Source organism: Eublepharis macularius, chromosome 12, assembly GCF_028583425.1.
Source record: "Eublepharis macularius isolate TG4126 chromosome 12, MPM_Emac_v1.0, whole genome shotgun sequence".
NCBI lineage: Eukaryota > Metazoa > Chordata > Lepidosauria > Squamata > Eublepharidae > Eublepharis > Eublepharis macularius.
Window position 1 is genome coordinate 38565528 of NC_072801.1, and position 72089 is coordinate 38637616.

The window sequence follows — 72089 nt, forward strand, 5'->3', positions numbered from 1 at the left end:
ATCTTGCTCTTTTCATGAGGAGGGACAATAGGGTGGCCAAGTCCCTATACTCCCCGTGGTGAGCAGGGGGACCTGGCACTTACCTCATACCAGCAGTATGGTCCTCTTCATGTGCATGCTCCTGCGTGTGCATATACTCCTGCCCCAAAATTGGCCCCTAATGAAGCACAGGACCACTCCCGCGGCTGGCACAATGACACCACTTCTGGGAGTGACAGCATCGGGCCCCCTGGAAAACTGTGCACCTTGTGTACTCCTGGAGTGCCTGCTGGTGGTGGGCGACTTCCAGGGGCTTGCCACCTCCTGTTGATCACTGGCAGATTGATGGGCAAGGGTGCAAACCTCCAGGAGTTTGCCCATCACCGGCGGGCACCTGGAAGCCCTATGGGACAACTCCTCTGTGCTCCAGCTATGTTTGAGAAATGATATATATTTCCCAGAGAGCCTTCTGAAAAGAAGAGGTGGAGGACCAAGAAAAAGGAGTAGGCAGAGCCTAGGACCACTCTTCCTTCTGGGACGCTGCCCATTCACAAGCAACAAGGCCTCAGTCTGAAGAATTATTCTACCAAGGGTAGGAGTGTTTCTTGGGTTCCCACTGCTCTGCAGTTCCTTCTTGCTGCTGTTCTACCTCATCAAAACAAGGTAAGCTCTTTATTTTTCATCATTAGAGAGGCTCCCTGAAAGAAAAGGTCCCTTAAGAAGTTGGGGGTAGGGGAGATGATATTTAAAAAAGAATAGCAACTATGAGAAGGGGAAGGAAAGGCAGCTCAGTTTGAAAGGGGGGCTAATATCAGCTATTAAAAACTGCTTAATAAAATACTTTCCTCTAGGTTAGTTTTTGGCTCTGGCCTGCATCTAGGCTTGCCGACCTCCAGAAGACTGGAGAACTTCTGGAATTACAGCTGATCTCCAGATGACAGAAATCAGAGTTCCTGGAGCAAATGGGTCCTTTGGAGAGTGTACTCCATTGCCTTATACTCCACCAAAGTGCCTCCCCTCTCCAACCCTGTCCTCACCAGACTCCATCTCTAAAATCTCCAGGAATTCCCCAACTCAGAGCCAAGCTACAAGTGACGCCTGACACAGGTTGGACACTTGTCAGCTTCCCTCAAGTTTTGATGGGAAATGTAGGCATCCTGGTATTGCAGCAGTAATGGAGAGCCAAGCTGTAAAACCAGGATGCCTACATTTCCCATCAAAACTTGAGGTAAGCTGACAAGTGTCCAACCTGTGTAAGGCGTCACTTGTAGCTTGGCTTTCAGGGTTGGCAACCCTATCTCTATCTAAGAGAAGTCTTTCCTCCTCAAATAGAATAATTATATATTGCTTCTTGGAGTTTTGAAATTTACAGGTTCATGATGTGCAAGTATGGTTGACAGGTCCCTCTACCCTCCTGGCGGGGGTGGGGGAGACCTGGCACTTACCTTGGGCTAGTAGTGTGTGCGCACACCCGATGCATGCACGATGATGTCATTTCTGGGTGTGATATCATCACACCAGATATGCGCGTGCTCTTGCGCTCCACGCGGGGTTGATTTGGCCCACTTGGGGCCAAAATCGGCGCCAAATGAAGTGTGCCAGCATTTGCATGGCTGGTGTGACAACAGCACCCTGAGGTGCTGCCCCTCCCAGGAGCGCACCACAACATGTAGGGGCGCCAGATGGGCTCCAGAAAAATACTGGACCCTGGAAAGAGAGGTAGGGGCCTAGCTAGGGTTGCCAGGTCCCCTTACTCTCCCTGCAGGAGGGGGGAACCTGGCATTCACCTTACTAAGGTTTTTGTGCTCGTGCAAAGCACACATGCTCCTGACGTGGGACAATGATGTCATTTCTGGGGAGTGATGTCATTACGCAGGCCCCAGGAGTGCTCCTGCCCTTCGCAACGGGCCAATTAATTGGCCCATTTCGGGCCCAAATCAACCCAACACTAAGTGTGGGAGTGCATCTGGGGCCTCAGCTTAACTCCTGACAGTGACATCATTATGAGTGGTGGCAGGGGCAGAGGCTGGGAGCAGGGGGATCCCCCATCCTCACTGGGGGACCAGTAACCTTACTGTCAATGGGTCAGCTTCCTGCACACTGTGCCACTCCCTCCTCTTCCTCGCCTTTCCCTTCTCTTCCTTTTCTTTTCCTCCCTCCCCTCCATTTGTCCAATATGCAAAATAGTGCACTGTCCAGGTCAAAACCAGACACTTGACAACCCTATCAACATGGCGCCCATGGCACCATCATGGTGCCTGCTGACATCTTTTTTGGCACCTGTCCAGTGTTTTTAGAAAATGGGAGAGGCCAGATGGGAATTTTGCCCAGCAGAGTTTCTAACTGGCCACTGCAGATCCGATTGGCTGTGCAGATTCAAAAAATACATTGCTTTAGCACCAGTTGCCACCATAGTACAAGGATCTTCACTGTGTGACTGAAGGTAAGTTGTACTAATGCAAGAAAATGTTTTAAAACAATATGTTCATTGTAAAAAGCCTCCTATTAAGCAGAACTTCTTCCTGAAATACTGCAGAGTTTCTATTTGAGTTATGTATAACCTCACTCCCTGACATTTTGTGGTTGGCTCTATCTCCTTTGGCAGCCATTTTGTGGCTGCCCTCACCCTTTGCCCTTTGGAACACCAATTCCAAAGGTGTTCTCAGGTTCAAAATGGTTGGGGACTCCTGCTTCTGCTCTATGCTCTGTTTTCTCCCGCTCCCAAACTCCATCCTCCCAGGCAACCTCCATCCCAAATCTTCAGGAATTTCCCAAATTGGAGTTGGCAAAGGAGGCAAAGTAATGTTAATCAAAACCAAAGCCTAGAGAAGAAAACGAACTGTAACATTATATTGATATGGCATAAAGTTCAGTAACTAGCTTATGCTCCAGGAAATTGCAAACAAAGTTTACAAAAAAAATACCCTAGCAAGCAATATGCAGTGATTCTATTCTGGGAGAAAAAGCCTCCTCTTACAGTGGCCACAAGGAGGAAAGTATAGACCCAGCCTCTCAGAGAGGCCTTGAACAAAGTTCCAAAGTGATTAATAAGGTAATCTGGTTGAAATTGCCAAACATGAGCATTCAACTTGAGTTCCCTTTCCTGCTCAGTTTATAGTTACATTGCAAGCTAACGGTGATATTGTTCTTCATGAAAAGTATGTAAACTGGTCAGAAACAGTTCAAAGTATTTGAACTACTTATCGAACCACTTTTAAAATTTGGGCTGCTTCCATGTGGTTCTCCATCACAGGCATACACAGTGGCAATGGAGCCTCCATATGCTGGGTTCTCCTGCTCCCTCCAATCCCCCTCCAGTAGCCGTTCCACCAACTAAGGGCTTTTAAAGAAATAAGTAACTGACACATCATTATAGCATTATAACTAAGGTGGAAGTAACATTAATGTCTGAACCACAACTGAACCGGAGAGTTATAAAATACTTCTGAACCTGAACCAGAACTGAACTCAGATTGTTAATGGTTAAACTCCCCGGGCAAGACGTTTGCAATCAAGGAGGTAAACAGTTCTGTTACTTGGAATCCAGTCATTTGTTGTCTATTAACATTTTATTCAGTTTTAAAGCAAATACAGAGTCTCAGTAACACTGATCTGTTCTCTACTGTTATTTTCCTAGCCAAGATACAAACTCCAGAGTGCAGACTCTTCTCCCACACATCCCTAAATCCTTATCTGTCTCCAAATCTTTTAAAATAAACAGTTGGAACAACTTGCATAGAAGACCAATAAATATTACTGTGCTTGGTTGCCAGTTTTTTTTTTACTTGAAAGAGAAAAATAAAATATTGAACAACAGAACAGGGATTTTTTTAACACATCCATGCATAATACTTGCTGTGTGAATGAGTATTATTTTGTATTGGCTTTTGAGTTTGTAAATTATTATTAAATCAGGAAAAAAATTAAAAATAAAATTTGCATGCCAATGCAAAGGTCACCAAGAACTGGTCAGTGAAGGTCTGGAAAAATATCAGTCTGACTTGAAAAACTAGAATCTCTTTTGGCCTCAAGTCTGCAATCCACCTCATCAAAAATTGATTGCTCTGTGCCTTTTCACTTGCCAAATGCAGCCTTTCTTTGTTCTATAGTAGGAGCCATTGAAAACCAACACTATGGTAGTCTGTTGTGCCCTTACTAAAGGCAGGGGAAGATGCGGGGCGGGGGGGGGGGGTGATAGAGGTTTATAAAATTATACATGAGGTAGAGAGAGTGGACTGAGAGAACCAGAATTCGAGGACATCCAATGAAGTTCTTGGGCAGTCAGTTCAGAATGGATAAAAGGAAGTACTTCTTTACACAGCAAGATGTAGAATTCGCTGCCAGAGGATATACTCATAATGGCCACAGCCAGCATAGGCAACTTTGAAAGGAGATTAGATAGATTCATGGAGTAGAGGTCGCTCAGTAGCTACTAGTCATAAGGACTAAAGGGAACTTCCACATTCAGATAGTTTCAGGTGGGTAGCTGTGTTGGTCTGCAGTAGAACAGAAAAATCAAGTCCGGTAGCACCTTAAAGACCAACAATGTTTATACCCTGAAAATCTTGTCAGTCTTTAAGGTGCTACTGGATTTGAATCTTGCTGTTCCCCATTCAGAGGCAGTAAATCTCTGAATAACAGTGACAGGAGACAACGTCAGGGGAAGCCTTGGCCTCTATGCCCTGCTGTTGCCCCTCCATAGTAACTGGTTGGCAACTGTGTGAGACAGGATGCTGGTCTAGATGGACCTCTGGTTTGACCCACCAGGACTCTTTTTATGTTCTTATTTCTTGGTCATGCTAGAGTGTGACAAAGAAACAGAAACTGGAAAGTGACATTTAATTCATAATTAACACAAGAACAACCATCATTATGATGGACAGGAGGTTTATGGAAGAAAGCCTGGAAGTCTACAGAAAGCCCTTGGGAAGGATCATGTAACTGTTTTGGTCATATCACAGTTTAACTAGGAAGTATAGTTCAAACTATCCCAAACTAGATATGAGGGCACAAACGGAACCCCCCCCCCTGAACACTCTGTCGTTCGGTGCCATCCACGAACAACGAACAATGAACATGGATGAACATAAACTGTTCCCAGACATGTTCGTTGTTCGGGCGGGGGGGGGGGGCAACCTCCCCAGCCCCATTTAGCCCCCCTCCCCATAAACCCACTTACCTGACCCTTTAAAGATCCCTTTAAACTATCAGCAGGCAGGTGGCAGGGGGGATTCTCCCCTGCCTGCCAGCTGATAGTTTAAAGGGCCCTTTCCTGCCATGTGCAAGGGGCAGGGCCCTTTAAACATCCTACAAACTGACCTTCCCAATGTCCAATACCCACCAAATTTGCAGGGGACATAGCCCTCACTGTCCTCTGAAGACCCCCCAAGTTTCAGAGAGATTGCACCCTGGGAAAGGCATGATCCATGGGTCTCCCTATTGGTTGTCATTTTCTTTTCACAGTGGCAAAAACGGGACTCTGTGCTGGAAGTACTTTGAAGGGTTAAAGCCAGATGGAAAGCCAGAAGGAGTTCAGACACAGTTCAGTCCCTCCCTCCCTCCGGTTGCCAAGGGGATTGATTGCAGCAGGTGCCAGACTGTCTGGCTTGCCCAACAGCTGCCGGAGGCAACTAACAGGCTTTTAATGACCACCTGTTCGTTTAGGATGGGGCCTCATGAACAGCTTGTTCGAGAACAGCAGATTAGGCTGTTTGTGGGTTTTTTCAGTTCGTAATGCTGTTCGTGCCCATGTCTAGATATGACCGCAATCAGACCTTCCCAGATTGCCTTTTTAAAAACGTACAGTGTTATGGCCCAGTTTGAACTGGAGCTAGTATGTGTAATGTTAGAAGGAAGGGGAGTTTAACCTTTCCTGCCACACATGATTTTGCTAACTGAAGTGGATTCTCCCTCAGACTGTTAACAGCCCTGGAAGGTGGTGTGGAGGGAAGACACACAAAGACAGGGTGCTTTTCTGCCACCCCACCCCTACCCCGTTACAGAATAGTGGGCTGGTGGTTATTTTGATCAGTGGGTGGGAGAAGGGGAAGGGTAGGCCCTCCCCACCAGGGCTGCAATTCGAATTGTTATCTGAATGTAATGGCTGGTAGGATTCAATCGCAATCCATTGCAGCCTCTGCTCCTGAGCTCTGAGCTTGCAGGGTGGCCTAAGGCAAACCATTCTCTGCTGTCCCACAGCAGCTAATAAACACATATGCACACACACCCTTCAACTAATCTGCTATCAGGAGACAGTAATCTTGGCATACATTACATGGCTCTTTTTGCAAAGATGGCTGAGATAACGTACATGAAGCACTTGGAACAGAGAAGCCATATATCTATAAATACTATTATTAAAATCTGGGTTGTAGCTTAAGAAAGTGGTGTTTTGTTTCAAGTCCTTATGTTGTGTTTTACAGTTCTGAATTTACAAGCAAAATGTTACTCAATAGAACGAAGAGCAGCCCATACCTCGATGTTCCCCCCTCCTCTGTAGCTGAAAATAAATGCCAAATTCCCCTCTCCTGCAACTCTAGGATAGCGCCACAGAGTCCAACAAAGGAAAAGAAACCCAAATTCAAGTAATAAAAAGACCAAAATGAGAAAGAAAAGCCAGTTTAGAAAGTGGCTGATTCCGCTGTCAGTGGGAAAGCCAAATTGCTGGCATCTTCATAGCCCCCTTTGCGATTATAAATGTGTTTTCATGGGATGCAATCGTTATAAATATGTGCAATTGAAAAAGCAGAGTTTGTTCATAGATTGCATAAGAAGCTTTCCAGAGCCTTCAGAGACTCAGCTTGCAGTGTGCCAGGAAAAAAATTAAGGCAAAATAAAAATCAAATAGAACATTAACAAGCATGGTTACGTTTTTGCTTTAATCAAAACAGGACTGTGTTAACCAGCGCAATAGACCTTTCTAAACTTTAGACTGGCATGTAAAAGTGAAATTCAGCCGAAAGCTGACTCACTGGCACCCCCTGTGGCTCAAGATTAATCATTACAGGCTTAATGGTCAGGTTCTTTTATTATCTGAAAGCAGAAAAGAAGAAAGAACTGCAGCATAATTTCACTAGTTGTCTGGTCCATAAATGACTCCAGCAGAGAGGGCAAGAGCTCAAGACCAATCTTTTCTCTTCCAATATACATAAATTGTTAATTGCTAATGCTGAAAAAAAAATATGCTTGGCGGCAGTGAAGGTCAAGTCTGATCAGGCTTGTGGGCATAATTAAGTTGCGAAATGAAACAGAAGTCCAAGGGCACCTTAAAGACTAACAATGTTTATTCCAGTATGAACATTCATGAGTCAGAGCTCAGTTCCTCAGATGTCTCTGACTCACAAAACATCCTGCTGAGAGGAACATTGTTAGTCTTAATGCACCACTATACTTCTATTTTGTTCTGCTACAACAGACTAACAACTCTCTGGACTTGTAGCTGAGATGTAGCTGCTCACCCAGCTTTTCTGGTGAGAGGAAGAGTCTTTTCATACTGCTCTCTAGGGCTGCACCTATTAAGAGAGCTGCAGAGTTGCATTGTTTGCAGAGGAAGCGTGTGGTGGGTGCAGGTCAGTGTTACTGGATGGTGTACATATGGGAGAGAAAATAATAAACTTAACTAGGGTTGCCAGCTCCAAGTTGGGAAATTCCTGGAGATCTGGAGGGTGAAACCCTGGAGAAACCTGGAGAAAGTGGGGTTTGGGGAGGGAAAGGACCTTGGCATGGCATAATTCCATAGAGTTCACCCTCCAAAGTAGCCATTTTGTCCAGGTCAACTGATCTCTGTGGCCTGGAGACCAGTTGTAATTTCAGATCTCTGGCCACTACCTGGAGGCTGGCAACCCTAAACTTAATACTCAGAGGCTTGACTTAGAAAAGAAATGAGTGTTTATTGTGGGAATTCTGTACTTTGATAGGAATGAGGAGAGAGAGAGAGAGATTGTTATCTGTCTAGTCTAAGGATGGCTCTGGATTGCTAGGGAGGTCCTTCATCCATGGTGCAAGATGGTGAGGAGAGATACTGGAGATTGTGACAAAGAAAGGAAGAAGAATGTGTCATGAGGAGGTAGTCCTGAACGTAGCGATCTACACATCAAAGGATATTTCAGAGCAGTAAAGAATAGAAAGAGTAAACAGATCTCTGATCTCTCTATCTTTCTAACTTTCTGGTTTGTTCCCTCTGAAACTTGAGGAAGTAACAGCACCAAGCTGTGGCCCTTTCCTTACAAATTAAAAAAAAGCTTGCAAAATCAGAGTTTATTGTTCCAAACAATGATGGAAAGAAATAGATAACATACAACAAAGGCTTTGGCTACAGACAATATTTCAATAGTTCAGGCGTAACAGTCAGGCAACATTATTGTTGGCAAGTGCATCCCATGGCCTTGCTACTGTCACAGCAAACAGTGCAACCTTGCGTGCGATAAGTGTGTTGTTTCTGTCACCAGAATCCTTACATTTCTTCTTAAATAGTCCAAAAACAGAGATAAAAATGCACAGAGAGGGCCCTTCAGCAGACAGGGCAGAGCAAGAGACAGGGTGCTGCTGAATCCTCCTGGAAACCATTCCTGTTTTCCATGATGACAGTTCTGTACCAGCCTTCTCGCAGAGCAGTTCACACTTGTCTGTAGCCTCAAAATGTATCCCTGGGCAGCTTCAAACATTAAGAAGAGGTGGTGCATTGGTGTTCTGAGAGGGGGAACTCAGCATCTGGGCAGCCTTAAGCAGCAGGTAGAATTTTCTTCACAAAGTCAACAATGTGAGAAGCTGGATGGACGGGGTCATATTCTGCAAAGAGGTGGCAAACGTTCTCGGAGTCGGCTGGGCTCTTGGCGACGACACCAAAGATCCTGTGGTGAGAAACGGGAGAGGAGAGACACATCCTCAAGGGATAAACTTACATCCATATATGATAAAGAACTGGCTCCAGCAAATGAGAAGAAAGGCAGGGCTTTACTTTGTGGCTTAATTAAGTAGTTTTTCATATACTTATTTTGTATAATTTAATCTGCTTCAGGAAGACAAGGGGAGATTCAAAAGGCCCATTTTCTTTGTCTTTTATCCCCCACCCAGTGCCATCTAATTTGAACATGTAATCGCCCAAAGACAGGAGAAACAAATGCTGATGCTGATGTGCCTATATTGTATGCAGAAAATGGAAGTACAAAGATATTGATAGTATAAAGCAAAAAGCAACAAAAAAAGAGTGTAAAAAAGATTTAGCATAAAACTTAAGAGTCCATGAATATCAACACTGATGCTGTGACACAGCTACAAAAATGGATAAGGATAATGGACAAAAATAGATCATCCACACACACACACCCAATTTGGCCCACAGAGGAAATGGTTTTTTAAAAATGGCACCACACCAGTGGCATAACATCATTTCCAGCAAATATCCAGAAGTGACATCACGTCACTGGCGTGACATCAATGGGACGCTCTAGGATTTGGCCATTTCTTCCCCCCTCCCCTGCATTGCCCCTCCACGATCATGAACACTCAGCCCATCCACATTGCTTACCTTGAAGTCCTGGAAAATTTCTGCCACCTTTTTTTTAAGAAAAAAAAAGAAAGAGGGGAAGTAAGACTTTACATATATCATAGTGTACTTTCTTTATAAGGTGGTGGACAGTGCTGTCAAGTCATAACTGACTTAGGGCAACTGCTGTTGGAGTTTTCATGACAAGAGATTAACAGAAGTGGCTTGCTGTTGCCTGCCTCTGCAACCTTCATTGGAGGTCTCTTATCCAATTACTAACCAAGACTAACCAAGGCTGACCTTGCTTAGCTTCTGAGATCTTGCCTTGGCTATCCAGGTCAGGGTATTTTCTTTAAATATCACTAAAGAAAGGACAAAAATAACCCGAGGCTGAACAAAATAACTAGAAGCTTTTTAGAGCAAGACCCTTTTTAGCAAACATTGCTTTATGAACGTTTCTTTATAAAATACACTTTTACGGTAATTATTGACCAGCTGAAGTTCTATCTTGGTCTCTGATTTTTGATCTTGGCACATTTTAAAACTTTCCTCACAAGCTTGAGGTCTGGCAACTTGCATGAGAAATATGTGAATTTGTGCACTAACTTGTCTTTCCCCTCACCAAGCCCATGGCATTCCAAATCCTACATCCCTAACATGCTGCCCACAAGCATAGCAGAACCTTTGTGGAAAGTCTGCAACTTGGGGGTAGCTAAATATGTAAAACTGGACAGAAGCTGAATGGCATAACTTTTGAAATGGCTTCAAATCCTGTCATTATATCTCTACTGATTGGAGACTGTAAAGAATCAGCCCTCCTATCTATCTAGCACACTTATATCCTTTCCTTTCTCCAAGGAATTCAGGCCAGCAAATGTGGTTCTTTCCTCCTCTGTTTTATTCTTACAATAACTCTGTAAGGTTGGTTAGATGGAAAAGAGGGAATGACCCAAGGTCACATAGGGAATTTCAGGAGGCTGGGGATTTGAATGCAGGTCTCCTTTAACCACTACAGCTCCTGGCGGGAGCTGGAGTTTTCCTGGAATTGGGTTTTTTCTGGGAAAAAAGGTGGCGGAGCTCTCAAGAGGGAAATGAGGAAAAAACACATGAGATTCTTTGAAATAATATTTTCAAGCACTATTGCCAAGTATTTTCAAGAGGTGCCGGAACTCCGTTCCACCACGTTCCCCCTGAAAAAAAGCGCTGCCTGGAATTATAACTGATCTCCGGACTACAGACTACTCAGTTCCCCTGGAGGAAAGGGCAGCTTCAGAAGGTGGAGTCTATGGCATTACATCCCACTGAGGTTCCTCCCCTCCCCAAACCCCACCTTCCCTAGGATTTACCCCCAAATCTTCAGGAATTTTCCAGTCTGACTGTAGCCCCACATCATATAGACAGATCTTTAGTGGTGGCCAATGTTTTGGCAATCCTGAAAGGTTACTGGGAACCAACAAGGCCAAGAAGCTCTGTATGAAAAGTCATTACCAGCCCATGTACCCAAAAGAAGTTATCTTGTCCTGCTAAGCATCACAATCCCAGGGCAGTTACTTTGTTTCTACTTTGGATTTAGGAAGAGAAAGCAATCTGGTTCCTAGAAAATCACATAAAGCATTCCTGTGTGTAAGAGAAGAGCACAGGGAGTCTTTGCTAGACAACTGACAAGTACTTCCCCATCTGGACAATACCAGCCAGCAGCCCTGTTCAGTTCTAGATAGCCAAGACCATATAGAAATTTGGGGAAGGGCACACTAAAATAAAGAGCCTTTGGCAGGGGGTGAATTGAGGGAGGAAACTTTGAAATTTTTAAAATCTGGCCTGTTAAATGTTATTCCAGGGCCCATTTTAATGCGAATGTGCAGGTGTGCAATTTGGTATCTAAGAGGCATAAACTGAAATCTCGAATCAGATTGGGAGACTGGATTCTGATTGGCCAGATAAAACTGAGTTTATTTGGTTTTATCCCACAAATGCTGAAGGCTGGCTTCTCCAAGATTTTCTCCACTCCTTGTCTTTCCAGCCATAAACAAGATCATCTTCCTTGGCTCATAGCCTTCATGGCTCCCCATGCTCCTGGCTGGCTTCTCTCCCAGCTGCTCTGTCTGCTGCCTCCTGTCCTCTGCTGGCCTCGCACCACTCTCCTGCCACGGAGCTTTCCTTGGCTCTTTGAGCCACCACTTCTTTGTAGCTTGTACCACTGCCCTCTTGCTGCCACTTGACCTCTGCTGCTTGCTTTTCTCTGAGGCCGTGGATTCCCACCTCCACCCCTCCAGCTCCAAAACAGACTTTCAAGCCACCAGCTGCCTTTTAAACTTCACAGCTTGCCCGCCGAGCCCCCCTCCCACTTTGACATTCAGATTCTCTGGTTTGACCTTGGTTCCCTTGCTGTAGTTTGGTTTGTTGGTTCAGCTTGCATTGGGAGTGGAACTGGCCTGAGACCGGCTTTTGGCCTTTGCTTAAGATTTCTTTGCCCTGGAAAGCCTTGGAATGTTTTCTGCCATAGGAAACAATGGAGAGTGGCTGTGGGGGCAGCTTGTTCGGAGACCCATAGAACTGGATCCTGGATTCCAATCTTCCTGAAACTTGGGGGAGTGTCTTCAGTAGACAGGAAGGAGTAAGGTCCCTGCAAACTTGGTGGAGGTTGCTTGAAAAATCCCGCCCCCTAGATAGTTTCTCTCATAAGGAATAATGGTCAAATAAATTAAGGATCCTCTAATCTTACTGAACCCTGACTTGGATAGCCCAGGTGAGTCTGATCTCATCAGATCTCAGAAGCTAAGCAGGGTCAGCCTTTATTAGTAATTGGATGGGAGACCTCCAACAAAGACCAGGGCTGCAGAGGCAGGCAATGCCACCTCTGTTAGTCTCTTGCCAGGTAAACCCCAGCAGGGGTTGCCATAAGTCAGCTATGACTTGATGGCTCTCTCCACCACCAATCTCACTGAACCAGGGCTGTTTCCACATGGCTTACCTTTTTCCGGAAAACAGCCAAATCTCGCAAGAAGACGCTGTTATCACGTCTTCTCCCGCGATTTCGTGCTATAACAGCGTCTTCTCGCGCGATTTCGTGTGAGATTTTGTTGTTTTCCGGAACAAGGTAAGCCGTGTGGAAACAGCCCTTATTAGAGAATCTGACCCAGATATCAAGGATATTGAATATTTATGGTCTTTATGGTACCTGGATGCAGATTGAACCAATTTTTGGGGGTGCACACCCCTAGAACGTAGCCCATTACATAAGATTTGACACTTACTTTCGGTTTTCTGGATCCAGGTCACAAAAACTGATGGTAGCCAATGGGTAGTGCCGTCTGAAAAAAACCCTGCAGGTATGATACAATGTAAAAATGTCAGAGGATGGAGCAAATCAGATAATGAGATTCTTTAGTAAGATCTATTAGTAAAAAACAATATTGACTTAGTGTTAATAATTATACTCTGCATTTTTCTAGACATTTTATCTCACTGTTCCTCCAAGGAACTTAGGGCAGTATACATGGTTCTCCCAACCCCACTTCTTCTGCAAAACAACCCTGTAACGTAGAGCCAAAACACACGAGAAGAAATACCTAGGTTCAGCATGTGTTCTCTTACCTCAAGGTTTGCCGGGATCTGTAGGCGTCCTGGAAGCTTAAAGTTTAGCATTTAAAGAGCAGCAGGAAGGGAAATACAGGCGCCTGAATTTCCCTTCCCCTTCCTGCTGCTCTGTAAATGCTAAACTTTAAGCTTCCAAGACACCTACGCTTCCCAACAAACCTTGAGGTAAGAGAACAAGTTTAGCATTTACAGAGCAGCAGGAAGGGGAAGGGAAATTCAGGCGCCTGTATTTCCCTTCCTGCTGCTCTGTAAATGCTAAACTTTAAGCTTCCAGGACGCCTACAGATCCCGGCAAACCTTGAGGTAAGAGAACACGTGCTGAACCTAGGTATTTCTTCTCGTGTGTTTTGGCTCGTAGGTTAGGCTGCGACAAAGTGACGGGCCCAAAGTTTTGTTTTATTTATTTCATTTCTACTCCATTTTTCTCCCCAGTGGGGACCTAAAATGGCTCAAAACAATATCTTCTTCACCATTTCATCCTCACAACAACCCTGTGAGGTAGGTTAGGCTGGGAGTGTGAGACTGGCCCAAAGTCACCCTGCAAGCTTCTATGACAGAGTGGGGAATTCAAAGCTGAGTCTCTCAGATCTCAGTCTCACAGTCTAATTTCTCTACACAATGCTAGCTCTATGGCTGGGTCGAGATTTGAACTTTGATCTCCCAGCCTGACACTCTAACCACTCTATCTATTAAGCTGAAGCACAGAGCTGTGAATACTCTATGCTTCACATACATTAACTCAGCAATCCATACAAATTACCCTACCAAAGCAGATTATTGTTATCATCCTACTGCTGACCAGGGCTTTTTTTCTGGGAAAAGTGGTGGTGGAACTCAGTGGGTTGCCCTCGGAGAAATAGTCACATGGCCGGTGGCCCCGCCCCCTGATCTCCAGAAAGAGGGGAGTTGAGACTGCCCCTCTGTGTCACCGAGCGGCACGGAGGGCAATCTCAACTCCCCTCTGTCTGGAGATCAGGGGGCGGGGCCACCAGCCATGTGACCATTTTCAAGAGGTTCTGGAACTCCATTCCCCCGCGTTCCCCCTGAAAAAAAGCCCTGCTGCTGACTGATGACAGAGTGAGTTGCTTAAGGCCACTTACAAGTTCATGACATAAGCAATACCCAGATGGACATTTCCTGGTTTGCTGCTCATTTGCTCTGCCACTATAATACACATAATTTATGGATTGTACCGTTGGTGAAAGGAGGAAGAGGAGGAGGGACTTCTTTTAACCCCTGAAAACCATGCCATGTTGGTGACTATGGGATCTGCATGGACAAAAGCCGTACGGGACAGAGTTTGCCATGAGCAGGGCAATTGAGGGAGATGGATTAGAAAAGTTGCTAGGATCCAACTCAGTCTTTCATTTGGGGGAGTCTATCACAAGAACAAAATTGTTATGTGTGAAACACATCCTGATTGAAAAGAATTGCTTTGTTTTTATATCCTCCAAAATCTCAATTTTAATGTCAGTTTGTCTCACTTTGTTCTCTTCTGACTTTCTTTGCTGATTAAAGAGCCCTTCCTTTTGCTCTGTGACATTATCAAATTGGTAAAAAAACAATTCTTAAATTAATTTTTCATAATATGAGTCCCCCCCCCCAAACTGGAATCTATAGTCTCTTAATTTGAATCCCCCCTCAATATTCCCAATAGGCTTCTCATTCACCCACCCACAGCAGGCAACCCCTTACCCTCAGCTTCAATCCCCAGCAACTGAGGAGCAGGAGAAAAGTTTTTTGGAAAATAGTCTACATAGCAATGCTCTAGGAATTTCCTCATGTCTCTATGATCCTTTATCACAGAGACTAGGGGAATTCTTAGAGCGTCATCTGGAGGTGGCATCACATCATCCCCAAACTCCATATATATATAAATTGAATGTTATTATTATGTTATTATTATTCTCCCCAGACATTACTAACCGCCCCCCCCCCCATGTCCCAGCATTTAGAGAGGCAGTGCTGGCAACCCTCATTCCCAGTTAACAACAACAACAACATTCAATTTATATACTGCCCTACAGGACAACTTAATGCCCTCTCAGAGTGTCTTACAAGTGTTATTACTAGCCTCATAACAATCACCTGTGAGGTGGGTGAGGCTGAGCGGGCTCTGGAAGAGCTGTGATTGACCCAAGGTCACCCAGCTGGCTTCAAGCATAGGAGTGGGGAAATCAAACCCAGTTCTCCAGATTAGAGTCCTGCCGCTGTTAACCACTACATCAGACTGTATGAATATAGACAGATTTATGGGGATGTTTTTAGATCGGGGGAGGTGTAGTAAAAGTATTTAATTTGATAGGCTGATTCTTAAATTATCATATTAAAGTTCATCAGCAAGGTTTAGTGCCTTTAAAACTAGCTCCCCCAAAGATGCATTTCAAATCAAAAGCAAAAAAATCTAGGAGCTCAAAGGTGAAATAAGGAATTTCTGTTGAATTTTGAATGTGCAAAATTTTGATTCAGCTCCTGAAATTGCTGAATCATCTTATTGAAGGATCTTTTGAAAGAGCTGGTGCTTTGTACCACCATCTTGCTTTAGCAACCTAGGCAACCCAATTTTATGCATCTTTACTCAGAAGTAAATCCCACTGAGTGCAAGGATCCATATGACTGGAGCTTTAGCTCATCTCTCTCTGGTACTATCTCATAAATTCTAACTGTCCCAATTTACTAAAATCCTGATTCTTATAAATCACTGTTTCTATTTTGTCTTTTAGATAGATAAGCACATGTTCCAGTTTCCTTAACTGTAACTTCCTATAGTTGCTAGTCCAGGTATATTCCAAAGGGGTAACTGTATCTGCTTGCTATAAACAAAATGTCAGGTCTTGTGGCACTTGACAGATTCACTGCAGCACAAGCATTGTTATTTTGTCCAGGTACAGTAAATATTTATTTGGCTTAACTTTCAGATATTCTAAAATAAGTACAGCCAGATCCAATATGAGTGCACATTCTATTAAACTTTCTTATGTTAAACACAAAAACAAAACCATGTTATGGTCACTTTATGGGTTGGATCCCACCGGCTTCCCTGATCAATCTTTCCTGATCTCCCACCTCTGTGCAACTGCTGCCCCATGTTGTTCCCACAAACCTTGACATGGCCACGTTGATGGTCAAAAGGGGCCAATCTTCCCTTTCCCGCCATTGGAAAAACTTGTGGGATCCAACCCTATTAAAACAAACTGTTTCACAACTCAGTGTTAGGGAGGATATTTTTGAATAAAAGCACCCAGCAGGAGGGGCATTTATAATGCACAACTGTGTAAGCATGGGCCCTCAGGAATTGGTGCAAAAATAAGCACATAGGACAGTCTCTGTTTTCATTTGAGAAATGTTTCCCATCCCAAACATTTTAATCTTTCCTATCCCAAATATTTCACCCAAATGGAACACCACATTAGAGTTTCCTTACTTTCTCTGGATGTCTGTCAAGGTAATTCCTTGCTCAGTGACTTTGAAATGGACAACGGTGGGTGTAGGCAGAGTTTCCAGTTCAAAAGTGGAAGACACAGCTTTCCGAATTGCTGCTTGGCCAGTGAGAGTCTCCATAGTCACAGAATGTAGGTACAAGAGATTGCAAACTGCAAGGCCAAAAACAGAAGAAAATGAAGAGAGAATGACCAGTTGTGGCTACCAGTATGGGGGTAAGAGTTTTATGGAAATATGAAAATAGAAATCAAGAAAAGGCACTCAAAATGGTGAGACCCTGCTATAGTGTTTGGGTGTGGGTGGGTGGGTCAGCCTTGCTGATGTTTCCTATATTCCAAAGAAACACAGTTCGATATGAGAGCAAGATTTGATTCCAGTAGCACATTAAAGACAACAACATTTTAAGGGTATGGAGCTTTCAAGAGTCAAAGCTCCCTTTGTCAGACTCTCAAAAGCTTATATGGCCTTTAAGGTGCTGGACTTGAATCTTGTTCTTTGACTGCAAACCTACATGGTTACCCACCTAAAATATGGTGGGATATGCATTTCTGCACTGCAGTTGTACATCTATTTTTAAAAGCAGAATCAGATTTTTAAAGATTTAGGTATGCTGGCAGGGTGGTGGTGGTAAAGGAGGAGTGAACTGACAAAACTTTACTTGTCAAGTTGGGGCACAGCAATGTTGCAGGCAATGTCTTCTCAGAACAGCAAACAAGTTTTGCCCTGAAATTTTTATACAATTTCTTTCCATGTTTGTGTATTTCAAAAGCTTTGTTTGTTTTGTTATTTTTATTATCAGATACGTTCATTGTCATTCTGACATGAGTCTTCGTTTCCATTGGATTCAATAGGAAACACATTTCTGGCTGCAATCTGTTTGGATGAAATGTTCAAAAGGCTGTAGCCCTCAGGCAAAGGATCTTCTTTGCCAAATTTCACAAGGGTGGGAGAAGAGGTCTCTGTCTTATGGACAATAAAAATGATCCATCCTTCACCTTCTACAATAAAAATGAAGGTTCATGGATCTTTAAACAAACAAACAAAAGTTGACTGTATTGGCTTCTACCAAGTTATTTATTTAACTTCCATGAGACATGGGAGGCATTTGTATCTACGAAGTGCAGAGGTTTGCACTTGCCCTGAAGCATGCATTCTGCATTGAAGAGTGGGCAGGGGAGATATGCTACTGACCCATAAAAGCAGACCTTATGCAGTGGGCTCAAATTGACAAAGCCAAGCAGAGTTAGAGAGACAGACTTGAGCTTACATCCCCAGGAAAACAGGCAATGTGGTAGAGAAGGAGTGGGCACATTCCAACCACTGTTAGCACTTGTTAACAGAGACAGACAGAGACAGACAAACTTTACTTAATCACTCAGGGAAAGGGGATGGTCGCTAAATAACAGAGCGCTTGAAATAACATGAAAATGTCCAGGCTGAAAGAAACAGTACTGATTCAAGCAAAAAGGGAAATTGGGGAGGGGGCACTAGGTCAACCACCAATGCTTATATATTGCCTCCCCAAGCCACTGAGTTTCACTAAACAATATGTTTCTGTACAAGCATGAACTGGTTTTAACATACTCCCTGCAGTCAGACGTCAGGGAAGGGAATTACTTCTTTTTTTAAAAAAAGAAACTAGTTCAGAACAGTGCTGCTGGGGAGGAAAGGCTCCTGTCATCCCCCTAAAGCTGTTTTCTTGCATGAAAACTGCATGTGAGGGGAGTTTATTTCACTGATTTTGCAGCCTCACATGCAGCAAAGCAACATAACCCCCTATGTGCTGTTTTAGTGCAGGAAACTGGCTTGGGGGGAACGCAGGAGCACTCCCTCCCCTTGGGTGTTGTTCTAAGGTTGTTTAAGCTTGTTTAAGGGATAGCACCTTGCTGTGAAAAACTTTAATTGCATATGGTGTATGTGAATCCCCTTGCATGAAGACAAATCTCAAAGTTGCATCTTTGGGCATCCCTCTGACCAAAAACTTCTTTGAACTCTCTAAAACAGACTGCCAATAGCCAGGAAAGTAAATAAAATGAACTGACACAATGCTTATTCATTGATTGATAATCCTATTGATTTTTTATTACTAGAAGGAGTGTAATACATTAGTTGTTTTTTCATTCATTTGGAAGCAAACACACATCTCTAGGTCAGGGAATTGCGTGACCCTACTGCGCAGCTCAAAACTCAATGAGAGCTGCTCACACGATACACACCAAACAGTGATAATCAGACACTACTGGTAGTCACACAGACAGCAATTGCTACAGCAGGGAGGAGGAGAGGAAACGTCAATTTCCCAAATCTAGAACATTGTTGTTTGTGTGATGGATAAATGGGATCTCTTTCTAGGAGAAGCACAATCTTATTGTCTGTATCCTCAAAGTGCATTTATAATTCCTTTAATTTCAACCCCCCCCCAATACTACATTACTTGTTTAGGACACTTGTGTCCCGATGCTCTGTTTGAAGATCTAAATAGTAGCTTTCAAAATGACATCATAAAATATCAAGCAAGGAGAAAAACATCTAAATCATTTTTAAAACAGACAATGAAAGTAAACGCTCACCAGCTGCTTTCTTGAGAAGTGGAAGAATGGCTTCTGAGCCCATGGCAAGATTTTCCTCTCCACCAATGAAATCTGAAGCCAAGACAAGGGGGGGGAATCAAACTTACCCACCAGTGACAATCTATATTGCAAATATAACTAATTTACAGTTGCAATAGGGAATTTCTGGGAAAATAAAATCCCCCAGTAACTTAGACTAGATGCTGGGAGATTCAAAATCTTCCTACCATTCTGAAAATGGCTATTGTGAGGAGACCTAATTCAGACTGGGTTTCCTGCTCTGGGAAAAGAAGGGCTTGAATTAGGGTTGCCAACAGGACAGGCTAAAAGAATCCAGCCCCTTTAACAGAGGCTTAAGGTGTGGAACTGGACAGCTGAGACTTTTCATAGCATGGCGGTAAATAACATCAGTTTGTAAATACCATCCCATTAAGCCTCTATTAACTTTGTTCTCCAGGTCATTGACAACTCTAGCTCCCGCATAGTTTTGTGTAATAAAACTCCCTCCCTCCCTCGGCTCTTATTAGTCCCAGGAAGGGAGATTTTTAAAAAGGCATTTCTTTTTGCCATTTTGCCTTGTCCAAAGCTAACACTATCATGTGGGAGGGTCCGGGATCTGTTCAGGTAGCCACCCTTGACTCAAATTGGTGATGGGTCTGGCTGTTCTTAGCCCTTCAAAAATTTTGGAAGAGCTGATCATAGATCTCCCAGCACTTCCTTTGGCCCTGACATAGTAACTGAGGAGAAAAATATTTGGATATTTTTTATGAGAACAGCTGTGGCACTCCTAGTGCAACAGAATAATCTCTTGGAAAGGCACTCTGTTTATAGGCTGCATACAGAAACCAGGAGCTGCAGTGTTGCCGTTTTTCCTCCTGGGTGAGATGCTAGCTTCCCAATGCCTTTGCAATACAACTGACAGCCACACTGACCAGCCATTTGAACACCAATTCAGACATCCGTCCTGCCCCTTCCCTCTTTGATTTAAGCAGCATGTTTGCCTTAAACAAATCTTTAAGGGGTTATGTATGTGTGTGAAATCTGATGAGGAGACCTTAACTCTCAAAAACTTATACCCTGGAAACTCATTGTTGGTCTTCAAGGTGCTACTGGATTCAAGCCTTGCTCATCTACTGCACATTTAAAAAACGATGTCTCAATCTGTATGAAAGATAGATAAGAAAGGTGCCCAAACTATGAACATCTTTACTCAATTCCAGGCCTGGAGGAGGTTAACACCATGAACTGGAGACAGAAGTTTCATAAATATACTACTCTGTTGACCAGGTTAAGCAAAAGCCAAATCCTTGACATTCAATCCTGGTCAAACTAGAGCATTTATAGTACCTGACATTGCATGTACTCAGAGGGAATTTTAGTGATTCTGGGGTCTTGGGCAAAAGTCCAGGAAGGGACCTGAGAATCCCTGACACCCTATTGCTGCCCCTTGGGCCAAGAAAGAGGTGGCCCTTGCCTGGGTGGGAGCCACCACTGGCAGAGGAAGCCAGTTGCCCAAGTCCCAGATGGGGCAGGTGTAAACGATGGCAGAAATCTGCTCTTCACCTCCCTCCACTCCTTTGAGGGGGCAGGGCTGTGGGTGGTTGGAGGCCTCCAGTACGAGCCCTGGACAGCTGCCCCTGTTACTCATTGGCTAAGACCAACCCTTACTGTACTTACTCCCTTCAGTGCCTGAATGTATACAATCCCAGGTGGCTGCCTATCTAAAATTCTAATGTCAGACTCTGATAATAGGTTTGTTCTCTGCAGTCTGCCAATGATGTAGGTCCAGATAAGTCCACCAGCAATGAAAGGCATTTGAGCAAAGAAGCACTGAAGCAGATCTCCCAAGGCCTCCCCCTGCCCTTAGACCAGAGGTTGAAGCCTAGATATTAGGTGGAATTCATTGCTTGATTTCACAAACCTACCTTGGGTGGGGATCACCAGTTTGCAGGGTAATGCTAAAGGAATAATGGTGTGTTGATAGACAAACGCAGAGAGACTTCCTGCAGTGAAGAAACAGCATGAGAGGAAGGGGATTGGACACAGGCATTTATAAACCTCAAAGTCTGACGTGACTGTTCAAACAAGGAATGGCTTCAAAGGACAACATGGAACTCATTGTCAGCAGATATGGCAACTGCTCTGACTTAGATGGGTTTAAAAGAGGGAGAGACAAGGCTCAGTTCAGTCATCATGCAAAACTAGGGTTTATTTTAACAATGGGTAGTAATTGAAACCAAGATTTGGCTTATAAACACACTCAAAACTTAGTTCACCTTAAGAAATGCTGGTTTCATTGCCTTTTCCCTGCCCAGCCATCTTGGTATCTAGGATGAATGCAAGTGATGGGGAACAAGCCAGGATTATGCCTCAATACCTACATTTGTACTTCATGTAAAACTAGGGTCCCCCGGCATGGGGGGCATGGGGGCATCAGTGATAGAATGACAACACTTCCAGGAAAAAAACCAAGGCCGATTCCAGACGGCCCTCCGCATTGCGAAACGTCGCGTGTCGTCGTGCAGAAAACGCGAAATATCGCATTTTCTTGTGCAAGTTTTGCGCGACGTCGTGCAAAATTCGCGCGAGAAAACGCAATATTTCGCGTTTTCTGCGTGATGACGCGCGACGACGTGCGACGTTTCGCGATGCGGAGGGCCGTCTGGAATCGGCCCAGAAGTGATGTAATGAGTCTCTAGGAATCACTGGAAAGTTTATGGTCAAACCATAGAATTACCAGCAATTACTAGAGAGGACTGAGGTCACTTCCAGGTTTTTCCTGAAAGTGATGTCATGCTGTCGTCCAACTGCCTTTTAAAAAGATTTATATTTTCCAGCCAACTGTAGCAGTAGCACCAGCAACCTGTTGGGGGTTTGACAACCCTATGTGAAACCACTGTTAAGACTATAGTTAATAAACCAGCCTCATAGTATAGCTTTTGATCTGGTTTGATGGACCTTAACTAAACATAAATAATGTGGTGGCCTGCATAGGATGATGGCACTAACCATAGTTAGTTAGGTTTTTTTAAAAACAAACCAAAAACTTAATTTTGCAACCTCAGATTAATTTATAAAGCCCAGCTCTGGAAGGCAGCTCCAGCCCATTTCTATTCCTCACTACCCTCTGGTTGTGATCCCACACAGTTTTACACTTGAGAGGAGAAATTGACAGAGCCCTCTGGGAGGCAAAGATGAAATTAACAAACCGTCTGAGGAGCCATCTCCACCAGCTCTGTCTTTTTAAACTAGGCTTCCTGGCTAACATTGTATCTCCCTAGACTTGGTGAACATGCGTCTCGGCATCTTATGTACAAAGACTCAAAGATGGAAGGGAGTTCCAAAGGTGAGGTGCCACCACAGAAAATGCCCTGTCTCACTTACATTGTACGTAGTTCTCAGCAGTACAACCTCAACCAATAATAGTAAGCATACAATAAATGGCCACAGCTTTATAATGTAGAGTCTTGGCATGGTTGCCTTACCAAAATAGGGTTCTTCATCAGCCCCTTTAAGATGAACTCCTCTTGTGGACGACTCAACAAGGAAGTGCCTGATGGGATCAGCACCATGATCTTCCCCTTAAAAGAGAAACCACTAGAGCTGAAACTTTTAAACATATACATCCACGCACTTCACAACTGAAGTTCTGCAAAATTCAATTTTTAGGTGGCTTTCAAAGCTGGCACTCTCTTTTTATCCTTTTGTTCCCAAATCTCGCCTTATTTAGCTTTGGAGCCAAAGCTTTCATACTTTGAAAGTTGAAATACTTAAGATGCAGTTGCTGAAGTCTGCCTTGTATATGCCTTGAACAGAGAAGTTTTTTTAAAACTTTTTTTAAAAAAATGAAAACAACAGAAATCCCACTTTTGACTTTTTGGCCTCAGTTAAGAGTAGTGAAGCTGCAGGCATGTTTGGGCTACACATTTAAACTAATGGAAAAGGGAGAATTTGCTTTGAGAATATGTGTTTCCTCACATTAATTTCAACTCCAGAAAATATTAGCACAATAGAATACAGAGACATGCAGTTAGATAATTCATATCACCTTTAGCAGAGGCATACCCTTCTAAGTCCACTGGAGTCAATGGGCTTAGGAGGGTGCACCTCAGCTCAGAATTGCACTGCCGGGCACTAAGGTCTTATCAACATATTGCAATGCCCTTGTGGGAACAACATGAGGACTTTGCATCAGACATGCTATGGGAATTTTCTGCCTCCCACACACATACACCAGCTCTCCAATCCTCCAGGTGGAGCCACTATTGGCTCCACTGAAAGAAAATCACATTACTTAGGTGGCTACATGCAAATTTCACATCAGATCCAAGAGTGGCTCAGTTGGACAGTTTGCAAATGCAAAAGCAGCAGGGGAGAGAGGCTATAGCTGCTTTTCCCTGCCTGCTTTGGCCACAAGCAGAAAGAAGCAGGTGGGTGTATGGTAGGGTTTCCAGCCTCCAGGTGGAGCCTGGAGATCATTCAGTATTACTACTGCTCTTCAGGCTACAAAGATCAGTTCCCCCGAAGAAAATGGCTGCCTTGGAGGATGGACACTATGGCATTGTACGCTGCTGAGCTCCTTCGCCTCTCTAAACCCTGTCTTAGTTCTCCAGGTTACAGGAATTCCTCTCCAGGAATGTTCCAGCTCAGAGTTGGCAATCATAGTTTGTGAGAGGCAGAAAACGTCCATCACATGGCTGATACATGAGGACTTTGTAATGTGTAGATAGACCCTAACTCTGATGCATGGACAGAATTACTGTCCTCTGCACAAGAACTGTGCTGGGTATGCCTATTTTCCACCAGGAGACATACCCTGAACAGTAGCTCATACAGAAGCACACTGGTGACGAGCATTTTGGAGGACAGACAGAAAAGTATAAAATTGAGGCATGTCTCTAATTCTAATTCAGAAAAAACAAAACACTATTTGCATCAGGGATCATCAGTTTGGCACATTCTGGTATTTTTTAGTCGTCCATTCTGCCCTCTCCTTTCTTTCTTGACAATACTGGGACTATGAGACATCTCCAAAATATGGGATTTGAGCCCTGCTCAGTTTTGCAATAGAGCCTCCCTGGGAAGAGAGGATTCCCACCCTGCCAAGAGAATTCTCAGTACCTGCTTTGCTGCTGAAGACTTTCATGGCCAAGCCAAAGGAGCCACGGAAAGAGGTACTATCCCGCATGATGAAGGTACCGGGGAGTTCATCCATAAGGAGCTGAACAGCTATTTAAACACACATGGGAGGGGGGAGATTATCTCAAGAAAGATATTTTATATTTGATCTCCCAGGTTTGACAGGAACTATCTGTTCAAAGAGGAGGAGCAGAAAAACAGACATGTGGCTGGAAACCCATGGTGGGGGGGTGGGAGTGGTGCAGAAGTAAAGTAAGCAAGTGGGGAAAGGCTTAGACCTCTCTGCTCACTTTCTCTGCTCCCAGAGCTGTTCTCACATAAAAGAAATCTGCCCCGTGCATTTTTATTCTTAAGTATACTCAGGGATAGGCAAAGCCTGGTTCTGATTGGAGGACAGAACAAAATGTTCTGAATCAAACATGGGATACACAACCCCCTGTTTGTCTCCAATGTGCAGAGCAGGGAGTGCATAAGGCTCTTTTAGGGGAGAAGTGTTGGATTGGATGAGTGTTACCCAGCAAAGAAGGAGAAAGACAGTCTGAAGAGGTCGGGGCTGCAACAGATAGGAGAAGACATAAATAAACCTTCTGCTCTTGGTTTCTTTCCTGCAAACGCCTCACTTTCCTCCCTCTAAAGTGGCACATTATCTCCCCCCCCCCAAAGCATCTAGGCTATTGCTCTGACCCAGCAAGGCAAATTCTTATGTTCTAGATATACTTCTCCCCTCCCTCCCAGTTGGTCCGTATTTTACCTTGGTCCCGCGTAATGTTTGGTTTGAACCAATATTTGGAGGTGTCCAGCACAAATTTCATAGTTGTCTGGGCCTCTCTGGGACAGCCTGCAAGAAGAAGTAAGATACAGTGAAGGGGCAGAAGTCAACAAGAAAGGTAACTAGAATGATCTGAGAAGGAGATCCTTTTCCTTTGGGAAAGTGGGTTTTATTCTTGGGCTGGGGTGGGTGGGTGGTGGCTAAATTGCAACCAGACAAAGGGAGGAAAAGTAAATAATGCACTCAAAATCCGCTACAAATGATAGGCAAAGAGGTGCAAGGTAAATGAGAAGGAAGTGAGTTCTTCCCACAACACAAAATTGACCTTTAGAATTTGTGGCCCCAAGAAAGTATAGTATAAATGGGTTTCAATAAACATAGAAGTAAACATGAATAATAGGTTCAAAATGGCTATTATTCCTCACAGCTAGAAGTACAACTTCCACATTTAAAGATGAAAACTACCAAATGTAAGAGATGAAGGAAAAAGAGTGAGTGTACATGTGTGGGACAGTACTACCTTCTTGCCCTGTCTGTGAATGTTCCTTCAGGACCCTATCAGAAGACAAAATGCCAAACCAGTTACCATGACTGGCAACTATCTGTCCTGGTCAGTTTGGTGAACTGGCTTCTCTCTCTCTTCCAACGGACAGTTCTATGTACTGTTGAACCCCCTTCTTTTCTGTGACATAAATGGCTGAGGCAGAGGGACAGAAGCACATTGGGTTGGATCCAACCAGCTTTTCTGCTGGAGAAAAAGGGAAGGAGGGGATCACCTTCATTTATTTATTTAGGATATTTCTGTGCCACCTCTTCAGAGTCCTGTACTTCATCACCGAGAAAGCTCTGCTGGAGATCATGGAACCTGCACTGACAAAAGTCATGTTGGATGGGAACTATAGTAAGGAGGGGGACTGGTTCAGATTGAATGGAAAAGCTGTCTGGATCCAACCCATTGTGAGCAAGTGAAGGACAGACCCTGGTTGTTCCCCTTCCACTCTCCTCTGACTCCCCTGTGTCTAAACTGGATGGCACAAAAAAAGAAGGAAAGCATTCTCCTTCCCCCTTTGTCTCTCCTGTTCCCTCCCTCCACTCTCTTGTAGCAGCTTCAAGAAACCCGCATGGAAGGTGTAATCACAGTACCTGGTATAAAACAGTCCAGAACTTTATTGAACACAGTCTCTCTGCACAAGACATCTTACACAGGGATGCTCAAGTGGCTTCAAGTGACTACACATTCTGTGTAGTCTTATATTCAAGTGTACTCTGTCTCCCCAGTAGTGCATGTGTACTCACAATGGGAGAACAAGTGTAAGATCTTTCACTTGAGCGTCCCCGTGTAAGATGTTTTGTGTAGAGAGACTCATAGGCAAGGCCTGGTCTGGGTCCTGCTGGACCATAATCAGCCGCTGCTAACAACCAACTTAATGAGTGAAAAGTGAAACTAAAACAAAGGCTTTTCCCTTAAGGGATCATGTTAAAATAACTGTACAATACAATAAAGAAACATCACCAAATGCTCAACTCCCCATGATAAAACAGAAAGGAAAGAGGGAGCTGGAGTTGGCAAATGGAGGTAGGGCAAAGTCAGGCCAAGAAACTTTATCCATGGACAATTCTCCAGCCAAGCCACTCAAGTGATTGCCTCAGGCAACAGAACAGGGAGGTTGCTGATGCTCTGAAGGAGCTTGGCTTGCTATCAGCAGCATGGGAGGCGACTGGCATCCTGGGCTTATGCTGCCACCAGCTGGGTTCACGCCAAGTCCCTGTGGCACCGTTATGGGGACGTGGCTGAGTGTACCTTGCTTGAGGTGACAAACTACCTTCAATCAGCCCTGACATTATAAAGCTGATTGCAAAAAAATTGTCCCTTTTGGAGAATGTACATTGGTACAAACTTAGCACATAACTATTTGTCTGATTCCCCCCCCCCCATTTGCTTGCAACTTCATTAATAGAAGTGCACAATTTTATTCTCTCCCCTCCTCCAAATTTGCTCATACAAATGTGGTTGCAACAACTGGTGAATAAGCTTTAGTTTGGAATAACTGTGGCATTTCTAACCACAGCAAAGGAATGACTTACTTTCCATTGATGACAAAGATGTAAGTGAGCTCTCGGAAGAGGTCTTGCTGGCACTGCCAACACCAGAAACTGTGCCAGAAGTGGGCGGGGGCATCTTCTGTTTGAAAGAACCCTGGTGAACCTTGGAAGGTTTTGCAGACATCTCACTGTGTTCCAGACAACCATTGACAAGCAAAATGGGAATGGGGAATGGGGACGGAAGAGGGCCTGGTGGAGTCTGTGCTTTCTGGAATGTTGGCAGTGATGTAGAATTCACTTTCAGAGAGGAAGCAACAGCAGAGTTGTAGTAGGCCTCTGAGCTATGGGTGCCAACGGAAGAGCCACTTAGGGAGCCAGCAGATGAGAGACTTCCTGTTGACCTGGTCTCAGGTTCATTGTTGGGCAACAACTGAGTGGTGCTGCAGAAGAGAAGAGAAACACAAGAGAATGAAGGGAGATCAGTATGATAACTTAACACTAAATACCTTATTGGAATGAGTGTTTATGGTAACTGCTGTATTTTGCTGGTCAGACTTGCTGCGGTGATACCTATATTGGGTGATGGGCTTGCCAGTTGGCTGCTGGATGAGGGAACAGAGTGTCTCTTTGTCTCTGACCCCAACTGCCCCCCCATGCCTCAAGCACTGTTTAGATATATCGAAGGCATAGAATTTGTGGAAGCCAGGCACCTTAAGGACTACATGCTCCACGATGCAGTGAGGTGTGCCATGCAGAGTCCATCTACACATTACAAAGTCTTTGTGTTTGTTGGGGATTTTGTATCCCACATAAGATGGGAGTTTTGTGCCTCCTAGTACACACTGGAGAAAGCTACTTTCCCCCATGTTCTGTGGTTACAAACAGAAAAGAGCTGGTATGCATCTGAGAGGCACAAAACCCCTGTTGCATATATATAAAATACAAAGTCCCTGTGTTGTTCCTCAGCAAACACAAAGACTTTGTAATGTGTAGATGTAGCTCAGGAACAGCGTCTGAAGTGCTGGGTTAAGAGAAATTCTCTTCGCCTGCCTGTACCCTTGCAGAAATCACTGCTCCAGCCTGGTCTTCTCTTCACTAACAAATTCTGGCTAGTTACTTCATTGGATGTGGTTGGATTATTCAATCTTATGATGCTGAGATTCTGCAGAATCACTTGCCCTCAAAGGAGGCTGCCTGTTGAACCCCTTTATTAAACTCTGCTCTACGCTGGCCTCTCTTCAGTCAGGAAGCATGCTCAGATTGGTGACTCATGCACAGGCAGTAGATTCTGATAAGGGCACATAGTTCCTACTCTAGTGCACTCTAAAAATAAACTTTAAGGGACCTGTAAGAGAAAAGTGTGCTTCTAATTTTAGCTTAAAGGTATTGGGCTTGTATTGGCTGGCTGGGAATGGCACTAATGCAAAGAGGAGGATGACAGAGCTCTACTATCTAGGCAGATGGGCAAGGTCTATTTGAAAGAACCCTGGTGAACCTTGGAAGGTTTTGCAAACATCTCATTGTGTTCCACAAGGGTTAGGAGAGTGGGCACAGGACTTTGAGGAGAAAGAGGTCAGAGGGCCAGTCTAGCTGCTCTTTAGGCATTGTCTGAAAGGATGGGAATTCACATCTCAAACATACTCCACAAAGATCACTCATCTCGACTTGTTTATTAAATGCAACTTGTGGGCTTATGCAGCCTCAATTTACCTTCAGCAATATGGGAAAGGGATGGAGGGTTTAACCCTTCAAACCCCTTTCAGTTTTGCTGTTGGAAACCAGCTCTCCCCCCGTTTGGTTGTTTACATTTTAAAGGGAAAAATATGCTTTTAACGGCCACATTTTTTTCTCGGTTAAAATGCTGATTACAAAGCAAGGGAGGCAGATCTGAATAGTGAAACTGAGTGGAGACTGAGGCATTAAACTGCCTCTCCCTTCCTTGTATGACCCCCTGAGGCAAATTAAGGCAGCTGGAACTTGCAATGTGCATTTTATGGGTGAGCCCTCAGACACTCCTTCCTCCAGCCACTGTTTGCAGAATCGCATTGGGCTCCAAGGACCCTGCCGCACAGAGATCCTCTATATAAGGGGAAATGGAGGCACAAGTCAGAATCTTCAAATGAACCCCAAACAAAAACTTTTACCTTCCCAGAATGTAACTGGTGTCTGACCCAGGACTTGTAGAAAGTACTGAGGCTTCACTGCAACGTTGCTGTATCTTCTCATGCTGTGAGGGCTTCAGGAAGTTCTCAAAGCCTGGCGAGGCAGCCAGGAAAGAATTTGACCTACTGGAGGCATAATTCTTTTGATCCCGCTGTGGAATGGAGATGCTTTCAGATGTTTGGGTGAATGGAGGTGATTGTCTCTCTGTGGGTAGGAAGAGTGGAGGACCTCTGGGGTTGTTCCCACATGAAAAAATAGCACGTTCTCTGAGGTCGGGGTTTTCTCCATTGATTTGTCTATATGGCAATAATTGGATGTGGTTTAGAGGAGACACAGATGGTGGTGTTCCAAAAGGGCTTGCCGAATTCTGCAAAGACTCATTGCACTTTGCTCTACTGGGTGACATTTCAATGTATTTTATATCTGATTTATAAAAAAAGAAAAAGAAAAATGAAAAATACACTCAGGATCATAACATCAACAGACATATTTATCAAGGACCAAACCTAGACCCTGCTTCCATAATCAACCCTGTTACAGTGAACGCATATACAACCTGGGAACAGTGTACGCTTGATTTTTCGTCATACATGTATTGAGTAATTCTCATGTTGCATTCAGTTATGTACAGCTGAATGTGTGATTTAAACCCCATATCTATCCATATACTGGTCCTTGATTTCAGTTGTAAAGTGAACACGAGTAAGCTCTTTCTCACAACCAGGTATGCATGTACATGCAGGTTGTACGTGCATTCACTATAACTTGTGAACATGGCTAATATCTATCTAGCATATATTTATCCCATCCCTTCTTCAAAAGGCTCAGGGTGAAAGGGTAGGATAGAGGAAGGGTAGGATAAAATGTGATAGCTGTTAATGAACAATGTGAAAGGCACATTGCTCTGTACATGCTTTGCATGCAGAAGGTCCCCAGTCTCTGTCCGCCAGGTCCATTTAAGGGTGATCTCAAGTAGCCAGGCTGGGAAAAAAACTGGCCTCGTTGCAGAACCTCTCCTTGACCTGCACAGTAAACAACCGTTTCTGACATATGCTTTGTTACGTGGATTCCTCCCTGTGATCTTTATGGATCCAGCTGCTTGTTGGCACCTGCAGGAAAGGGTGAGGCGCACGCTTCATTTCCTTCTCACAACGGGCTCTGTCTGTACCTGACTCCAGATGAAAAGCATCTGGCTACTCCCAAAGAATTCATCAGAGACAAGAACAAGGCAATTGCACAAGACCATGCCTCAGTGCCATTTGGCTCCAGCGAGGCAGTGATCTCACACTGACCTTTTCCTATATATTTTTAACTTACATTTTAAAAAGTGATCTAACACATTAAGAGCATCAAATGTTTGCAGAGGATTTCTACAGATGCTAAAACCGACGTCGCTAACACAGGAACTACCAGTTTCTTTCTGCCAGCGGTCCAACATGTTTGCCTAATTTAGAAATGAAGGAAACCCTAACCTCAGTGGTTTCTGTTGGAAGATCCTTTGTCAAATATTTCAAAGAAAGATTTCAATTACACCTTCTCTCTCTCTCACTGACTCCAGTAATCTCTTCTTAGGCTGGGCCAGGAAGGATTGTAATTTACTGACATAATTTGCACTGGAGAGATACAATGTCCAGCTATTTATAAACCATTTATATCTTATCACATTAATTTTTACAATAAGTAGGGTTGCCAGCTCCAAGTTGGGAATTTCCTGGAGACCTAGGGAGTGAAACCTGGAGAAACCTGGAGAAAGTGGGGCTTGGGGAGGAAAAGGACCTTGGCATGGCGTAATTCCATAGAGTCCACCCCCCAAAGTAGCCATTTTCTCCAGGTGAACTGATCTCTGTGGCCTGGAGACCAGTTGTAATTCCAGGAGATCTCCAGCCACTAGCTGGAGGCTGGCAACCCTGCTTGCAAGGTAGATTAGTGTTATTTCCCACATTTCAGGTAAGTAGCCATGTAGGTCTGCAGTAAAAGAGAAAGATTCTAGTCCAGTAGCAGCTTATAGAGCAACAAAATTTCCAGAGGATAAGCTTTTAAGAGCCAAAACTCTATTGATCAGTTAACTTTATCAGGTGTTTGATAAAGGAACCTTTGACTCTCAAAAGCTTATACTCAGGGCGAAGCTACAAGTGACGAATGACACTTGAACGGCAAGTGTATTTCCCCCTGTTCACTTGCGCTCCACTCGATCCACTTGCTGTTCAAGTGTCATTCATCACTTGTAGCTTGGCCCTCAGTCATCTTATCGTTCTTTAAAGTGCTACTGGACTTGAATCTTACTCTCTCCATACTGGTGGAGCTGGGAAGCAAAGAGAAATAGTGGCTTGTCTATAGGATCCTTTCAAGTGCATGTAATAAAGTCCAGAGGTCCTCCTCTCCAGCTTAATGAAGGCAATTATTTTGATTAAAGGCAGGAGGTAAGAGGATAGTTGAGACTAGCAGGAAAGGGGTAGTTTCCTGCTCAAAATAGGGCACTCAAACTGTTTTTGCCCAATGAGGTGCCAGATGTATCCTCCCCACACCTGAAATCTCATGGCAGGAACTGAAGGGAGTGGGTGGATAAATTATATCCAGAAAAATGACTGTGGGGGAAAGGGTGAAGCACCCTCTTCCCTCCCACCACTCGTCCAATTGCAGCTACCTATGACTGCTCTTAATCGGTGGGGAAAACGTGGGGATTGTCATCAATGAGGAACAATAGGTATTAAGGGGCAATTGCTTCCTAGTGCCTGGACTGCACATTACAGAAGTGTGACCATTTTTGCATAGCTTGTTGTTCCTGCCTTTTCCCCACTTTAGGTCTGGGCTTTGCTGAGTCACCCCAGTAACTTATCCCCCCTACATGTAGTACCCACAAGTGCTAACCTTTGATCGTGAGGTCAAAAAAAAACCTCCAACCAGTAAAAAACCAACAACCCTATGCAGTTTTGGAGGGGAGGTCAGGCACTTTCATCATCATAGATTAAAAGCACCCATCCCCCTTTTACATTTTTTCTGTACTTTGCACATTCACGATTGCATGCAGCTTCTTTTGCAAGCAGGCTTCTGTGGATGAACAGAAATGTGAAGAAGGAAGGGCAAAAGCTTCAGAGGAAAAACTGGGAGGAGATTGGGAGGAGTCGGAGGTTTCTTCAGAAATGCTTCCAATTCATATGCCAAAAGAGGCAAAAAAAAACCCCACCAGAAACCAGCAACACAAGAAAATATCGGCACAAATGCAGTCCCAGTAAATAACTAGAAAACTTGGTAAAAAAACGATATGCACATGGTTGGCAAATGATAATGTGTGCATGCTTGGGGGGAAAAAAAAAGACATTGCCACATTGATGTCAATTCTAGCTAAAACTTGGAAGTGATGCAGGGTTGCCAGCCCCCAGTGGAGTATCCCTTGCCTCCAGTTTCTGTTTTCTGCTACTGTTCAGAACAGTGGCAGGAAATTTTTTTAAAAAATGGCCACTAGGCTGGCTGGAAGCATGATATCGCTGCCAGTGAAATCTTAAATGATCACTGAAAACCATAAAGATTTTGGCAATTCCTAGAAAGAACTGACATCACTTCCAAGTTTCCTCTGGAAGTTGTCAATGGTGCCCCCATGTCCCCGCCCCCCAGTCTCCCACTGGTTGTCAGGTCACTACAGATGGTGTAGTGGCTAGAATGACATACTAGGATCTGGGTGACTCAGGTTCAATTCCATGCTTTGCCATGAAAGCTTGCTTGTTGATCTTGGGCCAGTCACGTACTCACAGCCTAACCTATCTCAAAGGGTTAGTTTTGAGGACAAAAAGTGGAGGACAAGATAATGATGTAAACCACTTTGGGTTGCCATCGGGGAAAAATGTGGGAAATAAATGAAATAAAATGTAACAAATAAATTGTGGACACATGTAGGGGAACAGGCAGGGCCAGTACACTTTTTCCTACTCGCCCTCTATAATAAAATGTAAGGAAACAGTTAAGTAAATGGAAAATTATCAGATGCACATCTTGGCATCTACAGTTCTTTTCTTTTACTTTCATTGTCCAGTAACAGCTAAGTTGCACTGTTTATGAAACCTACTGCTTGTTGCCTGAATATATAGAATTCCAGTTTAACTAATCATCTGTGTGAGTACCTGTGTTTTGGAAAGGAACGTGTAATATTCCCATGTATGAATACCTTTGAATCACATTGGCCCTCCAGGACTACAATGTCCAGCCTTTCAAGCAAACTGAGACTGGGGTAGAAGCAACAATCAAGGGGCAGGAGCACCTTCTCTCTATGCCCTTTGCAATTTTGGGCCAAGCTAGAAGTGATGAGTTACACTTGAATGGCAAGTGAACAGAAGACAGAGGGCCAAGCTACAAGTGACGAATGACACTTGAACGGCAAGTGGATTGAGTGGAGGGCAAGTGAACAGGGAGAAATACACTTGCCGTTCAAGTGTCATTCGTCACTTGTAGCTTGGCCCTCACATGTATTCCTCCCTGTTCACTTGTGCTCCCCTTGCACTCCATTGAGTGCACTCAATGGAGTGCAAGTGAAGCGCAAGTGAACAAGGAGGAATACATGTGAGTTTGTTCACTTGCCATTCAAGTGTAACTTGTCACTTCTAGCTTGACCCTTATCCCTTCTGCAGAAAGGGCCAGGTTGTAATGTTGTTACACAGAGTTGTTACTGCCCCATTCAAACCTGAACAGAAACTTTATTTAAAGATGGGAAAGAAGTATCAGTTTTGACCGCCGTGTTGATAACAAAAAAGCAATGACAGCGTTTTTAAAGTCAGTGTGCCCCTTCCCCAATTTTTTCTGTTGCCAGCTCCTGACAGAGGGTCTCTAGAAATCATGTGTCCTCCCACTAGATGCTAATGTGCCTAAACCTGGGCCCACTACGAAGGCAAAGGAGGTGTAGAAATATTTTAACAATACAGTAAAAACATACTTCTTAAAGCCTTATATTAGTTTATGGAAAGGCAACTAAGGAGTAAGCAATCCATACGATTATTACAAGATTACTACCTTGGATGCATTTAGAAGAGCTTGTAAGTGCCAAAGTAGATGTGACGGCGTCCTTGTGGCAATCACGAGGACGCTGTCATGTCTAGTTTGACCCTAAGATGGTGCTGTTTAGAAGGATTTTCTGTTCCGACTTGCGTTTTAGCTGCTTATATGGATTATAGCGGAGTGGACTACCGTTCTTGATGGTGTATTATTTTAATTGCCAAGCATGTGCAAAAATACATTGCTTTTATTATTTTAATTGCTAGTCTTTTTATTATATTTTGTGAAACAAATAGAGGTTATGAACAGTGTAGAACTGGTAGTTAGAGAGAAACATTTCTCTCCCTATTTTATGAGAGCTCATGATCAGCCATCCAGTGAAGGTATTAAGACAGATATAAAGGGTTGCCTGGTAGGAGCTAGAAATACTCCTGGAATTACAACCAATCTCCAGACTAGAGATCAGTTCCTCTGAAAAAAAAATGGCTGGTTTGTAGGGTGGATTATGGCATTATACCCTGTTGGGGGTCCCTCCCCTCCCCAAATCCTGCACTCCCCAGGTTTTGCCCTGAAATCTCCAGGAATTTCTCAACCTGGTGCTGGCAACTTTAGATCCTCCATACAATGCATAATTAATTTGTAGTGATCACTAATGTGGTGACAGGAATTGGCTAAAATAGATAAGTCAAATTTACAGAAGACAGACGTACAGGCAGCAATGTTACAGTAGCTAAATAGAATGTTCATCTTCACAAAGGTAGCCTGTCCCCAAATGCTGGACATTGGGAGTCAGCCAGGGAGGGCTGTTTCCTTAAGCTAATGAATATCCAAGAGGCATACAGCTGGCCACTGTTGAACACACTGCATTAGAAGGACTCAGTCTTGGACAGGATATTTCTTGCATTTTCATGATGAAATATCCATATCTCTTGTTTGGGTATTGCCCAGTGCATTTTAGAAGAACATCTGGGAAATCTTGTGATGTATGGGCCAAAACATTGTCTACCATATTCCCATTTCAGGGAAGACTGAAAGCAATAGATTATCTGCTGTGGACAGAAGCCTTTAAGTAACACAAAAGGCATGTGTGGGTGGGGAGTTGGGTTTCATTAAAGCCTTTGAGTGTCCCGACATGCTCAATTACTTGCAGTTCAAAGATGGAAGGCAGAGGGGGGGGGCAACATTAATCCCATGTTGTTTTTGGCAGTCACCACATAGAATACCCTCTAAGTCATCTTTGGAACTGTACAGTCAGTAAGTGGATGTGTCTGAACAAGCACCAAGCCAAGCCTATGGTAGGCAAAGGACTAAAAATGACACTAGGTTTAACTGGTATATCTAATTGCTATCATTTGAAAAAAATCAGCATTAGGGCAAATGATCAGATGAACTGATGATTAAAATCAGTAATCTCCCAAACATGTTAATGGATGTAAATAAGAAAATGCCTACTATACTAGAACAAGGGCACACTTTGTCCTGCATCCTCCTGGCCCCAACAGGCGAACTAGAACTTCTTAGAATATCTATAACAGGGCACAGAGTCCAAAGCCTTCTCTTATTACTGATCTCTATCAACTGGTATTCAGAGGTACACTGCCTCTGAATATGGGGAATATGTCCAATAGTTTTTGACTCACAAATCTGCTGATAGATCTATGTTTCGTCTGGACCGTTTGATTTTTTTTTAAAATACAGGAGTGTTCATTTATCCAAGCCAAACACAGGCTTGCTACTTCATCTGTGAGAACCAAGCCCTAGGGACAAAAGAATGGTCATTTCCACACACATTGAATAATGCACTTTCAATGCACTTTAGCAATCCTTTGGAAGTGGATTTTTTGTTCCACGCATGGAGAAGCAGTTCCAAATGTTCACTAAAGAGTATTGAAAGTGGATTATCCAACGTGTGTGGAAGCAGACAATGTTTATTCTTTTTTAAAGCAGCTGGATTTTTAAGGCTTTAAAAATTATTTTCATAGTTTATAATTTTATAATGTTTTACTTTGTAAGCTACCTCAAGTAGATGATCTGGAGAGGCAGTATATAAATTTTTCAAACAAATAGATAAGAACTGGCTTCCTGACTCAGGCGATCCATTCTGCAGTTAGCAATACTGCTCTGGGAATTTACAAGCAGGCAAGAAGGTAATAATAACACAACGGCTGATTCCGCACACGTTGGATAATGCACTTTCAATGCATTTTATCAATCGTTTGCGGTGGATTTTTTGTTCCGCACACAAAAAAATCCATTCCAAATGATCTATAAAGAGGATTGGAAGTGCATTATCCAACGTGTGCGGAATCTCTCTCTCTGTCCCCAGCATCTGAGTTATACTGCCTTTATACACTGAACTTCTATTTGGTTATCATAGCTAATACCCATCATTTTTTTCCTTGCAACCTGATTCAGTTTCTTAGTTTGTTTGGAACCACATCTCATTTGGTTTCAGGGGACCTTATTTTCAAGTTGGGTGTTTGAGATTGTAGCCTTAAACATACAACACAGAAGTTATACTGATATGTACTCCGGTACCATTCACGTCGTCTTGCCCCTTCTCAGGTCCATTTATTTATTTAGGATCTTTCTACGCTGCCTCTTCAGAGTCCTACTCAGTGGGCTGCTATTTGATTATTTATTTTGCCAAGGTACCTCGGGGCATGTAGGTGTTCTGATTTTGGACAGGAACAGAACCGGTGCTACGCCAGCTGCATTGGCTGCCAGTGGAGTACCGAATCAGGTTCAAGGTTTTGGTGTTAACCTACAAAGCCCTACGCGGACTGGGACCGACGTATCTGAGGGACCGTCTCTCACCATATGAGCCCCGGAGGACTCTCCGCTCTGGCGGAAAACATCTTTTAAGTGTCCCTGGCCCTAGGGAGGCCCGCCTGGCGTCGACCAGGGCCAGGGCCTTTTCAGTCCTGGCCCCGACCTGGTGGAATGCTCTGTCTTGCGAGACAAGGGCCCGGCAAGATTTGCTTGCATTTCGCCGGGCCTGTAAGACAGAGCTATTCCGCCAGGCATATGGCTAACGCCGGGCAGTGCCCGCCCCCCCCCCCGTGAAGGGGGGGTTAAACCATCACCCCTATGCAAACACAGAGGCATGTATGAACCACTGGGCAGCATGAATTGTTATATTTAATGTTTTTAAATGTTTTTAAACATGTTTGTATTTGTTATCCGCCCTGAGCCTGCGAAAGCAGGGAGGGCGGAATATAAATATAATAAATTAAATTAAATTAAATTAATCCTACTTGAGGCGGCTTACAGTTAAAACAATGGAACAATATAAAAACAAGCCATTAAAAATAAGCCACTGAGCATAAACAGCAGAAAAACTATCCATAAAGCAGAAGCAGACCATTAAAACAGTTGGTATGATAACCCTCGCCCCCAATTAAAAGACTGGATTAAAATATGTGTTTTGGCCTGGTACCTAAAAGAAAATAAAGTAGGTGCTAGGCAAGCCTCAAGTGGAGGGTGCTGCAGAGGCATGGTGCCACTACAGAAAATGCACTGTCTCTATTTACCACTCACCTCACCTCTGAAGGTAGGGGCGCAGAGAGCAGGGCTTGCGAGGCAGATCTTAACTGATGGGCTGGATATTACAGGAGGCGATGGCCCTTCAGGTACCCTGACCCCAAGTCATTTAGAGCTTTAAAGTTAAGAACCAGCACTTTGAATTATGTCTGGAAACAGATGGGTAACCAGTGTAAAGCTTTCAGCACAGAGATTATATGATCCCTGTATTCCCATACTCACATACCATGCTCCGCAAATAGTTTGACGTTGCATATCTTACAGCCTGCCTCCTCCTCTTTTGTATGTCACACTATGAACTCTTAGATCTGTCTTCCAAAGTGTAACATTCATGTGCTAAACTCAATCCCCAAAGGACAACCTAAGGCTTGTAGTTGTATTCCTTCCCTGCAACTGTCTCCTTTAGGGACTTGCCAGATGCCTTTTTGGAAATCTTTTAAAGACTTCACTACTGGAGATGATTCTGGGTGCTTCAGGTTAAGCTTTTAATAAGCATTGATTTTTAAGAGGCTTCATTTAACCTGATTTATATGGGCAGTTTAACTGGCTGCCTTCTTTACTGTGATTTATCCTAAATTATCCCTAGGTATGATGGAGGGGAACCAACAGCTAGAAAGTATTCCAGGACTGCCCATCACTTATACTCCTCTCCTGGCACTTCATTGAGAAACCCTAAATTCATAATGAAGCATGCAAACCTAAGTGAAAATTAGGGCTGGAAACAAATTTTTAAAATCTGCAAAATGTATAAATTATACAGTTTAAACCCAGGAGAAAAAAAAGAAAAGTGAGATTCTCAGCATGCTGAAGTCTGTAGGCTGGATCCTTTCCACTCAATCTCACCCTGATTTCCCTCCTCAATGAACTCAATGAACTTTCCCTTCCACCATGAACTTTGTCCAAACAACTCACAATCAGAGCTGGTCTGAGCACTAAGTCAACCCAGGCAATCATCGCTTAGGGCACCAGATTTTGAGAGGTGCCAAAAAAGGTGAGAAAATCCTCCTCTGTTGGGTTGAACAAAAGCTTGGCATGAACTGGCTTCTAGAATCTCCCTGTCAGATGACTCTGGTCTTCTATAGCTGTCATGATGGAACAAGGAGGGCTTCTGAAGCGCTCATTTATTTTGACATTGTTCCTTTTGAATGCCTAGTAAGAAACAGCTTACATTCTAGACTTCTCATTTTTCTCTCTGTTGAACAGGGGAATCAAAGTCATAGTTCACCTAGTGTGCCCCAAAACCTTGGGTTAGCCCCTAGGACAGCTTTTACAAACAGCCCCTCCTCCCTGTTTCACCAGTGGAAAAGCTGGTGAGATCCAACCTGGCTTCAGTAGCATTTCATTCATTCACATTTGTTCCCTATGGTTCCCTATATACTCTGTTTCTCTTTGGGTTGGATCCAGCCAGCTTTTTTGCTTCATCTGCCTCAATTTGCCTTCATAATACAGATGCTGATCCACACTGCTTTTGTCTATGAAGGCCCCACATTTCCTAGCATTGCCTTTTTGAGTAGTCAAGGGATATCTCCTTCCTTTTTCAGCAGGAGAAAGACTGATTGCTTGATACTCTTTATTTTGCCTAGGCTAGTAACATCTTGTTCATTATATAATATTCATTTGGGGAAAGACACATTTGTCTCAGGAACACCGTTGCTGGGCTAGTCACACTCCATTACCTATTTGACAAATCCAACAGGACTTAACTTTGGGAAGGTGATTTGTGGGGACCTCCAGTCTTGACTGGTTCCACAGTTTTAAAGAAATTCATGAACTAATACCCAGTTCCCAGAAGCACAGGCATATCTGGTCAACTGTGGACAATGAATGTGCAAAAAGAAAAAGGACAGCTGCTAGCAATTTTGCTGTCTCATCAGTTCCAAAAACAGCCATAGGATTCAATTAATTTCAAAACTCACCTGGGGAATCTGGGGTATACTTTTGCTCACATGGGATAACTTGTGCTGGACTCTGGGTTGGGGCTTGCTTCAACTGGAGAGGCTGAAAAGTGGGGTCGATTTCCAGGATCAAGCGGTTCAGGTTCTCAATGGATATATCCAGACTAGGTGAGATTGGACAGGTGCCATCAGTTGTGTTTAATGGTTCCTCTTGCAGACATTTGTCTTCCAGGCCAGGAGACATCATAGGTGTGGTCTCTGGGCTATGTTTACCAGAGCCAAAGAGCTCAGTCCTGGGAAATGAGCATCCAGTAGTTTGAGCTACTGAGCTTTGTCTGTCCCAACCCTCGGTTGAGTAATAAAAGTACTTTGCTGGCAATGTGTGAGAGGACAAGCACCCATGATTGTGCAAACACTGTTCTCCCTGAGATGAAACACATATTGTCTGTCCAACCCGTACCACATGGCTTGGGATGACCTTTGACATCCTTTCACTATTTTCAAGAATTATTCTTTTTCTTGGCCTTTGATAGAGAAAGATTTCGCCAAAGGCAATTTCCCCCCCTCTGGTCTGTCTCAAATAGGAAGAGCCATGTAAACAGAACCTTTAAAAATAAAAGAAGAAATGGTTATGAACAGTCAAGAATGCCTGCTAGCCTCATAGCAGCATATAACGGATAAGATGTGGTTAGGGAGGAAAGCTTATCTTTTGGCACTAAGGACTAGAGGTGCTGTGAATTCCATGACAAACTTGTTGAGCAGTTGAACTTACCATGTTCACTTGAGATGATCAGATATGAGCCTGCCAGTCACCAGATCCCATTGTTTCAGCACCAAATGACTTGAACATCTGCCAACAGGTTTGCATTGGGCTTTTACAAAACTGTGCATGTGCAAAACTGCTATGAATCCAAACCAATTGGAAGCCATTCATGTTGCTAAGGATTACTGAGATGAACACCAAGCAATAGCATTTAAACACAGTTTAAAATGAATGAGTTATAAGATTTCTGATCTGATTTAACTCTTTAAACTATTGCAGGCTGAACAAAACAATGATGCAGCAAGGATGAGGGGAAGTAGAATTCCACCAGGCTATGTGAGAACAGGCATATGTGCAAAAAAGTTGAATTGCACTGTTGGGAAGGGATATGTTGAAGCAACCTGGGCAGATTCCAGATGGCTAACGTTCACGCGGAATGTCATGCCTTGTTGCGGGGAAAATGTGAAATATTGCGTTTCCTTGCGCGAGTTTTGCGTAACATCATGCGACGTCGCGCAAAACTCACACAAGGAAACGCGATATTTCGCATTTTCCCCGCAACGAGGCACGACGTTCCACGTGAACGTTAGTCATCTGGAATCGGCCCTGTTGAACAGCCACAAATGGGTTGATGACCAGATAAATGCTGCATCAAAAAAACAGCTGCCTGATCATCACTGGTGAACAGGACATGTGCCAAACAGTGGCACTTGCAACTGATGTGGATATGGAGTCAGTGAAGAGGCTCAGAGAAAGGGTGGCCCTCTGGATCTTCCATTGCTATGATGGTCTGAAGAGGGAAGTGAGATATATAGCCTGAGGGATAACCAGCAAGAAGGTGGAAGGGCTACAACATACTATCCAGCATCCAACAGATGATGTAAACTTGGAAAGCTCCCATTACCACATTGAAGGTTGCTGCCGTAGAGATCCCCTACATGTTATGACACATTGCTGAACCCAGGCACATTGAATTCATGTGTCCTGTCATTACCTGTGTGGCACCGGCTGTTGAAGCATAACCATTTCCTTTTTTCAAAAAGGAACACTATGCAACAGTATGCTTAATTTCACAACAGGCCTAGTTACAGAATAGCTACAAGTCAGCCAGAGGCAGCCAGATGTCTGGATAGGAGGCTACCAGAAAGGCATTAGCGTTGTGTTTTTTTAAAAAAACTGGTAGGTTTATTGTTTGTGGTCAAAGGCCATTACAATCCATAAACATAAAACAAATAAACCAGTCTAACATATAATCATATGTACAAATATAAGAGATTAAATGATCTAGGCAGAAAATACCAGTCAGATAAAAGCACTGCTATCACTGGAAACAGCGCTAGCCTGAATTTTCTTGGCTGCTAAGGCGAAAATTAGCATTGTGTTAGATCTAATGATACATGAGTGGAAGGGACTTAGCACAGTTCCACTTGTGGAAGTAATAACACAAGAGCCATAGCAGCAAAGAGCACTTCAGAATAATTTCTACTGAAATAACAATGTGCTTATGGAGTGTACAGCAGGCGATTGGCATGATTATATTTCATTTGCTGTCAAAATTATATTGGAAGAAATACTGTGTGCTCTCTTTTGTGCATGTGGAAAAGATAGTGGGGACACAATCACTTTCACTTAGTGGCAGCAGACAGCGAAGAGTAATTTTAGAGTTTCTGCTTGCTCAAGAACATGGAAGTTTTCTGTGGGATCCAATCTACACTGTGTACATGCATACACATTTGCATGTGAAATCAAAATGCATGCAATTCTCAAAGGGTTAATTTTGAGAAGAGTTTTTTGAGAACTTTAAAAACAGCAACTCTAACTATCACAATAACATGATTTAAAGGGTACCCTCAAAATGTACCTCCAAAGCTAAACAGGGACAGGCACCAGAAAAATCAGGAGGACTCTACTGTAAACAGTGACCATTGGAATGAAAGTTGGTAAGGAATCACACCGGCCTACAAAAAACTTCCCAAAGCTAAAGTTGTTTAATACCTTTTATTAGGATCAACCAAAATATCCCAAAGCACTGTGCATCACAAAACATGCATGTATATTTTAGCAATCTCGACCAGAAGTGGACAGAAGGTGAAGGATTTTAAGTAGTAGGCATAGAGAGGCAAGTGGACTTGAAAAGGAAGGAGCCACAAAATGTGGCAAACACATATATGTACCCATAGCACAGACAAGAAGACAGAGGTACAGAAAGTCAAAACAAGCTGAATTTATACAGCATGCATTTGGCAGTTTACCTAGCTGTCTTGTTGACCTCAGACACACCCCATGGCAACTTCACGTAAGTGGACTTAAGATACTACACAGTTTTATCAGCTATTGAAGCATAGCCTTTAGGAATAGACAAATTGGTTTTTCGGTCAGTGTTTGTAGCTCTAGGTCAGGGTGGAGGAGGCAAGGCTTACAACTGGCACCATACGTCATGTCTAGTAAGGGCTGACTAACTGCCCTGAAGGCTGATAGGAGAGGCGGACAAAAAAAGAAGGCTTGAAAACCAGCCAGAACATGATTCCTTAGAAATTATATAACTATTGGACTTAAACAAATCACTCTTTCCTGTCCCCCCCCCCCCAGGTAACCTTTTCAATAGCTGCCCTCTTGGTTGGGTTGTTCTCTCCAATTAAGGGACAGCTTAGCAGAGCAAAACAGAAGTCACACCATATTTGCACATTGTTTTATGTGCACAACTGGATAAGCACTCCAATACTGGTACAAAAAGAGGAACAGAACATCTCTAATTTCATAGGCAATGATCATTATAACAAAGCACCAGCTTTCTCCTGATTTCCCTCCTTCCCCTGATTTTTCTCCTTTCCAAATCAGGTTGGGGTGGTGATAGGAGCTGCTCAAAAATGCAGTGGGGACTAGTGGGGACTGGGAGAGAGAGAGAATGTGCTTCAGGATTCTATCCTTGCTTGGAACTTCGTGCAATCCTTTTGCCATTCAAAGACAGACCTCTCTAGTTCTTCTCAGATGTTATCACACACACCCATCCATCCTGCATATTAGGACTGGAGCATGCATTACTTGCAGTTCTCCTGATACATGGGTTACATGAACAGGGCAACAGGTATATTTACCCTGTGCATATAGCTTTGGTACATGTGAACCCTGAAAAATCCAGTGGTTAGTTCATATGTACTGAACCTATATGCATTTAGTAAATATGTGCATTGACCCTGATCATGCAACTTTTGTGTTGGCAGGTATTGGGAAGATTGTAGGTAGCATATATTCTTGTGACCCATGGCTGATGGACTCCCAGTATGCATGATTGTAACATCTGAAAGGGGCCTCTATCAAAACCATTGCTAAGAAAGCAAGCGTTTTGTAAAGGTTGTTGCTGAGGGGAAATCTGCTAAATATGGAGCCATGAGCACAAGTAAGCAACTGCACACCCGAATAAGTGGACAAATAATGGTAGTGCAAATAGTTGCTCCAAGAAGATTGTTCAGACAACCTGTGCTAACACTGAAAGACTACACAGTCAAGGTAATACCAGGTTAAGAACTCCCAAGGCAATATTTTTATAGCTTTTAAAACATTAAGCACTGCACAAAAGCTAAAATGAGAAAATCCCTGCCTGCAGGCTTACATTCTACAGTAAGAAAGGAGGAGAGAGCAACCACAAAGGAGAAGCTGGAAGCTAAACAGAAAGGTAATCATAGACAGATGTGCTCCCCCCCCCCCGGGGGGTGCTGTTGAAAAATAGAAAGGAAACCAGCAACGGAATCCTTGAATCTGAAGGTTACCAAGTAAGATACCAGAAGAACCAAAAGACTGGCAGGATGAAGAGAGAAAGGCATAGAGAGAAAAACATGGGCTAGAAACTGTAAACAAAATGTAAGTCATAATGAAGAAAAGCTGTAATTCCATCCAGAATGTATGAAATGTGTACAGATGACTTATTTATTTATTCACTCCATTTATAACTTTTGTCCACAATGAGAATGCAAGCTGGTTTACTACATTCTCCCCTTCTCCTTTTGGTGAGGTAGGTTAGGCTGAGAGTATGTGACAGGAAGTTTGAAGACTTGAGATAAAGTCTTGCCCTTCTATAGTTTGCTCTTGCCTTCTTTCTCTCTCATTCTCTCTCTCTTTCACAGAGAGAGAGAGACGCACACATTTTTTCCAATTCCCAGTTTTATATGTGAAGAAATAAAAATGCCTTTGTATCATTTAGGTTCCCAAGACCATGATTTTTGATGACATGCTCACTTGAGACTGTGTGATAACTGAGGCTGTTATTTCTGTCGCAACAAAACAGGGCCTGGTAGCCATGGCAACCAGATCCCTCTATCTGGGCACACCCTCTTAACCTGAGTGAGCCGCAAAAGAACCCATTGATGATTAAGGAATGTGTAATCTGTGGATCCAGCCCTTTCCCACCTCACTTCTGGGATAAAGGAATGGCTGATAATCTGTTTGCCGTCACAGCTCAAATTTCAAGAGGGAAAACCAAACAACTCCAGAGCCAGACTTTAATATCATCGTTCACACCAAGAAAACTTTTCCCAGATGTGGTCAATATGATATGCTTATAATGTGCAGAAGTTCAATAACTGTCTGCATCAGAACTCATCGGCTCCCACCCAGTGTGTTCATTTCCCGTTTCTGTCTCAGGCTATAATTTTTGGCACCCCTATAACCCTCTCTTCTGGGCAAGAGTCACCATGGAGATTCACAGGCCTGCATTCAGGTCTGTTATGCAGTTTAGTATTGGAGTCTTAAAGAATATGAAGAAGGCCATGCTAAATTAGACCAGTGATCCATGTCATCCAAGCAACCTGTTTCCAACAGTAGCCAGTCACAACTGGAGGTAATAAATTCCAATAAATAAGGTACTATATTAACAGGAGATGTAGCTTTCTCCTTCCTCCCCCAAGAAAGCAGATCTGAAATCTTTTAAAAGATCTCTGAAGAAAGGAAGAACATCTCATACTATTGACTAGATAAACCACCAATGGCTTTAAAACAATGGAGGGTTAGATAGTACATTAGGATAGAGTTTCATTTTCTTAAGAACAGCTCAATCAGTGGGAGAAACTTGTGGAAGACTTTTTAATGGAATTTAGACTGAGCAAGCCTCTGTCAGGGATTACTGATGCTTGAGAAATCCTGTCTCAGATAGGACTGTCCATTTTTGTTTATCCTGTGTCCTCAACATATAGAAAAGCAGCAGCTTAAGCTTTTCCTAACATGGGGAATGTAGTGATGGGGAAAGCTTCATCTGCTAAACTGAAGTTTGTCTTGCAAAGGCACGGAAGCCCAGCTACAGAAAAAAAAAAATTGGCCACCCAAGCTATAGGGTCAACAGGGACACTAGCTGACCCACTTGATTCTTTCTTATCTCTCCTTTGCAACAACCAGTGTGATGTAGTGGTTAAGGTGTCAGATTAGTTCTGGGGAAACCCACGTTCAAATGCTTATAGGGGACCTTAGGCTAGGCACTCTCTCTCAGCCTAATTTACCTCACAGGATTGTTGGTGAGGACAAAAACACAGGAGAACCAGGGCCGATTCCAGATGACTAACCTTAAGTCGCTTCATGCCGCCCTCTTCCGGATCGCGACGGGGAAAATGCGAAATATCGCGTTTCCTCGCGCGAGTTTTGCGCGACGACGCGCAAAACTCGCGCGAGGAAACGCGATATTTCGCATTTTCCCCGTCGCGATCCGGAAGAGGGCGGCATGAAGCGACTTAAGGTTAGTCATCTGGAATCGGCCCAGGTGTGTTGATCAGCTCCTTGGCAATAGAACAGAATAAAAATGGACAGACAGACGAGTTCTCTACCCACAGTATCTTGACTACATCTCTCTGCTGCATCTGCATACTTTTTTTTTCCCTTGGCCACCTTCTTGGACAAACCTTTGCTCCTTCCCTTTTTTCTCATCTTGCTCCGTAGCAGCCTAAATCAAGGCTTCTTCCAGAAATTACATTACTGATATTTTCAATACTTCCCAATCATTCAAGTTATTTCACTTGCTGGAAGAATAGAAATGACAAACAACCAAAGATATCTTTCCTGAACAGTCTGGGAGCCACATTTGAATTGCTCGTAAATTTCACGTGGCTCCTGAGTCATTGTTTGACTAGCCAGGTTATGTCGATCCAGGGCTTACCTCTGGACTCGCTCTGTCTGCCTCTGCATGCATATACTCCACAAATGAATGGTTTCTTAATATACCACCCTATATTATCAAGATGTTCCACAAGTAAAAACAAAAAGCGAGAAAAGATTGCCCCCATACCTGTGGGACCTACACAGTAAGAAATACACTGGACAGATCATGCAATTTCAGGAAATCCATGCAAGTTTTGCATAATGCATACAGAATGAAGAATATGAATGCCTTGGACATGACAAGATTCAACAGTTTTTAGCATGGTATTCTAGCCCTGCAGACTTAAACCATCTTGTACAAAGATCTTTCCATTCTTCCTCCCACTGACATTTTCAAGAAGATTGCTGAATTTACATTCCAGTGCATTAGAAATCACATATCTGAGCAGAAATTACACATCTTTGGTCAACGGCACAATGTTGAAAAAAAAAGGTAATTGTCAATGGAGAACAAGCAAAAAGCAAGCAGAAAAGAAAGAGTTTTTCTCATTACCTGTTCTTTACTGATGTCTTCAGTCTCTGTAACGTGGTAGAAAGAAAGCAGAAAGTGTGAGCAGATCTCAATGCCTTCAGGGGCCTGTTGCTGTTACAGTAGTTCTGTCCCACCTATGCCAGGTGATCTCATGGCTGCCACACCTAGATTCTGTAAGGTGTGTCTTGGCTTATGTCCAGCAGTGATGAAAAAGCCAAAGGAACTGACTTTAGAGACAGGCAACTGTTCTGCAGACTCTCTTTACAATTTATAGCTCTGAGTTAACAGGAAGACATGGGCCTACACATGAACCTCTTTCATGGACATTTGGGACTGTATAAGCACTCTTTCCTGGTTGAGATCTAACTATGGGGAATGCAGCTCTTTTGAGGGTTTCAGCACTGGTGAAATACTCAAGGTTGAAGGGTTCTTTAATCCTATGTGGAGGGTGTAATTTCCTTCTTGGTGGGTGACATTTACAGCAAGGATGCCCAACGATTTAAAAGGGATTTGGGGAGGATGAAAGTCACAGGGGGATCAGGTCAGACCAACTATCAGTCTGGGAGACCTTGGTGTACAAGATCTTGCCCAGTTAATGCCCAAGATGTTTGTTGCCAATTAGTGATGATCAGGCTGTAGTTAGAGCCTGAAGGACTAGTGAGAGAGAGAGAGAGCAAGTTGGTCTCTTCCTTCCTGGAGTTGGTATGTGCCAATTGCTATGACAGTTTGGAGAGGATCTCCCACGTTCCATATGTCAGAACCTGACACCATACAGCTGCTACGACTAGGGCAGTTTTGGTGAACTTCCTTTTCTGGCAAGTTCCCACTAGAAAATCCACTGCTTGTCTGGGCAGCGGTTTGCAATAAACTGGAACGGCTCGGGTAGAGGTGTCCCCTGGGCTGTAACCAGGGTTTTTTTTTCTGGGAAAAGAGGTGGCGGAACTCTCAAGAGGGAAATGAGGAAGAAACACATGGGATTCTTTGAAATCATATTATTTTCAAGCACTATTGCCGCATATTTTCAAGAGGTGCTGGAATGCTGTTCCCCCGCGTTCCCCCTGAAAAAAAGCTCTGGCTGTAACAAAAGGTTTCTTCTACTCCTGTGGCCTTGTGGATGCACTTGGCTTTGTAGGAGGGCAGACAATTTAGTGATGGGTCCCAGCTGTGGAATTTGTATAATCTCTTGTAAAAAGGTAAAGGTGTGTAAACACCGAGTCATTATTGACCCATGGGGGGATGTTGCCTCATGATGTTTTCTTTGCAGACTTTTTGTTATGGGGTGGTTTGCCATTGCCTTCCCCAGTCATCTACACTTTACCCCCAGGAAACTGGGTACTCATTTTACCCACCTTGGAGGGATGGAAGGCTGAGTCAACCTTGAGCCAGTTATCTGAACCGGCTTCTGCCAGGATTGAACTCAGGTCGTGAACAGAGCATGGGCTGCAGTACTACAGCTTACCACTCTGCGCCACAGGGCTCTTACTTGTACACAGTAGGATTTGGGGCATTGGCATAGTATCCCATCATTTCGCGCAAAATACCTTCCTTTGGGGCTCCTTGTATCTAGCAGTTCCAAAAGGGTATTGGAATGGTAGTTCTAGGAGTAGTTGGCTGAGCTATAAGGGTTGCAAGCATAAAGCCCTGATCTAGCCAGTTCTCTTTCCAGTCAACTTCTGTTGGAGGGCAGGTAATTCTGTGCATCTCTGCTCAGTGAACTCTGCAGAGAGTCATCCAGTCAACTTATATGTTACAAAGAATGGGAACAGAAGAACTGGCTTTCTTTTTGCAGATACAATATTATTGTACAATAATGAAGATACTTTCAGGTAGGTAGCCATGCTGGTCTGCAGTAGAACAGCAGGATTGGAGTCCAGGGGCACCTTAGACACTAGCAAGATTTTCAGGGTATTTTCAGTGCCTCCTTAGAAAAAGGAATTACTCTCAGTCTAATTTGGTTCTGGGTGCCAGTGCCTACCTCATAAGAGCTCTGAATTGGAGTCCTGGGGGGCTTTGTCCCCCCGCCCCCGCAACGTAAAAGTTTAAAAATAGAGAAGGGGAAGGGGAAGGAGAGGAGGAGGAGCAGCAGCAGCTGGAGCCTATGCTGTCTCGATCTTGCTGCAGCAGGCCACCTCGCTCAGGGTTTGCAAGCAGAGGAGCTGTCGTCTCACCCAGCAACAAGATTAGGAAGAGAACAAGCAACACTTGGAAGACCAGGATCACAACAACGGGATGAAACATTATATTAAGCATTCCGGTGGCATGTTCTGACCACCCAAAGAGCGTGCTGGCCAGCAGAGGTAATTAGGGTGGATAGGTCAGCAATCCAGGCGCCATTCTGGGAGACTGTAAGAACCGCTTGTTCCCAGGCTTCTATTATTTTCCTGCCCGAACTGGAGCGACTCAGTCCTTTAAGTCACACTTCACCCTTGAAGGGCTATCTGCGCTTTGCCACATTTTAACTCATTCCTCCCAACCTTGCTCACTAGGACAAAGGTAGGGGTGCATTCTGAAAGCATGGCACAGGTGTTGAAATAGTAAAGTAGAAGTGGGCATTTAAAGGGAGGGGGAGGAATAATCCTGTCCTCACGAATCGAAACAAGATCAACTCGTACATCATCTGAAACTAGATTCCTCTGTATTTGGGAGGATGGAGCAAAGGCCTCTCTGAGAATATGCTGACTGTGCTCCTCTCATTAAGGAGTTGGTAGACAAGCTATATTGCAGGAATTTCTAAGAAAGTTTTCCACACATGATACTAAAAACACTGTTCCTTTTCCCCACTTATTTATTTGTAACTAGAGATGGGCACGAACCACATTATGAACTTCAAAAACTCATGAAATTGGCGATTGCGCAATTATGGTCCGGCAGTTCATGATTGTCCTCGTCCAACGAACCTGCGTTCGGAAAAAACCTGGTTCGGTGCTTTTGGCCGCAGTTCGGGAAGTCAGGCGTCAGCAATCAATTCCCCTGGAAACGGAGCCGGGGGAATGCCTGAACTCTGTCTGCACTCCTTCTGTCACCCTGGAAACCCGAATGGAAGTCCAACTTACCTTGATCGGCAGGTCTTCCTTCCAACCACGGAGCTGCAAAGCAGTTACAAGTTGGGAGAAGACACCCAGGGGAGGGAGGGGGAAGGGGGTGTTCTGTAGCCATGGGCACTCCAATCTCATCCCTGCAAACCCTGATAGGCAGCTCTGACAGCCAAAGACAGACCTCCTGCATTGCTCAATGGGACCTGTGCTTATAAATAGCCGTGGGCTCCCAGGCTGGGTTTCACTTTCAGCGAGCAGTGGAGTGGGACAGAGCTCTTGCTTGCCACTTGCTAGCCTTTGGGGAGAGAGACTGAGAGTATAATTGAGCTTGGATTTTTCTGGGAGTTTCCTGGGGGCCTTGGATTGGAGAGGGTATAACTCCAAGATCCCTTTTGCAATCTTGTCCAAACTTGGGTGATGGCTGTAGAAGAGCCTGCAAAACACTCCCCGGGAATATGGGCTTTCTAAGTGCCCCAGGGGCCATTCCACACCCCATGAACCGGTTCAGCAATGGAAAATGTTTGTTGTGGTTCACGACATCGGGATAGTCGTCGGCACCGAACCACGAACCGCAGAGTCGTTAAATTTTTTTGGTTCGTGCCCATGTCTATTTGTAACATAGAGCTGACTACCAACTTATAAATGGCTATTTAACAGACACACCCAAATTAAAAGTTAAGCATGAAAAGCAGTCTCAGCAGCTCTTATAGTTTTAAAAACTGCTGCATTGATACCATATTTAAATTTACATTTTAAACAAATCAGTCTCAAGGATATTTTTGGGGAGAATTCTTGCTATTCCCTTGTTTGCTTCCCTATTCACAGAACTTCCAGAGCTCACCAGGAAGAGGCAATTATTATGAAAACTGTTTTAAGAGCTTACATAACCCCACAGGGGTGGGGTTAAGTCTTAACTCTGCATCATTTCCCCAATGCAGATTGCATATCCACAGCTGCTATTTGAGCCTGATTGGAAAACAGACAGGCATCATATATTACCTGTCCTCCCATACAGCAAACTGTAGCTGACAGGGGTCAATCTGCACTGGGAAGATGTTGCAGGGAAGCCCTCCCCTTATGGCCCTAATCCAAACCTTCTTCCACATGCTCACATATGTACAGTTATGACCTTTAAACAAAAATGTGGAAGATCCTGATCATGGATATAGTCTGGTCTTTCCAGCCAACAAGTCTTAAAGCAGCTTTTTCTTCAATTGGTTCTTAATGTAAATGTGAAACCTACATTAGCCAGAATGCTCATTGGTATTACAAATGCTTCCTTTCCACTTTCTACTCCCTATTCACTCAAACAGCTGGAAAAGGAATAAAAATGACAGAATCTTGGTGGACTCCAGATCTTGGGTGAGGGGCAGGGGGACTGAGCAAGTTGCCTCTCTAGATGTCTCCTTATCACCACTCAGTGCACTGCTGCTTCCATTGCTCCGCCCTTCTCTCCCTCTTCTCATGGTGGTGGAGGCTGCTGGTACTTGGTGCTCCATTTGGTTCTCACTTGCCCTGCTGGTTGTTAGGGAAGCTGCCATCGTCCTGCAGAGAGAAAGAGATCAGAAGTGAATGGCAATTGCTGCTCTTTCTTCTCCTAGCTCAGATGCTACATGATTCACTGGAACAAGAGGGTAGGCAGTGGTGGAAGCTTCTGCTGTGAAGCCATGTCCCCTTTGAGACTCTCTAGCCATGGCAGCCACCTGGCAGAGTGGGGATTCAAACCTGGCTTTCCCAGAATGTAGTCCAACAGTCGAACCACATTCAAAAGGTCTCCCCTTCTGCTGTTGCATCCACATTAACCTTATTCACAGGTGATCATCAAACAGAATGAGAAGTTTGGAAACATTTCTAGTGTTAAACACAAAACATGAATACAGATCTGTAGGTTTGCAAAGGTGCCAAGAAGTCTGTCAGAAACTCCACACACCACTGGGATGAATGACTCTTCTAAACATCTTTCCTCACATGTGACATGTTGAGCAGAATACTTTACTTCTACAAAGGAGGCAGCGTTTACCTTTCTGTAGCCAAGAGAAGAGTAGGATCCTCAAGGTGAACAAAGGGAGAAGGACATTTGACAGAGAAAAGCAAGTCCTGTGCAGCAGAGCTCTATAAGCACATTGCAGAACATGGATAAGATAAGACACTCACCACTGTTATAATCCAGCAGAGAAGTACTTCCATCACAACTTTCCTCCCTTAGCATCCTCCATAACAATGACAAATCTAAGAATTTAATATACGTCCTTCCATTTGACTAATGACGGAATGGGGTTTGTCATCCAAATGATACCACCATCTGGTGGCAGAATAACATCATTGCCATTAGAACAATTTGGGAGCCTGTGATGCAGTCCAAGGAAGAGCAAAGCCAGATCTGGGAGCGGGGCCAGGTCCGAATTAAGACCTGCTGAAGGCCTAAGTGATGACCCTTTTAAGAGGCCTGGTAACATTACCAAAAGAAATGTGCATTATTCTAATAAGAAATTTAGTTTTTAAAAATGGTTTAGAAGCCTCTTATAATATATGGGCCTCAACAGTACTTAGGTTGAGAATAAATCCAGTTCTAGTTTCAGCAGAGCTGTTACAGGCTCTTTGCAAGCTGCCTACGAAAGAGGTGGGATTTCATTCTTTGCCAAGGTGTCCTTGGTGGTTTTCAACACATGTACATTTATTTCATTTATTTGATATTATAACCTGCTCTGCTTCAAATCTGGGCAGGTATTTTCCTAGAATGCTTCAGGCAGAACTTGAAGGAGATATGATATTAGGTCTTTCTGAACTCTCTGACTCTGCCCTGATGCAATTCTTTCAATCAGTGAGTGTAGAAATGAGGGGATCTAAAAAGAGGAAGAAAGATTGTAATCAGTTACATGATGTATGTCAAAGGAAATCAAGTAACAGGAAATACACATTACAAAGGAAAAAGCCAGAGCTCTCCAAGGATTCAGAACAAAGCACGTTCATGAAATTCACTCTGCCCTCAGCAGATTATTCAGAGTTTGCAGGATACTCTAATACTTGCTTAGCAACTAGAATCTGTTTTCATGGCTTTGCTTTTAATTATTGGTGAGAGAAGGTCAGGTGAAAACATCATTTGCCTTTTTGATCTTTTAAAATGTAGACGTTCAAAACCTGGACCTGCCCCCCACCTATTCCCCAATTCACAGTACTGGCTCACCTGTAAAAAGAAAGGAAATTGTTCAAATTAACGGCCATATTTTTTGCCCTCCCCAGGACATCCTTAGTAAGATCAATTTTCCTTGAAAGAGAAAGCTTAACAGAGGCATCTGGTGTTTGCATACACATTGGGATTTCAAATAAATCCATAGATGTTGAAGAAGAAATCAGACACAGGCTGATGAGAAAGAACAGACAGTGGCAAAATCAGCGAAGTTGTTTCTGCTAAACTTTTGACTCCAGGCAATTCAAAGTATTTTCCCCAGGATCATATTTTCAGACTTGTGGCATAATTTTGAGAACATTCTGCGCATTCCATCCAGCCCAGCTGGCTGAGGAGAATTGAAGAGTTCCTTCAACACCACAATTGCCTCAAATTGCTCCCATTTACCAAGGCACACACCCTGAATAGCTAAATCACGAGGACGACTGTGGATCCCCAACTCTCTTAATGATACATATGATTAGGCTGTTACAACAGTGTTTATTTCCTCTTGTTTGCTTCTTGTGGTAGTCCAATAGCCATCACAATTTGTGGGAAAATATGCTGAACCTGCCACTAGCCCAGACAGACAAGTGTTTGCACATGCTGCTATTGTCATTAATTGGTGTGATTATTTTTGGTGGAACTGGAAGCACAGCATTAATTGCACTGTCAGCTTGAGCTGGCTGTACACAAGCGGAGGGGAGGCTGCCTTAAGATAAAGTTCACTTGAGGCTTCTTGATTTAAGAAAGGAAAGGATATTCTTTACTGGCAAAGAAATCTGTATTGTGGTAGGAAAGACAAGATAGGCATTCGAATTAGCTGTCTAACGAGGAGAGAGAAAAATTGCATGTTGTTCTTGGAGCTCAATGAGTAGCTTTGCTAACTTCCAAGTTGGGACTGGAGTTCTCTTGGAATTACAACTGCTTTCCAAGAGATCTGTTCTCCTGGGGAAAATGGCAGTTTCAGAGGGTGAACTCTATAGATCACATCCCTTCTGAGCTCCCTCCACAAGCTCCACCCTCTCCTGGATCCACTGCCAAATCTCCAGGAACTTCCCAATCCAGTATTAGCAACTCTATCGGAGAAAGAGAGGGGAAGGAGGAGGAGCTGGAAGGAAGGAAGTCTCTGATGACCTGACTATGGGAGACCCTTGTAGGAATAAAACACTGTGGCCTAAGTTGAATGTACAGAGTGCTTGCAAAGTGAAAGGCTTGATACTTTGTATAGTTTATCTGTAGCTGCTGAACTAGCCCCTCCCTGCTGTGAGTGAAGATTGTAAAATGTCAGTTGCTGAAACTCTCTCTCTCTCCTCTACAAGATATGAACATTTCAGTTTGTTGTTCATCTTATTGTAAATAGTTTTTAAATGAAGTTCATCTTTAACTAAACAAACTTATCTTAAATTATATTTCTTCTCACTGGACTTCACTGTGTACTCTGCTACACACATATGTGTGGAAAGGTGGTATATCCTACTTGTTATAGGATATACCTTAATACTAGAGGATATACCTTAATACTAGAGGCCATGATACTGTTAAGTAGTTTATCATTGTGGGTGAGTAGTAGTTTTAGACTAGCAGGCTGTCTGTAAGCAAGAAAAGTCAGCCCCTCCAGTGCCTGTGTGAGGGAAGTGTCACAATCCAGCATGAGTTGTAGGTCATTAATAATTCATTGAACTGGCTTGAGTCGTGACTCGTGAGCTGTAGGCAACCACCAGCAGTGTTCTGTTGTTATTTTCTTTGGGCTTGTTTTGTAGCAAGCTGTCCCTTGGTGTCATTTTGGCCTTCCCAATCAGCTTTCTCACCATGTCAGGGGGATACTGTAGTTGCAAAAATGCCTGTCTGAAGGGTTGGAGCAGATGCGACTATAGCATAGGGCTTGGCTGTACACAATGGATTGCTTGATGTGGTTGGGGTGGTAGCTAGAGGCATGTAGATATGTTTTCCAATCTGTCCAGGAAAACAGTGAAAACAGATTTTGTTTGCTTTCTACCTTTCAATCCCACTCTATATTATTCAATTTAGGTAACTTTACTATTTGCAATACTTTCTTTATCCAAGATTTAATGGCTAAATTCTTAGCAGCTTGCCAGTTTTTTACCATCATCATTTTTGGAGAAGTCCAAAGATCACAACTTGCCCATTGCAAGTTGTGGTCTGCATATCAGCTATCATAAGATAGTTAATCATGCAGATATCCTAATAAAATTATTTTAGGCTTTTCTTTTTTGCTATGCCTGTTATCTCTTTACAAATTTTAAATATGCACATATGCGCAAATTGTATCATAATTCCAGAAGCTGGAGGGCAGATTGTATCCTGCCAACATCACATATGGCAGACCCAGGCATTGTGCAGATAAAAAATGGCCAGGGCCATTTCCACACGGCTTACCTTGTTCTGGAAAACAGCGACATGACATCTCGCACAAAATCACGCAAGAAGATGCTGTTAACGCGTGAAATTGCATGAGAAGACGCTGTTATTGCGCAAGAAGATGCGATAACAGTGTCTTTTTGCACGATTTTGTGCGAGATTTTGCTGTTTTCTGGAACAAGGTAAGCCGTGGGGAAATGGCCCAGATGTGTTTACCAGGGATGGACAATGATGTAGGAAGGGTCATGTTAGAATGTGGTTCTGGTCTTGGTTGTTGGGCTAGAGCAAAACTTTACATCTACATGAGGCTTGTTGCTTTAGGAAAGCGATACTATGATAGAATAGTCTAAATAAGCATTCAATCTAGTTTTCGAACTAGAGAAAAACTTTCTAACTAGAGGGCACATCTTGTCCTCATGAAAGGTGGAGGAGAAAGGCAAAGAGTAGAAAAAAGGGAGCAGATGGAAGGAAGGAAGTCTCCAAAGGAAGCAATCGGGGTAAACAAAGAGAGAGCAGAATAGACAAAAGAAAGGATAGAGTAGAATCTGACCTATCCACCTTATTGTCTCTACTGCCTCCTCTGGAGTACTGGTGCAATTGATTCAAAGAGACTTTGCATAGTTCTTCACTTCTGACACCAATGTTATTTCACAGCTCATCAAAGGCATCAATGTCCCCCTGGGAAGTGAGCAAGAAGCCTGGCTAATGCAGCCATATTGGCTTTGTTGGACTTTTCCAAGGTAAAAACTTTCTCATCATTGGGAACTCTTAGTTAAAATGACTTGGAGCTTTTAAAAACAGTTATATTTCATTTGTTAACAGAGTTATCCAGTCAGAAGCATTTCCCCCCAATGCGCAGTAATTAATCCTCAGTCAATTAAACTGAAGAAAAGATAGAACTTACAGTTTATTGAGGGAGATTCCATTCACAGCAATATCTTGTAGGAGAAAGTAAGAGCCCTAGGCCGTTTCCACACAGCCGGTTGTTCCCGCCCTTTTCACAGTTTAAATACGTGTTTTGCCGAGTCACTCTGAAAACTCATCCTCCACACACACGCCCCACAAGCACTTACCTTGTGCTGTGAGGTCGCAGGACAGCCTTCAAACAGTCCTAACAAAAGTGGTTTTAGAGGGGAGGTTGGGCACTTTCATCATTGCAGCCTGGAATCACTCATCTCCCCTTCAATTTTTTTTTAACTTGGCAAATGCATAGTGGCATTCGGCTCGTTTTGGAAGGAGGCTTTCACTGCTGAAGGGAAAGGGAAAGTGCTTCGAGGGAGGAACTGGGCAGAGATAAGGAGGATTCTTCAGAGCACTTTAACTGTTTAGATGCAAAAGAACGCTAAAGAACTGCACTGTCAACATGCTTCAAAAGAAAACACTAGTGAAAGTGCAGTCCCAGAAAAGATGCCGAAAAAGCAGTGTGAAGCGCACGCATGCTCTTGGGCCTGTGTGATTCTGGGAAGTGATGTCATCTTGCAGGCTCGGGAGCAGGCGCAAGAAGAAGACTGAGGTGAGGGCTGAGTCCCCCCTCCTGCCAGGAGGGCAACGGAACCTGGCAACCCTTCCACCTGCTGAGTTCATGGCAGTAGTGGGATTCAAACCAGACTGCTGATTTGCAACCCAGGCACTTAACCACTTTGCTACATTATGCTACTTAAGCCCATTCCACAGTGTGGGAGCCAGGATTGAAAAGGCCCTGGACTCTGGTTGATACCAAGTTGGGAAAGCCAGAAGGTGGCAGCCTGTAGACATTAGCACACAGGAACATCTGGGAACTGTGTAGAAGTCAGATGTGAATTGTAGGTTCTTCTCAATTCCCAGTGCTCAATACTCAACTTCAGTCACAACTAGACATGGGCATGAACAGCATTACGAACAGAAAAAAAACCCACGAACAGCCCAATCTGCTGTTCGCGAGCAAGCTGTTCGTGAGGCCCCATCCTAAATGAACAGGTGGTCATTAAAAACCTTGTTCGTTGCCTTCCGCAGCTGGTCAGCAAGCCAGACAGTCTGGCACCTGCTACAATCAATCCCCTTGGCAACCAGAGTGAGGGAGGGACTGAACTCTGTCTGAACTCCTTCTGGCTTTCCTTCTGGCTTTAACCCTTCAAAGTACTTCCAGCAGAGAGTCCCGTTTTTGCCACTGTGAAGAGAAAATGACAGCCAATGGGGAGACTCGTGGATCATGCCTTTCCCAGGGTGCAATCTCTCTGAAACTTGGGGGGGGGGGTCTTCAGAGGACAGTGAGGACTATGTCCTCTGCAAATTTGGTGAGTGTTGGACATTGGGAAGGTCAGTTTGTGGGATGTTTAAAGGGCCCTGCTCCTTGCATGTGGAAGGAAAGGGCCCGTTAAATTTATCAGCTGGCAAGCAGCAGGGGAGAATCCCCCCCCCCGCTGCCTGCCAGCTGATAGTTTAAAGGGATCTTTAAAGGGCCAGGTAAGTGGGTTTGAGGGGAGGGGGGCTAAGTGGGGGGGTTGGGGTGGAGGTGGTTCTGGCCCCCCAAAACAACGAACAACGAACATGTCCAGGAACAGTCCATGTTCGTTGTTCATTGTTCGTGGATGGCACTGAACGACAAACAGGGTGTTCGGGATTTTTTTCCCGTTCTTGCCCATGCCTAGTCGCAACTTCAGGGCACATGGAGAAGTGCCTTTAGCCTTCCCCATGCACCAGTTTGGTGTAGTGGTTAAGAGCGTGGGATTCTAATCTGGAGAACTGAGTTTGATTCCTCACTCCTCCACTTGAAGCCAGCTGGGTGACCTTAGGTCAGTCACAGCTTCTAGGAGCTCTCTCAGCCCCACCCACCTCACAGGGTGTTTCATTGTGGGGATAATAATGGCATACTTTGTAAACCGCTCTGAGTGGGTGTTGTCATCCTGAAGGGCGGTATAGAAATTGAATGTTATTGTTATTGTTTCTTGATCTGAAATGTGTGTGTGTGGGGGGGAGCTCTTTTTGGCCTATTGGGGAAGCCCACAAGTGTACACTTGAGCAGAACTCACAACTCATGTCTGACAGAGAAGACGGGGTGAGGACCCTAACCAGCTTGTGTACTCCAGGCCAATGGGCAAACTGGAAAGAATGGTATACACCACAAATGATGAACTGAAGAGGATTTTCATGGAAGACTTCCCCCCTAGGTTTTTTGGCAGGTTTTGGAAGGTTTCCTAGTTCCCTAATATGTCAATCCTTTCCTTATGACAGGATCCAGCTCTGCTTAGTTTCCGTTAACCCTGACCTTGTAAAGAAGGCACCTGTCTGTTTTCCCTTCGAGGGCTAATAACAAGAATGGTTTGGCAGTGGTTTAGATCAGCAAAAGTATATAGGGGAAGAGAGTTAAATCTCTTTTTCCTCTGCACTTCAGCCTGGATCCTGATCTTTCTCTTTAAAAAAACGTTGGGGAAATCTGTCTGTGGATCTTCCGGCTTTTCATTTAGTTTGGCCCCAAGCAGGCTAAACCCCTGAAACTTCAGCTCAGATCTGAGGCACTGCTGTTTCAGTTAAATAAACAAGCTAATAGGTTCTGCTTCTTCACCGTTTTGTATCGAGTGAATCATCACTTCTTGTAAAGGATGTAGAAAATTGACTCAGCGTGAGACTGCCCACCAAATAAGTTCTCCCAAATAGTGAATTTTCAAAGTTTCTCTGATTTTTTTTTCTTTTTCTTCACCAGCCGTGGTTTAACATGTCAGTGACTCAATTCCATAAATATTTTCTGGAAAGCTCTGCCCCCCCCCTTCTCTTTCTCCCGCACTGGCTGTCTTCTGTGCCTCAAGAAAACTACCACATTCAGTTTCAAAGAATACCAGGCTGACAGTACCAACGATTATGCAATTCAAATGAAAATCTTAACAGGAACCTGAAAGCACAATCTCCAACACTGCGTGGAAATTTTTTTACCATTCCTATGTACTTCATTGTAAGATCCCTATTTTTACAGCAAACTCTCAGACATACATTCTCCCTAGTTATATATTACAGAAATCTATTTGCCTCCTTTCCCTACCATATTTATTTATTTAAAATGTATATGCTGCTTCCTCAGAGACCTAATTAAGGTGGTTCACAAAATAAAATAAAATAAAATCATAAAATAATTAACATTAACAATTATTTAACAGCAAGCAATAAAACCCAGCAGCATAGCACATAAAATGCTATAACAAAGTACCTGGGGGAAAAAATAAAGAATGTTTTATAGAATGTTTAACTCAAACTAATTCAACCTACTTTAAGCAATGCTCTAGCAGCATGCATCCATGCACATGTATTTACATGGGGGTAGAATGGGGGGGGGGGTTACAAATAGAACATGTGAGTGAAAAAAGGTAAAGCTCACCCCCTCTTGCATTTTATCTTGCAGTTGGAAGCATTATTTTTTCCAAATAAGGCTGCTGGGTCCTCAATGGATACCAGTAAGTAAATTAAAATAGACATGGGCAGGAAGAGAAATGGTAAAATGAACAGGCCCAGCACAGACATTGTTTTGCCAACAATCTAGCAAAATTCCTGGAGATCTGTTGCCTATAGTGGGAAGGGTAGGTAGAACACAGTAGGGACATGATACCATAGAGTCCACTGCTAAAGCTGCCTTTTTTTCTGGAGAACCCATTTCTCCTAGACTCTATGGTTCCACCAGAGGAACTGATTTCTGTAGATCAGTCATAATTCCAGCAGGCCCCATCCTGAGACAGAGAACCCTAGAGCTCATGTGTTGGTTTTAACAACATTATCAATTCAGTTCAATAATGAGGCTCATTCCCCAACCTTCATTCACATTAGATTCCTGATAACAGATAAAGGATGGAGAAAAATAGCCATATCTGGGTTTCTTTGTATCCACTTTGTAAAATGGGGGGCCATTCTCCTTCCTCTCTGCAATTAGTTGATAAGGATCCTCAGGTGTAAGTTACAGCTTTGGAGAAGTTCTTCCCAATTGCATGAGGAAAAAATGAGGCTTGACCTAGAATTTATTAAGATATTTTACCCACTTTTGTCCCCTGTTAGGGTTTCCAGGTCCCCTTACCCTCCAGGCGGGAGGCTGGAGACCTGGCACATACCTGAGTTGCTCTCCTCATGTGCATGCGCACCCAGCCTGTGTGATGGCGTCACTTCCAGGAAGTTATGTCATCATGCAAGCCACGTGCCACCCTGAGAGCATTCCCATGCTCCACAGGGGGCCGAATTGGTCCAATTCGGTCTGATTAGGCCCAATTTGGCCTGAATTGTGCAGCTGCGGAGCTCGGGAGTGCTCCTGTGCTCCACAGTGGCCCGATTCAGGTCAAATCCAGCCCAATTTGGAATTCCTTCTCAGTAGAGATTTGCCTGGCACCCAGCCTTTTAGCTGCAGACTAAAATGTTCCTTGACATATTTTATTGAGAGATTTCTTTAATAGATGTGGTTTTATATATTTGGTATTTTCATCTTTTACTGTATTGTATTTTTTATTAAAAAGTTTGTACACCCTCAGGAACCCATAAGAGCGCTTGGGATAATATTTTTAACAAGTGGATGAAATAACAAATGAAACTGTCATTACATCCACAGTCTGCATTTCTCTGACATCTCACATGACCATCAATGCTTTTCCATGACAGCTTTTGGTGCTTGAGTCATTCAGTTTTGAGTCATGAAGTAATACCAGAAGGACTTATATGTACAAATCAGCTTTCTGATGGCATGTTAGAATTGGCTTTTGAAAGATTCTTTCATACTTAGTTCATCACATTAGATGCTAGTGGAAGGAGCTGATTGTCATGGCAATGCCATTTGCTTTTCCAAAAGCACAAACGTCATGGCGGGTAAGTCCACCATAACAATTCCCAACATGTCCTGTGTTTATGTAACTGTGTTTGTGTGTGTATGGATATGAATCACAGACAGACTTGATCAGTGTCTAGCTCCCTCAGGGGAAAGTTAATGCAGTTTATGCTATGCGGTCTTCGAATGAGCCAGTGCTTTTCTGATGGGTGCCTCAGCTCCACCTTGGGATCTTATAAGGATTGGAGACGTGCAATGCAAGGGGATACATTAGCTGACAGAAACTTGAACGTAGAAGCTGAGGATGGCAAATGGCCAGGGGATATGAGAAAGAGACTTCTTGTGGTTGGCCTCTGCTTCACTATGGAAGCACCTTTCAGATAGCAGAGTTCTTCAGTCTTGTTGAGCCCATAGGCAGTTTCAAAATTCTGAGAACTGGGAGAGGGTGTAACCACAAAATGGTTGCCATAGGGACATGGCCAATCACAAAATGGCTGCCATGGAAGGCTGCAGCCAATCACAAACTCCAAGCCATGCATGCCACCTGCACTTTTCTGAAGCACCTCTTGCTTCAGTGAGGGGAAGGAAAGCCAAGATTGGTTCTTTTCTACAAGGAAGAGATGCTTTGTCAAAGAAGCAAATGGGTGCCAGGAAACCCATCAGAAGGTACCGTATTTAGGATCACTAAGCAATTAATCATATCAATCAATACAAAATTACCCTCAGCATTTCAGTATTTTCTGTCCAGCCATGAGGATGAGAAACATACTGTTCAGCAATGTGAAACATGAGGCTTACCACGTAAGAGACCATATTCTATGCAGCATTTCACAAGTACCCAGGATTCCTAGTCTGGGAGCAGGTATGAAACAGTCATAAACTTGTTGTATAGTCACACCTGAAGTTTGTATTGTAGAGGTCTCTCAAATGAAGTGATGTTATTATGCTCCAAATTATTATTGTTGTTTCAAATAGTATTATTTTTCTAAAGAGATGCTATTATTTTCCAAATCTTTAAGATCTGCTGATGAATGGGACAACAAACAGAAAACCAGGCTTAGACAAATATTTTGTGTTCAGCAATAACCGCAGAACATAATACCACTAATACCAGATATGTACTCATATACAGGATATGTACTCATACACAGGAGTGCTTAGTGGGCATGCTGTGGTGGTGAATGGGGACCCTGCATGCCTCTGCCACATTTCTGATTGCACACTAACCACCAGGATCTGATGATCTCAGTCCTACACATTGCACAGCACATGTGTTGCATTGTTATGGCTCCTGGGGGCATGTGTTTCCCACACTTTCACAATCTCAGGCCAGTGAGGTTCAGCCTTTATGGTTTGCGTGCCTGATGGTTGTTTAGAAGGCACCAGATGACTCACTGGCTCCGTCTACATAACAAGGATATTGCTATAACTATCATCAGTGTATTCTAATCTGACAGCAATCTTTCCCCCCTCCACTAGAATCTCTGGGGATATCTAATGTTCCATTCATTCATTCATTCATTCATTCATTCATTCATTCATTCATTCATTCATTCATTCATTCATTCAAGAAAGTTATCTCTCTCTTTTCTTCCCAATGGTAACCCAAAGCAGCTTACAACATCACTCTCCCCTCCTCCATTGTATCTTCACAATCTTCACAATAACCTCCCTGTGAGTAAGGCTATGCTGAGAGAGTGTGATGGATCCAAGCTCCCATGGCAGAGTGGCGATTGTGAAAGTGTGGGAAGTCCCAGGTCCTAGTTTGACAATTTAATCACTATGCTATGCCATGTTTTGTGGGACCATCTCTCCACTTACAAGGCTGTGCACAATCTCAGATTTTCTTTCTGGTAGACCCCTCCACAAAACTGCCTGATCTGCCACTGTTACTTAGATCTCTCCACAGTTCTGTGGGATGCTGTCCGCAATGATATGCTGCAGTTGGTGGAATGTATTTATAAATCAAATAAATAAAGGTGGGCAGGACTTTTGGAGTTTCATAGAAGAGAGAATGTTGGCTAATGCACATTGTGCATGTAGGAAGATAACAAGCCACGCCTGTGGAAATCCCCTCTTCCACACAGCCAATAAATATAAAGGAACTTTTGCATCTGGTCATCCTAGAAGCGCATCTGGTATGATTTAGTATAAATTAGATTGCATGATTCTTGAGACAAGGGCATGTCTTTTTTATTACATCACTCCCCCAAATGCCCTGAAAATTGATGGCATAACAGCAATGGCAAGAAGAGATCATTTAACGCATCTCCTCTAAAGCAGTTCCATCCTTATGCCCTTTTCTTTTTGCAGAACGCAAACAGAAGTGGATCTACAACCCTGTTCTTTTAGGCTATCTGCATATTAATAAACAATGTCCCAGAATTACTTCTCTCCTAGGCCATTTCCACACGGCTTACCTGAAGCCGGGCCATGCCGCAATGTTGTGGATCGTGCCGGGGAATACGCGAAATATCGCGTTTTCTTGCGCGAGTTTTGCCCGACATCATGCAAAACTCACGCAAGAAAACGTGATATTTCGCGTTTTCCCCGGCACGATCCGCAACGTTACGGCATGACCTGGCTTCAGGTAAGCTGTGTGGAAACGGCCCTAGAGTTTTCTTTTTGTAAACAGAAAAGTTCTTAGGGAATAAAAGAAGCCCAGAAATCTGTTGCTTTGCCACTAAGATACTTTGTATCCCAACTAGTATTGGGGTAAAAAAGTCACATGAGTTTTTTTTTTTTTTGCAAAGGAAAATTGATCAGGAAAGCACTAAAATCCCCAAACAAACATTTTAAAACACTTTTTGTTGAAGGGAAGTGTCATATTTTTCAATAGCCTGGCACAAATATTGGGGCTTTCGCTAGACAAAGTTGACCTCACCACCACAGAGATATACATGCAAGAGGAAGAAAAATAGCCTCCCAAATGTTGACAACATTAGTGATTAATAAGGATATATGCTTCAAAGTTTGGATGTTTGGGGACAGTGACAGCTGCTGCCATTAAGATTGATTTTTGACAGTTGCAATTTGGAATTGAGTTGGGAGAACTGAATGCAACCCAAATGCCAGTTTTTATACATTATACAGATTTCCCAACTTTTCCTTCTCAGTCTTGTAATATCAATGTTATGCAATTTAAAATTTGAATATATCTGCAAATCTTAGCATGCACAAACAAGTCATGGATTTCTTCCCCTTCACCTCCAGGAGAAGCAGCAGTGCTGAATGCCAGCACCTTAGAAAGACAAAAGGGCTCATTCTGGGAGAGATTGCAGCTTGGAACACCCAGCTAACAGCCGGGTCCAGGGCTGCTAACTTATGCATCAACTGGGATGGCTTCTCTCCTTGCCCATGGGCTGGGAGGGGCCCAATAGGGCTTTTCTCATTGGCTACACCACATTATGGGAAAGCCTGGAAATGGCTAGTGTTTATGAGGATGGGATGGTTTGTATTTGGCTTATGTACATGCCATGCATCTGATAGTTAATGTGAAAGTGAGTACCTATTGGATAGTATCCATTACATCACTGGTGACAATTGATATAACCCCTCCTGCCACCCATTCAGGGCTGATTCCAGACGGCCCTCCCCATCCCGAAACGTCATGCGTCATCGCGCAGAAAACGCGAAATATCGCGTTTTCTCGCGCGAGTTTTGCGCGACGTCGCGCAAAACTCGCGCGAGAAAACGCGGTATTTCGCGTTTTCTGCACAACGATGCGCAACGTTTCGGGACGGGGAGGGCCGTCTGGAATCGGCCCTGGTCATCTTTCTCAAATACCATCATGGCCATTAACATCTTTACAGACTGCTAACTGCAATAGACATTCAGGCATGGGAACTGTCATCTAGTTATTTAAACCAGTTATCCAACATGTGTCTTCTTGAGAAGCCACTACATTATCTAGGTCCTTGATTGGGAAAAGAATGATCTGACCGTCCACAGATGTTCCTGGTCTACTCTAAAGTTGCCATTTCTAGCGGTAGAGGTTTCACAGAGAAGAAGCACATTGATTGATGGTGTGGGGCATGGGAGAGAAACCAAGAATCACAAAAAGCAGATTAGTAATAATGATCCTTTGCCTTTCCAGAATGGACATGAGACTGATCTGAAAATGAAATGAAGCTGCTTCAGAGGCCGGATACAGCTCCTGAGTTGCCAGCTGGCAATCCCTGCTTTAGGGGGGGGGGGAAATCACTCTAAAGCTTGGGATAAGAAAGCAGTTCTGCCAATTTTAGTCCTTTGCTTGATGAAACTGACAAAGTTCTGTAAGCAATGAGGCTGCAATGCTCAAACCGCTTTCCTGGGAATAAGCCCCACTGAATCAAATGGGACTAGTTTCTGGGTAGCCTGTTTAGGATTGCTCCCCCCAGTTTCTTATCTCCTCTTCAGGCTGTCATATCGTTAAATCATTTGGTAACTTCACTCAAATGAAACATTGCAATTGTCAGATGAATATAGCATGAACATCAAAACCCATCCTCGGGTACCTGCTTAAGAAAATCAGCAAGTTGTTATTGTTTTCATAAAAGATGGCACCTTTCTGCTTCAAAGGCAATAAAGTCACTTGCTCAGCCTGTATTCTATGGAGATTATTTCAGAACATTATACCTCCACCTCCCTCTAATTTCCCGTCGTGTTTTAATAATGAATTAATAGGTAGAGTTTAAATTATACTGGTGGCCTTTTTCAAGTCTTGTGATTATGATGCATACCAGGAAAGCACAATATGCACAAAAAGGGCGATGTGCATATTTTGCAACTTTGATGTCTGACAAACCCATGCAAGTCTGGGTTTGAGGTAGCAAGTACTGTGTCTGGAAAATAATCACACTGCCCTTTCTGGAAATGGTGCTCATATATACCCAGAGGATCAGCCCAGCATGCACCAGAAATGTAAAGCCTGAAAAGAGCTTGCAACATCCTTTTGGGAAAGTCAAATGAAATGAAGTTATGTTGCCCTCTGCTGCTCAGTAGGCTCCTAGGCAGTCTTCTAAAAGAGGTAAGAGGGTTAACTTGCAGGAAAGGTATCTTACTTCCAAACACATAAGCCTTTGTACTGCTTAAGGATCTCTTTCCCAAAATCAGCTGGAAACAGAACTAAAAGAGGCTATGGCTAAGTGCAACAGCACCTGCTTGGCATGCAGAAGGCTGCATGTTCAATCTCCAGTTAAGAGCTCTAGGGAATAGGGAATGAGGAAGACCTCTGCCTGAGATCCTGGAAAGCAGTGATCCCCAATTGGCCAGCCAGAGGAAGAAATACTGACCTTGATGAACCGAGGGTCTGGCTCAGTACAAGACAGCTTCATGTGTTCCTGTAAAATGGTGTTCCCACACAACATTCAATGTAAGACTATAGACTTCTCAAAACCCATCAGTGCTAGCTTCCCAAAGAGGAAAGTAAACGTTTTCCATTCAGCAATTATCCCTACACATTTTGTTGCTTCCTTATGTTTCCCACAGTGCAGCTGTGAGCTACTTCTTCATGCTTAATTATTTTCTGTTAAATCACAGTGACTGTTCTACCACTTGACCAAACCATGATGTAATCAGTTTCTTTCCAGGGGTGAGTTTGGAGGTTTAAATTATTTTGCAGCCAAACTGAATTTTCATACATTTTCTTTTCATTGATTGTAATTGTACTTAGAAAAGTAAAAGTAAAATAACAAAATGTTGCTTTTTCTATAAAGAGCAAAGCAACAACTGGAGCTTTACCTCCCACCCCCGAACTGATTAAATATACATTCAGAAACGCCACATGGATGAATAGGAAACAATTAATTAGGCTAAGAAGTGGATGGTACGTGAAGACAGAGAGGGAGAGCCCTGGGGAGCCTTCATAGCACTTTTCCAGTCCATATATGAGTGGATGGCACTGCATTTTAAGTGAAAAAAATCAGGGTGTTAAAAAAGGAAAGAAAACCACACAGATAATGCTAATTTGCAATGGCTCGATGGCATCTGGTTTTTTTGCACAAACAGGTGGAGAAAGCCACTCCCACTGTGAAAGCAGAGGCACGTGAGATAGAAATGTTTGCTGCTGGCACCAGCCCTCATAGTCACAAAAGCACTCTTCAACTGAGTTTCAAGCCCTGTTAAAAGGCTAAAAAGGTGGTGTTATGCTCAGTCCCTTCACAGATTGGCTTCAGGTAAAGTTCTCACATGGAGGTTCTATTTGCAGTTGGTACACCATTTCAATTTTCAACAGGAGCAAAGGGTGCTTTTCTTTGCTCTGGCCTAAAAGTGAAAGTCCCAGAAATCTCATGAATAATGCTTGGAAAGAGCATGGTATCATGTGGAATCTCCCAAATAAAGCAGGGGCATGCTGCATTCCACCTGGGAAAAAATCCCCACGCAGAAGCAGTGAAGTCAAGTGAACAAATGAGTGGATAAAGGGAAAGTAACCTTAATCCATTAAAGCGTGTGCTATAATAAATCTGTTGGTCTTTCAAATGTTATGAGACTCTTTGTTGAGTTCTATTGGTACACAGTTTGGATGGGAAACATTTGTGGATCCTCATTGCAACTCTGCATCTAAATAAAAGGTTTGTGACTATCACAGCGGCATGTATTTCACACACTAAGAAGTCTGATGTGCTAACAAACAACCTGATATGTGGGCAGCATCTGGAGAGTCTCTGGTTTCATTTTTTTAAAAAGAAGTTCCTAACCCTCATGGCTGCAGAGATTAAATGCAAGAACACTGGCTAACGCCAGAACTTCCAGGGGCCAATGGGTAATGCTTCAGTGTCCTTTATCCTCATCTGTAGTTCTTGTTCATTTCCTTGACTTTGCAGTGATCCCTAATGCAGTGCCAAGGGGCACCATGGTGCTTGCTGCTGCGTTTCCTGGCCCCCATTTGCTTCTTCAACGAAGTACCTCTTCCCCAAAGCAAAGAGCCAACCCTGCCCTTCCTGCCCTTCATTGGAGCTGGAGTTGCTTCAGAAGAGTCCTAAGCACCATGTTTATGTCTGCTGGGAGCACTCATTCAGAATCTTTCTTTTTAAGTGGACACTTGTCTAGGAACCTCCAAACATTTTGTGACTGATTCCACCTTCCAGGGCGACCATTTTATGGTGGTATCCACTAGCTATTCTCAGAACCCAAAAGTGCTCATAGACTCCACAAGGCTGGGGACCCCTGACCTAGAATATCACCTACCCTCAATGTCTACCTCATGTCTTCCTTCTGCTTTATTGCAAATCATGGAAACAAGACTATATAAAAGAAACAAGTGTATGCAAATTTCTGCATTTGCCTAGTGCAAAACAATGCATATATACACTTTTCACTTTGCAGAATTTTCTCCCCTAGGATTTCCTCTGTGATCAAACGGAATAACCCCAATATATCTTGTTAACAGTTAATCTTTCATTTTTTCAAAACAGTTGTTTCGTACCCTGGCAGCCTTCATTTCTCCTGAATCAGATTCGCTGAATGATAGCATTAATGGGTAGTTTCTGCTGTGAAAATGTCAAATGCTTGTAAGGGCCTTGTGTTCTGACGAGTTTCATTCCCACAGGGGGTGGTGTGAGCAGGCAAGACAAGAAGCAGAGAGAGAAAAACCACAGTTTCTAGAGCAGTTTCAGGTACAGTTTCACTTCACCTTTCTTTACGTGATTGATGTGTCTGTAAAACAGGCTGCTAACAGGGCCTGAGCTCTAGCAGGGCCAGATCGAGGGGGGCAGAGGGGTAGTCTGCCCCTGGTGCTGCCAAAGGGGCGCCAGGCACAGCTGCCAACTGCCAGGAGTGTGCCGGTGGCAGCGCAGACAGCTGAGAGGCTGCCCATGCCATTCACCTGCCCAGCAGGACAGGGAGTGCACGGCAAGCTGGACTCAGGTTGTCCCGGGTGCCAGGAATCCTAGATCTGGCCCTGGCTCTAGATGTTGATGCACTGCAGTCTCACACCTGAAGTGCAAAAAGTTCTTTGGCCTGCTGCACAGTTGCGCCACATGAGGCAATAGAGTTAGCAACCTCCAAGTTGGACCTGGAGCCCTCCAGACTTTACAGCTTGCCTCCAGACTACCGAAATCAGTTCCCTCAGTGGAAATGGCAGCTTTAGAGGGTGGGCTGAATGGTGAATCATTAGGGTGGTCAACTCCAGGCCGGGAAATTCCTGGAGATTTGGGGGTGGAGTCTGGGAAGGATGGAGTTTGTGGAGGGGAGGGGACCTCAGCATGGTATAATGTCATACAGTCCACGCTCCAAAGCAACCATTTTCTCCAGGGGAACTGATCTGTGTAGTCTGGAGGTCAGTTGTAATTCTGGGAGATCTCCAAGCCTCACCTAGATATTAGCAGCCCTATAAATCATGGAAACCAAAGTCATAGAGTGACATCCCATGCACCGCTCCCAGATCTCCAGGCGTTTCCCAAGCCAGAGTTGACAAGTTTGTAAGGCAGACCTGAAATGTGCTCAATGGCTTGATAGTAGAAGGTGTGTAAAACTGTTTATTGAGAGCAAGCAAAATTATACAAAATGGTGTGCAAGCTTTCAAGTACTCCAGTACTTTTCATCAGGCTGCAAAAATGTGTGTGTGTTGGGGGTGAAGTGGGGATAACTTTTTTGGGCCCTGATCTTAAGGGCAATTGTCTGCTGCCATATGGAGGGTCACATGGCAGAGGTGCAAGGGAAGGTTGTGGTCTTTTGGGAAGAAGGCAGGGGGAATAATGTCACTATGAACAATGCCATTCTAAATGTAAAAACAAATCAACGGTCTCTCCACACCAGTTGAAACTCATAAGTCCCAAAGAGAAAATATGGTCCGGTTGTCCTTATGTTAACTGTAACAATAACAATAACTAATGCAATGAATTTAGTAAAAAATTAGTTAAAAAGGCAACATGAGCCAAACTAGGTAACATTGGCTATCCAGTACTGGCTTGGCATTAGGAATGCCTGCGTAGAAAGGGCTACTGTTGTATGAAGTTGCCTCTTTTTTGTTCACAAGTTACAATCCATGTACAGTATACGCTTGATTTTTTTAAATATGTGCGTTGACTAATTCTCATGTTAAGTTCAACACATATGCAGCTCAATGCATGATTTAAACCCCAGGGATTGGTTTCCTGGTTTCATTTGTAAAATTAATATGCGCTTGCTCTTTCTTACAAATAAACATGTGCACACTCACACAGGATGTGAATACATTTACTATGTGAACAGGGTTCCTGCCTTGGCACAAAGTTGTCCGTGCCATTAGACGGGGTCTGTGTCAGCCAGCGGATTTTAGACCAGTATTATCAGCAGCAAATTGTGAATAAACTCATATATTAATATATCAGTACCACTTGGAGAGGAGCATAAACTATTTAATTCATTTTACTTGAACTATTGGGTTTGCTTTTCTTAACACTGTAATTTTTATCCAACTGGAGCAATAAAAGATTCAGTGTAACAATATTCGCTTCCCCCAAAATTTAGGATCAGGACTAAAGAGACTATAGTGCTGGTCTAGGCCTGGTTACATCTGTGTTATCCATGTTATTTCATACATGCAAGTTTTTGAACAGCCTTTTGAAAGTTGTATCATTAATCACCTGACCCAACTCTCCATGGCTGTGGAGGAGAATTTATTTCACCTCCTGCTAGGGTTGCCATGGCCGGGTTGCTATAGGAGGAGGTCTCCTGCTGGTAACCTGTGTTGCCCGCTGTTGCTCAGAACAGGGATGGGAGAAAATTTTAGAAAAGTTGCTATGATGTCACTTCCAGGAAAAACCTGGAAGTGATGTTGGGTAGCTCTAGAAATTGCTGGAAACTTCTAGAGCTGGAAATTTCTAGAGTTGGAAATTGCTAGAAATTTCTAGAGCTACCCGACAGCACTTCCAGATTGTCCAAGAAGTGACAACATGGTGCATATAACACAGCATGTCCTCCATGTCTGCACCTCCCAAGCTCCTGATGGTTGTCAGGTATGGCCTGGCGAACCTACAGTGTAGATGCAAAATCAGCCACAATGCAGAAGGAAATGAAACTCCAGCAGCACATTTACTGTGCTGCTGCAAAGCTGTTCGGTAGCTGCTTGAGTTGGAGGGCAATGAGATGAGGTGATCGGAGGGTCAACTCACAAGTGATCACAAATGTTGAGCTGAACATGTTCATTGCAAACTTCTCAGCACTTCTAGCTATGTCCCTGGATAGCTGCTGGTGTGCCATGTATATGTAGATTTCAGTTCTCTTCCATATGTACCCACTGTGCTCCCATAGCATTATAATCCTTTATATATGGCAACCTTTTAAAAGATATAAAATTAAGAAATCACTTGAAAAGAATGAGATCAAGTTTCTAGGGGAAGTATACAGCAAGAAAGATACTGCTTCAGCACCTCTTTCTTTACTCTTCTAAATTGAAAATCTTATGTTCAGGTTTTTCAAACTTTTGCATTATTCTCTTTCCTCTAGCTGTTTAGAAGCCTCTCAATTACCTACTAAGGATCAAGCTGAGAGGCGTAGTTTTATGTTTTTATCACAGAGGCTGGAAAATTCCTAAAGTGCCCCCCGAAGTCCTACTGTTGCCAGGTGCAGGCCTGGAAACCCTACTAGGTATGTAGAAAAATATGACTGTAAATTTACTACAAAAAAAATCCCACCCCCATGTGGTGCAATGAGTGATAAATATGCTTCAGAAAGGATGGAACATTAATGACACTTATGCAAGGGGGGGGCAGGAGCAGGAGAAATTAGCATGTTCATATCCATAATGGCTCAGAATGTGAAATTGTGTGTGTGTTTCCAAATTGTCTCCCCCCTCCCAATGT

General features: G+C 43.6%; 1 protein-coding gene across 2 annotated transcripts; it reads right to left on the minus strand.

The window, feature by feature from the left end:
- Window positions 1–8239: 8239 nt before the first annotated feature.
- On the minus strand, window positions 8240–47205 carry TNS4 (tensin 4). 2 transcript variants are annotated; one of them, XM_054993456.1, is made up of 13 exons: window positions 46998–47205; window positions 39625–40208; window positions 29167–29608; window positions 27065–27462; window positions 24962–25048; window positions 24193–24300; window positions 22557–22652; window positions 20997–21074; window positions 19072–19143; window positions 16485–16653; window positions 12718–12786; window positions 9506–9532; window positions 8240–8828 (listed from the first exon to the last, which is right to left on the minus strand). In XM_054993456.1, the coding sequence occupies exons 2-13, from the start codon at window positions 40088–40090 to the stop codon at window positions 8699–8701; spliced, it is 2142 nt and encodes a 713-aa protein (XP_054849431.1). In that variant the 5' UTR covers window positions 40091–40208; window positions 46998–47205; the 3' UTR covers window positions 8240–8698. The 2 variants fall into 2 exon arrangements, with proteins under 2 accessions (XP_054849431.1, XP_054849432.1); XM_054993457.1 differs by lacking the exon at window positions 19072–19143.
- Window positions 47206–72089: the final 24884 nt, after the last annotated feature.

What these genes read in the sequence shown, in the direction of transcription:
- TNS4 (XM_054993456.1), bottom strand. Translation starts at nt 40,090, where the DNA reads ATGTCAAAGGTCATCCCAAGCCATGTGGTACGGGTTGGACAGACAATA. An exon ending in TGATGAAGAACCCTATTTTG is followed by an intron (nt 21,075 to 22,556) that starts GTAAGGCAACCA and finishes TCTTCACTGCAG; the next exon opens with GAAGTCTCTCTGCGTTTGTC. An exon ending in ACTGGTGATCCCCACCCAAG is followed by an intron (nt 19,144 to 20,996) that starts GTAGGTTTGTGA and finishes TCTTGGCTTCAG; the next exon opens with ATTTCATTGGTGGAGAGGAA.